The sequence below is a fragment of the Alligator mississippiensis genome, chromosome 5 (assembly GCF_030867095.1).
Source record: "Alligator mississippiensis isolate rAllMis1 chromosome 5, rAllMis1, whole genome shotgun sequence".
Lineage (NCBI taxonomy): Eukaryota > Metazoa > Chordata > Crocodylia > Alligatoridae > Alligator > Alligator mississippiensis.
This window is the reverse complement of record NC_081828.1, coordinates 68131752-68192699: the sequence shown is the minus strand read 5'-3', so window position 1 is coordinate 68192699 and position 60948 is coordinate 68131752. Positions and strand designations below refer to the sequence as shown.

The following is a 60948-nucleotide window of genomic DNA, read 5'->3' as shown; positions in this document are numbered from 1 at the left end:
CCTTACAATTTATTATGACAAGAGAGGTACAAGTCTGGGCCAGGGGGGAGGGAACAGGCAACAACAGCACAGCATGGTTACATGCAACCAAAAGTCCTCAGTTAAATAGATAATGCAGACACAGAATGAGGCATCTTGATTACAGTGGCATTTGTCAGGTAAGGATGTCAAAGGCCCAGTACCAGAATTACTCTGGTGTCCAAATTATAGTACATAAAGAAAGGTCAAGCCTGGGATTTAAACTGAAATACTAAAAGAGAGGTTCCAAACTTGCAGTGAGAATGGTTCTAGTGAAGAAATGAGGTTTGATCTCAGTGCTGGCCCCTGAAGTTTGATAGTTTGGACTGATTTCTAAATTGTGATTGTTAGTTACAAAGCTTGGCTTAAAATTGAGATGATATGAAGCAGAGGAGATGCAGCATCCTGTTCAAACTATTTCAGCAGAACTGGAATTAAATCTTATTTCAAGGGAACTTGGCATTGCATGAGAGAGGAGGTCTCTAGAAGGGCCTGTGGTCAGAACAAACATCCCATTCCTAATTGGCCACAATCTCTCCCTGTTGTTCTGAAGAACATGGATCATCAATTTCCCTGTAAGATGGAAAGGAAGTAAAGCAGTGGTTTAGCATCCTATACATTATCTCTTTTTTATGATTACAAATAGAGCACTTATGTGCATTGACCCATATCTCATACCAGCCATCAGTAGCCAGATCCAGGCTTAGGTCATTGTTCCAGCACTGGATTAGGCCCTAAAGTGACATCAGAACCAAATTTATCTAACATGATCACTTGGATTGTGACATTTTTGTTATTGGTGCTTGTAGGTATACATGGCCAAGGCTTGAATGTCTGAGAGAATCAGACACACAAAGGGAGTGTTCTTTGAACCCTGAAAGAGCAAATGTTCATGCTTTTTTCCTGAGTGTCAGGAAGGCTGAAAAGATGCTCTCCATTGGGTTTAATTAAGCTGTCCTTTTGCTTGCAAGCTTTAAAAAAGGAAAAAGCTAGTTTATTCCCCATGTAGGTTTCTCCAAACTCTTTCAGCTATAATTGTAAGCTTAAATGACCCTCAGTTCTGCAGCACATCAACTTGATGTGTATAATTGATAGCCAAACATTTTTTACAGCTTGTTAAATGGTGAGGCTAAAATATAATATATATAATGTTGATTAAAGTGCTTTTGTATAAAGGGGTCAGAGACATTAGTGAGTTAAAAGAAAGTGTGAGCTCTGTTGTGGTACTTTTAGCCTGTATGCTTTCAGTTTCCATAATTGATACCACATGTCTACTCTAAGCATTTCTTGTCAAATTTCAGGCTGCAGATATTAGATGTATTTAGAATAAAACAAGCTTATGGTGGGGACACTATGCAGAGTGCTCAGCAATGTAGATTGCTGGTATTATAATAGCACTGATTATGAAGGGAGTAATTTAAATGACCACAGTAGCTTGTAATTGTGTGGTAAGATATAATTTTTTTTAGGTGTAAAAGAGTGCAGAGTAACAGTAAATCTGAAATGGATTAAAACAGACATTCAAATTATAATTGCCATGTAATTTTGTTTTAGTTATAATTTGTGGTGTTATTTTTATAACTGACATGAGACATAATATGTTTTTCAGTGTTCTGTGATAGCTAACCAACAAATGGAATCTGTCACAAAGTATTTGCAGCTCCTTTTAGTAAGGAAGGTTGCAATGCTGTGGAAGTACAAGCACAGACTGAAAATTTTTCACAGTGTACATCAGTGAAATATTTTCTTAACTATGTAATGACTTAGGACATCTGTAGTATAGAAAGTTATTTTGACCACTTCTTAAATATCTTTTTTCTCCCATCATAATCCAGGACTGGGCATGTCTATATGAGATGCTTACTGCGCATTAGCCTAATAACACTGCGCAGTAGTGTGGCGGTTAAAAACGGTGCTAATAGCCTACTGAGTAGTGTTATTAGGCTAATGCACAGTGAGCTTCACAAAATAATCATGTGCCAGCACTACTGTGCAGTGACTCTAGTTACTGCACATTCAGTTAGTACTTCATTAAGGAAGTACTAAAGTAAATGTGCAGTATCTAGGTTGCATTAATGAACATGTAGACATGCCCGCTGTATTCATGGATTTTTGCAAGTACACCTTTTTTAACATGAAGGTATGGTGCAGGAAAGATGCTGAAGGTACCAGACCTTTTCTTTTTTTTAAAACTAAAGATCTGGTACAACATGATTACAAGTACTGCCAGACACCTGATACTGGTCTGTTGCTGTGTGCCCAGTCCTAGAGGAGGCATCCAAAATGATAGTTTGGTCATTGGTCTTTCTCTGTTGAGCATGTCACCCAATACCCTAATAGAAGGTGTTAATTGTTGTGCATACACATGTTCACTGGGGACTGGTCACAAACCAACCATATATTTGGTGAGGCTACTGAACAATGATCAGTAACAACTTTCAGTCACTACTTGTCAGGACTATATTTGAAGTAGTAGCTTAGGGGGATAAAATATCCTGTATTTCATTTACTTGTATACCTAATTCTTCTTTTAGATTGCACTGGGGTGAAAGCCCAAAGAGTAGAAGCCGGCAGCTGAAGAGCTTGTATTTCTCATTATTTAAGTGCAAAAATAATTGTTCACTTGCTAGCTTATTTAATGACATTATAATCAGTGGGCATGTCTATATGAGACGCTTATTCCACAGTAGCCTAATAACCCTGTGCAGTAGCATGCCAATCAAAAACTGTGCTAATAAGCTACTGTGCAGTGTTATTAGGCAACTGTGCAGCAACTGTCACAAAAAACTGTGCTGGTGCTACTGTGCAGTATATGTAGTTACTGCGCATTCAGATAGTACTTCATTAAGGAAATACTAAACTAAATGTGCAGTAACTATGGGACATTAATGAACATGTAGATGCACCCAGTATGTTGTGTCATAAAAAATACATTGGTGCTTTGATTTCTTATGAAGTTATGTTGTCTTTCCCATATTCTTTGTTTCTCGTGGAAATATATTTTGTTTGTAATTGTTTGGAGAGTTAGTATTTCCATTCTTATTTTCATGCATGTGAAAAATCCTGTACATATGGGGTTTACTCTGTATGAAAATTACAATGTATAGAATTAGGATATTGTGATAGAAGGCATAGTTTGTAATTCTATGGATAGCTAACTTTTTTTAAAATATGATAAAATCATCTATAATAGATGGATATCAATGAGCTACCATTTTATGTATAGAGAGTAAAATACTAGGTTTATGGTTATTTATTTAAAACATCAAAAAGAAAGTTTAAGTTCCTTATTTATGACTGTAGATAACATTTCTAATGTAGAAATAACTTCTTAATGTTCCATTCTCTCCCCCTACCAACATATTTACATCTTTAACACATTTTTTATGGACAGAGTATAAGCAGGTTTCATTCAAAATAAATTCTTTGCTGTAATTTTCTGTTTTTTTACTTTACTATGGGTGCTCCTAGGTTGTTAGAGATATATACAGCAATAAAATTCTGCAACAAGGAATTTAAAAATCTAAATTAGACCAATATCCCATGCAGAAATTCTCATGGTAGTGATAATATGGCAGGAAGAATAACAACAGTACATGATAGGAAGGGGACACTTCTTTGAAGGGATTTAAAAAAAAAAAAATTTTGCAGACAGTGATCAGTTAGGTCCTAGATCATTTTTCCCTGGATTATCCTACATTATTTCTCTTCTCCCTTATTAGAAATTTCAATTCTGACTATATCATTTTTAACTTACAAGCTTATTAGCTCCTGGAAGAAGTTTCATTTAAGAAGGCAAAACAACGTTGAAGTTAGAAATGTGTTTGTGTCTTTTTTTCATGACTAGCCCATGTCTATTCTCTATGAAATTGATGTCAAAAAAGTATTATATATTTTCAGTGGGAAATAGAAGGCTGCCCTCTACTATCCTTGTCAGGACGTCGTATCCCTTTAATCATACTTTTCATTTCAGTACATTGAAATTTCCGTTACCAAGGACAACATCATAAATAAAAGTGTTTGTGAAATTTTTACCTGCAGCTTCCTAACTTTGTGCATTAAGCATGAGACTAGCAGAGAGGTGGTCAAATGTGAAAATTTATAATCATTTATTACGTACGGCTGAAGCGAGAAGGGAATAAAAGCGTGAAGGCATACATCTATAAACTGGAGCAGAAAAGCTTAAATGAAAAGTAAAGTGAATTTCTGTGTCTTGTCATAAAGTAATGAGAAGCTAGAGCTTTTATTCATAGCAAACCAAGATGCATTTACTCTCAATCTAGCTTTAGCAGTAAATGCTTCCCTGATGTATTGCTTTGGACTTACAAAGAAATATTTGTGCTCTACATAATAGTATAGTTAGGAGAATTACTGCATGGTTGAGAAGATTCTATAAAGGTTTATAGCTGGTGGTGTTACTGTAATTTAATCACAATGTAGCTAATGTAGTACTTTAATATCACAGGTTACTTTTTTATTTACCATTTATTAGTAACTGACAGAGTCAATCATCACTACATCATAAAAAAATCACAGAGAATTCTGTAGAAACCCTAAAATTCCAGAATAGATATACTGCAGGGTCTTTTACACACCATATTCCATAATGAGTTAAGCATCAAATTATTATTTAACTGAGTAATCATGTAAGTCAGGGTTCTTGTTTTCAGTCCATCGGCCAAAGAAAATGCTATGAATGTGTCATGCCATGAATACAATTAGTACTGCATATTTTGCATACAGAAAAGAAAGAAATCGTCAATCTATTACCAGTAATACTAGATGATGAGTTCTCAAGAATATTAAGAGCATTCTTTACCTGAATACTATGCAGTACTACTGGGTAGTACTGTCCCACTATGTTTCCATGAGTTTATCCATACAGGTCAATAATTATTTTCTCATTTTCAGGGCACTTTCTTTCCACAAAACTCTGGTTTTGTATCTCAAAGAAAGTGAATGTAGCTGTAAATACACAGCATCCAACCCTAATATTTCATCTGTATTAAAATGTCACTTCCTACCTGTAGTAGTAATGAGTTATATAAAGGGCATTTTTTTAAAAAAGATCTTATATTATATAAAATATTTCACAATGCACTTTTTATTCTAAGATATACTTTTAGAACTAAATATCCATCTTTTTATGCTAAGCATCATGGCTCTGCCATAACCAAAAAAAGTTAAATGTTATAGCCTCAGACAACAGGATGATTACATTATAACTGCATTACCTTTTCAACACTCCCTAGCTGTATCAAATTATGTGTTGTAACCACCACAGGAATGACGGTATGCAGTTTCCTTCAACTTGAGGGAAATATGCAGTACTAATCAGGCACACAGAAATGTAGGTTTGTCAGGTGTTGGTACATGTCCTGGGTACATTGCAAGGAAACATGCTGAAGACCAAGTGCCTTCAGTCACCTGAAAGGCTTCCCAATAAGTTTACTGGTGCACACTCTGGCATGGCTTATTGCTATTAAAGTATGTCTCTTTAAATTAAAATGTAAGGTAATGTAATCTTCACTATGAAAAATAGTTCTTGGAAGAAAGATTAGGTAAAATAAAAGGCAAAATGATATAAACACTGCTTTCCTACTATTTGGAGTGTGTTTGTGTGTGTGTGTGTGTGTGTGCATGAGTGTGCATGTGTGTCTTTGTTTAGCTTGTCTTTGTTTAGGGGTTCTTAGACAACTTTTTTGATTGAATCAGATCTGGCCTTAATGGTTTACTATCAAATTGATTTTTTTTTTAAATTGACTAGAAATCAAGTTTCTGGTAGATGCTTTTTAAATACTACTATTTTTCAAATTATATAAAAAATCTGTAAAAGTTCCATAAAAAAATTGCAAATGAGGGTTACAGGCTCCTTGATGCTTGTAAATGTTTTCCAATAAGGCAGAACCTGATACAATGTGTGTTTCTTTTTCTGGTTTATGTACTTTGTACATTTGGCATCGCTTTGGGTCCAGTCAGCATTAGTGCTTCCATGAACAGCCAAGCAAGCAGGCTCTAGTCCTGGAAATCATACCACATAGGTAGAGCCCTGTACCTGAATAGATCTCCTTTGGCTTCTAGACAGAAGCCTGATTTTCAAGCTGTCATTGCCCCCTTAATTTTCTTTTGCATAGGCTAACAGTAGACTGAATTGCCTTTGCAAACCACTACCTCAAATTGAGGGTATAATGCTATATGCAGGCAACTGATACCTTGCTTGCTCAGATTTCCTAATGAGAATTGATACTGCCTCTTGGAAGGTGTAGAACCATCATTTCCTTCCACAATCAGCCTGTTAGCATTCATCTGGCTGGTTAGGTCTGCAACTGAAAGAATTTCTGACCTTCAAGCCATTTGTGTTCTAACTGATTTAAACGGCATATATCTTAATAGACTGATACAGTTCCCTAGTTCACCACTGACCCTCACCATTCTTTTCCTTAGTTGCATGAATAATTTTTTTCTCCTTATCCCTTTCTTCTCCTTTATTCTTCTGAGCTCTTTTAATACTTCTCTTGGTGGAAAAAGACTCTTTAATCTTGCTTCATAAGAATGATTATGTTCTCTTCAGGTCAACAGTGGGGGCATCTACATGTGTGTTTTACTAAGTAGCTAATTAGCGCAGCAGTAAAGTGTCACTGTCTACACATGCACCCATATTAGGGCTCAGGAGATTAATTAACTCTGCTGTAGGATAGTACTGTCTGGGACAAGTACTATCCTACAGTGGAGTAGTTACTTGTGCCAAAACATGTGTAGATGGTGACCAGGGCTGGCTGGGGCATGAAGGAGCTACAGTGCAGGAGCTGTTGGCTAGCCCCACACTGTAGCACCCTTATGCCACAGCCAGCCCCTCTGCAGCACGTTGAGCTGGGGCTGAGCAGGCCCAGGCTGGCAGGCTAACCCTATTGGCCCCCTGCCAACTGGGGCTGCTCTACCCGGCTCAGTATGCTGCAGTACCAGGGGCACGTATAAATGCTGTGCCAGGGAGCAATAAACTCTGGCACAAGCTGTGCTGGAGTTTGTTGCCATGTGCTAATTGCACATGTAGATATACCCAGTGTGTAGAAGGTATTGGGTGGTACCTTTCCCTGTGTCAGTGGATGGACTATTTGGGTGTGTCCAAATGAGTGCATATGTGCCTCCTTGTGGCATCTCAAACTGGTATGCTGAGGCCAAAAACAGGTTTCCCACACTGCATATTTTAGCGCACAGTCCCTGTGAGCAGCACCAGGCCCTGGGTGACAGCCCGAGTGACCCTGGTGCCGCTTGAAGCCTCATGGACTGGCTCTGAGGTGATTGGGGCTGTGCCGCGCTGCAGGGGGCTGGCAGCAGCAGCCATGGCTGCTGCTGCTGTGGGGGTGAGCTGTGGGCCCTGTGTAGCAGCTGGGGCTCTGTGTGGGGGCTGGGGCCTGGTAGGGGGTGCATGAGGGCCATGGGGGGGGGCATTTGGGCCCTGTGGGGGCACATGTGTGCCATGCAGTGGGGGTGTGTGCCCTGTGGGGGGGGGGGCTGTGGCCCTGTGAGGGGGGAAGTCCATGTGCTGTGTGTGTGGGGGGTGGCTGCACCCTGTGGGGGGGGCAGGTGACCCACCCTTCCTGAGCAGCCCCCTCCCACAACCCCACTACACGCACAGTCCCTGCCCCACAGTCCACCCACAACACCCACTTCCCCTCACTCACATACCCAGCCACAAACCCCCACACAAGCTCCATACCCCCCCAAACCTCACCCCAGAAACCCCGCACCCACCCACAAACTCCCCCAATCCCCCCCTCCAAATTGCTTTACACTTGCAAATATATCAATTAAACATTGCCCAACATTGCCTGAGTATATCAATAAAACATTACCCCCTCTATATATAGTGGCATTTCATTTTAATAGTGGAAGAACACTATTTTGGGTATTTTAATGAGAGAATTTGGGGTTCTTATCAGAGAATTTGCAATTCATAAACAGGAAACACCAGGATCTCTGCTGGTGAGACAAGTGGTGAGACCCATGCAGAGGAGCCTGTCTAGGGCCAGCACCGGGGACCCAGCTGGAGGGCAGACAAGGTGGCTGACCTCTTGACCATTTGGGGCCAAGAGGACATAGTTTGGCAGTTTAAAGCAGGACACCGCAAGAAGCACATCTTCTGGGTAACAACTGCCCAGATGGCAGAGCGGAGGCATCCCATCCGGGTCTGGCAAGGGCGTAGCTTTGGGGCCACAGGTCCGCAGGGACGAATGCTGTTGTAGGTGGCAGCAGGTCAAAGCTAGACAGCAGCCCCCACTGCCAGACTGCCACAGTGGGTAGAGGGTGCAGGGGCCACTCCAGGTTAGGGCTGCTTCAGTTGGCACAAGGAGTAGTGTCCCCCAGATACCAAGTGGCCGGGCCTCAGAAGGTGCTGAGGGCACGTAGCCCATAGCTGCTTGCCAGGGTAGTTTTTTATATTGCTAGGGCCAGCACAGGACAGCTTTTTCTTACTTCTGGAGCCAGCACAGATGGAACTGTGGGAACTGGGGAAATTTTGGGGCACAGAAAACCATTCCTTATGCCTGTGAAATAATACATATTCAAGTTGAGGGGGAAAAATCCATGCATTTATGTCATATTTGTCAAACTCTTTCTGAAAATCAAACTTGGACAAAAGTTTTTAAAAAGTTGAGATGTTTTGTTTCAACATTTTTAAACAAAACAATTCACCTTTAATTTTTAAAATGAGATGTTTCAAAATGTACCTACATTTAATTAAAAAAATAGTTTTGGAGTGCACAAAATGTTTTGTTTGATCTGAAGTGAGTGTTTTTGTCTTTCCAGTTCTGGCAGGAAAACAAAACAATAAAAATCATTTAGGGTCCTTTTGTGGTTTTTTTTCCATTTTAAATTTTGGTCAGTGAACTGAAAATTAAGTATTCTTACAGTTAACAATTTTCACAAGGGAAAATGCTAGATGCTCTTTTTAAAATCATAGCTGAACTCTCCTTTGTATGTCTTGTACTCAAAATCAAGAGTCTCGGGCCCATAACGTTTGTGGCATTTCTGGTTAAGCTAGCTCGTAATATTTTCTGTTGAATTGTTAGGTAAGGTTCCTAATTCTGAATTTTGTGGTATGAAGGAGGACTGCCATGGCCAAGCCCCTTTGATTTTGGTGTGGCAGGCAAGGGGACCACAGCCTGTGGGTGCACAGTGCAGTCTAAGACTGAAGGCAAGGTGCCAAATGCAAATCTGTCACACTGGAAATACATATATTGTGTGCCTTACATGAATAGACATTATTGATTAATTCTGTCATAGCCAGTAAAAACCCAGCTTGGCTTTTAGGACTACATACAGCACTACCACTTAAAAGAACTTTAATTGTAAACATCTGTGGCAGAGGCAAAAAAAAAAAAAAAGTATGGCACCCCACAAAACAGGGCTGTCCAACTTCCAGGGAGCTGGGAGCCTCACACTACATGAGCCACATCTCCAGGGGACCCACTCCCCACCTGCTGTTCACAGAGTGTGGCTCTCCCCCATCTGTCAGCTACTCGCTACTGCACGTGGGCCCACCCAGTACAGGCATGAAGCCCATGAGCTCTCAGTTGGACAACCTTGCCATATAACATTTCAGATTAGAAACTCATTTTAAACCATTTTCCATGTGCCAACCACATAAAATAGTTAATGTATTTATTTTAGAACAATGTACTGTATATTTACACCTAGAGAAAACTTTGGAAACATCTGATTTCTTTCATTTGCTACATAGGATCGTAGTAAAGTAGGGCTGGAAGAAAAACAATGCAGTCAGCTAGTCCAGCCCCCTGCTCAGGGTAGGATCATTCCTGACAAACATCCCAGCCAATTATTTGTTTAACTTGCTCTTGAAAACTTCCAGGGATGGAGATGCCACTATTTCTCTAGGTAGCCTAGAGGTCAATGCTTGACCACATTCAGAGTTAGAAATCTCCTCCACATCTTCAACTTACATTTCCTCTGCTGCTGAGTCCATTGCTTCTAGTCCTGTCTCTTTTGGCCACAGAGGAAAGCCCATTTCCATCCTCTCCATAATCACCCTTCAGGTATTTGAGGACTGTTATCAAATTCCCCCTCAGTCTTCTCTTTGCTGGACTATCTGGACCTTGAACTCATATAAAAATATATTCTTAACGTTCTATACTCTCAATTACATGACAGTTTTCTTACTTTTTTCTGTATATCTAGTCCAAAGAGAGTTGATTTGATGTGTGAAAAATGGGGGGAAGAATGTAGCAAAACTGTTGAATCACATAATGGAGAGATTAGCTCTATGGAAACAGCATCTATCATAAATTCACCTGCCTGGAGAGAATTTAGATGGAAAGGTTTTATGAGATGTTTTTTCACCCTACTAATGAAACATAGGATGGATAACCTATTGTCTAATATATGAAAAAGTAAACAGTATCCATTTCTTCATTTTTAATGGATACTTCAAACTGTCTAAATTCTGTCCAGAATAGTTAATTATACTTCAAACAATCAAGCTAGAAAATTTGCAAGAGATCAGATTTACTATCTCACTAGTATTATGACTTCTTAATTAGTCTAACAAGTATTATTGGGTTTTAGTAGAATGGAAGTATATAATAGAAGGAAACTGCACTAAATTAAATTAGCTTCAGTCTCTGGATATTAACATGAAGAACTCCCACTGATTTGAATGTGTTTTGGAATAAGATCTAAATTATTAGGCAGTGAAAGGAAGGATAATATGATAGTTACCACTATACTAACAATCAGGGTAAAGATCCCCAAACATGTTGAAATGTCTCCCTTCATCTCATATACTTGAAATCTTTTGTAGACATTAAGATTTGTCACTTCATCCAAAGCAAATGATTACGTGAAAATATAGAATTGCCCACAACAATGACACATCATATTCTGATTGTATTCTAGTTTACTTACAATAGGAAATCTGTATCTCAGTAGAAGTTTAAACCTTCCATTTCCCAGAAGCCAAATTTTGTCTTCTTCCCTGCTCACATTAAAGAGTAGTTCATTTCATAGATAATCTCACTGACATGAATTGAGTTAGCTGTGTTGTAAGGTAGTGTGTGTGTGTGTGTGTGTGTGTGTGTGTGTGTGTGTATGTATGTATGTATGTATATATGTATACATATATAATATAGTATGAGGTTTTAAAACTTATATAGAAATTTGATCAGATTAAGCAAATAAAAATATGTTAATGACTGAATATAACCTTCCCCCTCAAGTGGGATAAATCAAAATAGTTTTAAAAGTTCTTCAACATATGAAATAATAACATTAATAATATTACTTGTATTATTCTTAATAATAATAATAATAATAATAATAATAATAAAACTTTCACTTCTGTGCTGATACCAAGCAAGAGAAACAGTGGTTTGCAAGTTATAAAAAGTAGGCATGTAGGATGAAAACATCCCTTCAATCAATGTAGAGCATAGCAAGTAGAAGACGTAGGGCTAGAACCATATGAAAAAACCGCAGAAGACAGTGAGGAGAGAACACATCAGTAGTGTATCCATTCTAACGAGTATGTGCGTGTATGGGAGAGAGCTTTGACTGAATTGTAAAAAGTTGTGAGGGTGAGGGGAGCTGCCTCCTTCATTTCTCTCTGCATTAGTACCTGCATCCATCTTTGGCTTTCTAATGTCTGTGGTGATGGAGTAATTTTATTTTTTAATTAATTTGATTCAGGAAGAAATACAGCTTCATTTCTTGGCTTTGCACAGTCAGTGTGCTGGTGGAAAGCATATTGATTTGTAAGATGTCATTCTAAGGAGGAAGAGGCTCTCTAACCTTTTTTCTTCCTGCACCATAAGTTGTAGAGCCTGATCCAAAATTGAAATCAGTCAAGCCCTCAGCCCTTAACAATATGGACACAGATGTGTAGCAAACACAGAAATTTAGTTATCTTTATTATTCAAGACTCTTTTCTGAAATTTAAGTGAGATCTTATAATATCACTAAAATATCTTTAGCTGCCATTAACTGTGTTGCATAAGATCTCCAGGGTGGGGGTTTATGTCCAGCAATACTGAGCATATGTTTACTAAACTATATAGAGAATCTTAGCTGCTCTTTTGTGTTTTAGGCTCCATTGTATTATATGCATGTTGTTTCATCCAAAATTGATCCTAAATTCCTGTGAAGCTCATTAGCAGGACCTATTTTTGAGAATGTCCGTGTAATTGTTTTTATTAGAGATTTTATAAAAATACTAGCCAATTGCCCATCAAGAATGATGGGGTGGGGAGGGCAGGGATGGAGCCCCATGCCCCCTCCTCCTGGTTGGGGTCCAGGCCTGTTCCCCCACTCTCCGCCGCAGCAGCAGGGGGAGGGGAGGAGCAGGCCCGGGCCCAATGCAGGGGAGGACCAGGCCCAAGGGTGGGGAGAAGCTGGGCCACAGTGGTGTGGGGGGGAGAGCAGCGGGTCTGAGCCAACTCGGCAGTGGTGGGGGGCCAGGAGGAGCGGGCTTGAAGTTGACACGGCAGGGCCCCCTCCTCCCCTCCCCCAGCCACTGCTGTGTCGGGCTACATTGGTTTGGGCCCACTGCTCCCCACACACCGCCGTGTCAGACCCGCTCCCCTCCCATGTTGGGCCCACTCCCCCCCTGCGTCAGGCCTGGGCCCACTCCTCCCTTTCCCCCACCACTGTGGCACGCCTGCTCCTCCCCCGCCCCTGACATTGGGCCCTCTCCTGCCCCCACTGCCACCAGGTCGGCCCTGCAGGCAGTGATGACAGAAGGGGAGAGGGGTGGGCCAAGGCCATCACCGGTGTCCTTGCCCCTTGCCGCGTCCTGACCCTGCTCCCTTATCACCTCTAAGGAGCAAGAGGGGGGTGAGGCCAGCTGTGTTGGCCTTGCTCCCCTGCTCCATCCCCTTTGTCCTCGCCATCATGGCAGCACGTTGCCACCTGTCTGAATGCTTCTTCGCACTCTATTTGGCTATTTCTCAGCCAATCAGAGAGCAAATAAAATGTTACAGACAGACAAACAGTAAGGTTGTAAAGTATTTTAGGTTTTTAGGTATTAAGGCTTTTAGAATATTAGAATTCTAGTAGACTTTCCAGGTCATTTCAAGCGTTACCAACTCTTTTGTTTGGAGGATTAAAATCTGCCTTTTGTAAAGAGTCATTAAAACTGCTCACTGCTGAAGAGAATGCTAGCATTTTTTAAAACTTAAAAAAAGTTTTAAAGTTTTTTTTCTGCTTTTTCACTGCCATTATCAGGTAAAGTGGTCTATGTGGCCGTGTGCAATTTCCAACTGTAAAGGACAGAACTTGAACAAAATTGGCCTGTGCACCTAGGTTCTGTGGACCTCTTGCTGTGAGAGAATGTAATGATGCCCTGCCGAAGGATCCGATCTTTTTATCTCCATTTTAGCTGAGTGTTTCACAGACAATGAAATTATTCTCCTAATATAAAGTGGGCATGTCTATTTGAAGTTTATTTCCTACCTATGGGGACTTTTTACCATCTTGTACCATCTACCCTTTTCCCAGAGCCTGACGAAGGTACTTTGATCCTGAAAGCTTGCAGAAAAGGACAATTTTCTTGCCATTTTCCAGTTGGTCTAATAGAAGGTATCATTTTGGAACCAAGAGTTCTAGTTTTTTATATGTCTTTTTGTTTCAGACCAACACGGCTACCAGGTACACCCCTGAAACATGGAAGATGCTGAATTTCAGCTGATTTTGGATTTTAAACTTCATTGCAAAATAACAAGAAAGTTTTTTTGCCTCCCTGCCTGCCATCTGACACCTTCAGGGAAGGAATTCTACTTGATCACATCAAAGAGCTACTCAACACAGCTCACAAAGACACTCTCATGGACCCAGAGAGACAGACTTCCATCTTCAGCTCCCTCTGTGCAAAAATGAAGTTTATTTCCTACATATGGGGACTTTTTACCATCTTGTACCATCTACACTTTTCCCAGAGCCTGACGAAGGGGCTTTGATCCCGAAAGCTTACAGAAAAGGACAATTTTCTTGCCATTTTCCAGTTGGTCTAATAAAAGGTATAATTTTGGAATCAAGAGTTCTAGTTTTTTGTGTCTTCGTGTCTATATGAGACTTTTACTTCAGAGTTGCCTAATTAGCTCTGCAGTAATATGTCAGCATCTACATGTGCAGTGCTATTAGGATAAAGTAAACTAATTAACTCCGCCATAGGATAGTACTGCCAGACACAAGTACTATACTACAGCAGAGTTATTTACTCCACTGCAACACATATATAGATGCTGACGGGGCTGGCTAAAGCACAAGTGTACTGCAGTCCCAGTTAGCCCTGCACTGAAGCACCCTCATGCCTCAGCCAGCCCCTCTGCAGCACATTGAGCTGGGTTGGAGCAGCCCCGGGCTGGCAGGTTGACCCCCAGGGCCCCCTGCCAGCTGGGGCTGCTCTGACCCAGCTCAACATGCTGCAGTCCCTTGTAAATGGCATACCTGGGAGCAATGAACGTGCTGTAGAGGTATGAACTGTGCTGCAGTTTATTCAGGCATGCTAATTGCATGTGTAGATGCAACCAGTAAGTAGCAAAGTAAGGAAGTATTAGTTTGATTTTATGATGTTGAATGGACACAGTGTGAGAGTAACTTACCCAAGGTCACAAGAAGTTTTGGCAGAGTAGGGAATCAAATCCAAACCCACTTCAATATCTTACTTTAATTCTTTTTCTAGTTTTCTCTGGTATTTGGTAGCTTCCCCCTCTCTTTCTTTCAGAATTAAATTTTAATGATTTGAAAAAAGTTTCTAGTCTTTGTGTCTATGAAGAAAAGTTTTAAAGTCATGTTCTTTCCCTCTGTGGAGGGCAAATGCAGACTAAATAAGAGATAGGAAGAGATATGAGCTCTTGCCATGTATGTTTGTGAGACACTAATTTTGAATCCTTGCAATACTGTCACTTTTACATAGGAACATTGTTAATTGCCAAAATAAGTACTTTTGACAAGCTATTGGAAGATTTCCTTTGGCCACTACTATGGTAAAAGCCTTATTTTTAGAGTTAAGAGTAGTGAATTTTGTCCCTCATGCTTTATGGCTATAGGTTGGCTCAGTACAGTAGATCTTAGCCCTACATTGGTTTAAAAACAAATCTCACATCAATACTCAGACATCTCAAATCAATACAAAAACTATACTCACATCAATATTGAATGTAATTTATTTAGGATTTCAAGAAGATTGCTCATGTGACCCAAGGAAACAAGAGTCTTCCCAATCTAGGCAGCTCATTTTAATTAGCCATTTGCAATTTATAAGGCCATTTATAATGCCAGAGCACAGAGGTGTAACTGTATAATTGGACCCTTGAGCACCCTGGGGCAGTATCAGTGGCTGCACTGCCGATGGCATGACGGTAGCTGGGCAGGCAACATGGCTTTTGCTATTATTGCAGCACCCTTTTAGGGTCTGTACCTGGATCTGGTGCCTTGGTGACCATTTCTGACAGAATAAAAAAATAATTAATGTATCTGCATCATATGTTTCTCTGTCTCCATATAGATAGACAGACAGACAGACAGACAGATAGATTAGATATTTTTCAGTTATATATGTGTCTAAAATACCTTACAACTTTACAACTTAGAATCTAATCCTACTTATGAAAATGTTATTGTTAATACTGGATGCATATTTTAAAGTATTATTTATCTGCTCACATCAGATGTTACCTTGCTAAGAGTATAGTTCAGGTATTTTAATTCCTTTAAATTTTATCAGTGCTAAACTTTTCATCTTTGTCAGAGCCTAGTGGTTGAGTGCCTCGGCACAGTGGAACTTTCTAGCACAAGGCACGGTGAGATTTTGTACGAGGGAATTTCTCGGCACGGTGGAGAACCCCAGCGTGGAAAGGTTCCCGCCACTCAGATGCAAATTCACACATTACTATTGGCCGGTTCTAAATTATTCCTACGTGGTGACTAGCAATTGGCTCGCTAGCCGTATAAAAGGTTGGAGCAGTTTCCGCCCAAGTTGGAGAACTCCGCGCCCATCTCGGAGTGAACGTGGCGGACTGATCAACCGCCGACGACTCCCTGTCGCCGACCATCCCCGACGTACCCCCGTGTCCTGCATGCTCGTGTTCAAACCCGTTAGAAAGATATCTCGTCTTATCAGAGCTCCTCGGTTAAACTGAAACTGAAGTTTGAAGTTAACTTTCTTCCTACGCTGTACATCTCGACAGTGTAAGTAAAGCCATCTTTGTTTGAACCAGTATGCGTTTGCGCCTAATTCTACTCCAGCGGTCGAAAGTACCCATCTGTACGTGCTGGGTTTGTGGCCACAACCCAGCCGACCCTTTCCCGGATCCCCCTCGGCCCCCACAATCTTCACAATTTATTTTCTAGTAGAGTTTGATTTAATTGAAACAGTGAAATATTCCAGTTTTGTTTCTAGAGCTTGAGAATGTTTTTAGGTAATTTTGTTAAGCAAGTGAAAGTACAAGAGCATCAAAATGTAAATCTTTAAGGTAAACAAGGTTAAATAGTGCTGATTTTGAAGGCTGATATGGTGAGAGTATTAAAAATAATATCCAGGTAAACATACTCTGCATTGCAAAAAGTTAACATAATGTTAACAGATATGGAAACATTACATACTTGTAGGAATTTAGATGCCTGTTATCCTGAAGTTGAATGGACTTCTGATAAGACATTTTACCTCCAGAGGTAACGCCTATGTCAGAATGGATCCCAATGGACTGCTAAAGACGTTACACTCTTTTAAACAAGATAGAAGGGATAATTCTATTAAGAAGTGTCATGGTCTAAAGGTGAACAATTGATTTAAACCAGTAGAGAGACAAAAATAAAATAAATTCTGAGTAAACAACAGATCATCTGAACAACAACGCTGGTGGCTTTCAAATTTCAAAAAGCATGGTATCAGACTCTAGTTAATTTGAATATTTTTTATTTATATGTAGAAATACAGAAGGTGTCCTGCTTTTCTGCTAAACTCTTGAAAAATGATACTCAATTCTGTTTTTATGTTCTATCCATGTTCTTATTGTCTGCCATCTCTATTTAGACTGAATTTTTCAATACTTTTCAGCCACTTATACTGTTTAGATAATACCTAGCCATGTAGTCACAATTTCACTTGGTGTCCAGAGCTGCTTTTATAATATAAATAATAAAGACTGGTGAGTCTTCTATGCTTATTATTTTATTCTTATTTTATGAAAGATTTTTTTTTATCAGATGAGATATAATAAATGGGTGCACTATTGGATTCTTGAGCAAATTTCCTAACTGCTTTTTTTGCCAAAGTCCAAAAAATCTGAATAGCCCAAGTAGTGGAAGAGTCAAGCAAGCTGAATACTGAAAAAAACCCCAACTTCCTCTTGGTAATCCTAAAACCTGCTGAGAAATGAGTATGTTCTTAAACTTTCTTTTAATCAATAGCATGAGAAACCAACTTTGGGTTAGTAAGAAAGACTATTTTCTTCCTAGCATTTGAAATAAACTGAGTATTATACTTATTTACTAGATGATCACATATGTAAAATGTATAGTTTTGAGGAATTCACTGTTGACATTAGTTTTGCTTTGAACAGTACTAAAAGTTTTAACAGAACTCTATAATGCAATCCATCTAATAACTTAGTAATATTGAACTAATCAGAACATGTATTTATGTTATAAAAATGTATTTGACTTAACAATTGCAGTTCTGTGGTTGTGTGTGCTTGACTAAAAAGTTTAGCATCATAAATAATATAATTGGAAATTATTCCTAATTTTACATTACGGGTGCCAAGACTCATTAGGGGCAATGTGTGAAAACATTGCTGGACTGCTTAAATTAACAGAACTCATTGCTATTCAAACAGAAACCAGTGGTTCACATGCAGAACCAAGGATAACAAAATGTGTAAAGCAGTACATTTCAGAGAATTAAATATTTAAATGGCCTGATACCAAACTTGAAGAAGTATGTATAAACTATATATATCTTGACATACTGATTTAAAGACTGGAATTTTTAAACAATTGTGTTTTCTAAATTTAGTGTGGTATACGGCAGTCTAGAGTTACACGGTGATAACAATAATTTGGTGGATTTCAAAAGAAACTAGAAACAATGTTTAAAAACAGATAGTGTGTATTTGGATTTTACAATAGTTCACATACACCTGTGTGCATGTATGTGGAAAAACTTGAATTGGGTTTGTTTTATATTAATACCTGGACAAACAATTGTTTTTTGAATTATCGTTTTGAGCTAGGTTTTTAATGTATAGGGGAGTACATGTGAGTAAAGCACACTATGTGATTATGCTCACTGCTCTAGGGGTAGTCCAAGAAAGGACTTTAGCTTTTCCACTGTTCCAATAGGGTAGTAGTCTTGCTGTTGCTCGTTTTATCACATATGAATTGGGAGGTTTCTCTCCCAATCCACCTCCTGTCCACCTATCTGGGAGGGGAATTACCAAGAGCTCACCTCTACTTTCACACACACAACAGCAAGGCATAGAGCTGTTTATTATGCTCCTTCCCTTGTTCCTGTGCATCTGTATATGTCAAACCTCACAATGACATAAGAATAACAGTGCTCTGATGTTTTAATTGTTCAGATTACTTAAATGTAGTATTTAGTATTAACATTAAATATTATCACTGACAATCTTCAGCACTAATTGGCACGAGTTTCACTGACCTTAAAAAGGTCTGTGTTCATTACATTTATACAGAAATGTACTTCTCCAAAAACCAGGAAAGTTAAGTAATACTTAGAATACTACTTGGATTACTACATATTATATTAACTTGATTATTAAGGGCCAATTAATGATTAAAATACATTTTCAGTGCAATGCATTTGATTTTTGTAGTCATATAGCCATCACTATTTTACTATAATCTTATTTTATTAGTTTTTTTTTCATTCTATGTTATTTTGTGAAATGTACCTATAGAGGAACTTTCCAATCTAATCTTAGTATAAAGCAAGACAGATTTAAAATTATTTTGTGAGGAAAAAATGAATGGTTCACTGAAAATTTAACCAGCATATCTTGTACTTCTATATTCCATGTATAGTAGTTTGTGCATACTCTTCCTTGAATGTAAAATAAGGACACACTTCTATAATCACTTACATGCATGAATCACTTCATTTACCTGAATTGCAATTTTTCAGGTGGTGGTCTTTACTATGCAAAGAAGAAGCACAATCTAGAAATGTGGTCTGTTCAATATTGACTGTAGAAGATAGGAACTTTTTGGTCTGTCCTTTGTGCCTGTTTGCATGTCTCATTAAAAGGACGGCTTTTATTTTGCTTATAAATATCCAAATGGTGCTCTGTAGTGTAGTGTTTCTCAAAGGAACCTATAATAAGCAGTTTATATCCCCCCAAATTTTTACATCCATGCTATATAACCTGGTGAAATACTGTGCCTACAAAACATCCCTTAGGGCTTACTGTCTATTAATATGGTAATTCTGACGATGTGATAACTACAGAAATTCTAATGTCAGTGACTTTTTACAAATCATCTTATGCATCAGATGCTGCAGGTAGCTTATTTACCAAAGTATAAATATCATGCGTCTATACATTGTGGGGTAGTCCTATATATGAGTTCAAAACAATGTTGCATGACTAGGAGATTCCCATTTAGTCTGTTTATACCTGAGGGGTTGAACTCAAGCTATTAAAGTATTTTTCTAAAAACAATACTTCTTTTATAAAGTTTTTCTGATTTGCTACAATCCTTATTTGGTAATTTGCACATATATTAAGTCTATCTGGACTTTAGAAGAATTAGTATTATATTATACTAAATCAAGCCTTGACCTCGTAAACCAGGTCCTGTGGAAAGACAGCTTCTTTGCAGCAAGAACTACTAAAAATACTTACTTTTTTTGCTTCTTACTATCCCACAGTAGTCAGAATTGAAGAAAGTTATTAAAAAGATAGGATTTGTTAAAATATGAAAGTATTTGCTGTTCTGTAATATTTTATTTACCTCTGCCATAAGGAGTTCACTAGTCTTTACTGTTAAGTCATAGCTAATTAGGGAACTATTGAATAATTTAGCTGTTTCACTAATTTTTACTTTTCCCTTTACTTCCTTGTTGCCTCCTATATTACCAATTCCTTGCTATTTTAATCTCTTAAGAGAAGTTGAACATTTTTTAACTTGGGTTGCTTTTGCTACATGTATACCTGTATGGATATATGGGTTTTTTTTGGAAACTTGTAATATATTGTACTGAAGCTTTTATTAATTGCAATTTTAACCATGTTTAAGAATATGTATATTTGCTCTTTTCCTTATTTATGTCATGTATGTTTTGTATATGATGATGTTCAATGGACCATTCAGCTATACTTGTGTTTTCCAATTAACATTTTAGATTATCTGGTGCTGAGTCTTTCATTGACAAACAGTTGAATAGCACAAATACTATAGGTGATGCACTCTCACGTTACCAAATAAATGCTCAAGGTACAGCTTATAATGTTGAAAAATAGAAAAATAAATTGACCTTGATGAAGTGTGTCTTCTTTTGTCTGTTCCCAGGAAAGTTTATTTCAGGTATTTCTTCTGCTGAAATGATTAGAGTTAACAGCTTTTTCCCTCCATTTTATTTTACAGGGTCTCTTCATCTTCCTGATATATGGGGTGTACAACACAGAGGTAAGTCTGCTTGGAGTATCTCAAGGCTGACAGAGTGAATGAGAGAAATGACAGGTTTCTTATCTTGATAACTGAGGGACAAAGTTGGCTTTCCATATGAGTGTCCTACTGCCCTTCATGCTTGGACTAGCTTATATGCATCCCAGCTTACCATTAAACACAGACACCCTGAATAAAGGGACAGACTCATTTCTCATAGGCATTGACTAATATTTTACTGCTGCTTTAAGTTTTTTGAATTCCTAGTCTTTCCTTTAACACTTAGCTACACCTGACAGTCTTAAACTTGCACAATTCAAGCTATGTTTTATATGCAGTTAAAAATGAACTAAGTTTTACTTCACTTGAAGATTCAGAGGAACTGCATTTATACTCACATGAAATGTAGGCACTAATTTAATTCAGATGACTTAAAAAATTCTGAGTGTAAAAACCTGATACATTCCAGCTTTAATTTGTTATATCATTTATGTATATTTTGGAAGATTTTTAAAGTCTACTAGAAGATTTTATAACAATTGCAGATGGGTTTATGAAAATTACTTGGCAATCTGTATGGATTACATACAAATCAAGAGTTCTTAAAAAGGAAAATATTTTTAGCAGGATGAAGTATACAGTATCATTATCAGAGCTTGGTTTTGTACAGTTCTGTTATCTTTCTGGAAAAAAATTAAGTTGAATAAGAAGCTTTTTTATATACCTGGGTACATCTTAATGTGAAATTGGGGTTCAGTAATAAAAATCTGTAGAAAATGTTTTTATCAAATCAACAGTTAGAAATGAAACAGAATTTTTTTACAAAGTTCTTTAGTAGTCCAACTGTATATCTGTCTAACAAATCAATAATTAAGAATTTGGGTAGTAGTGATCTGAAGAGGGTCTACAGAGCAGTGGTCAGAAATGTTAGCTCTCAGTTCTCCATGTGTTCAGTTAACTGGCCAGCAAAGTTTTATCTCAGGTGCCATAACTTGTGCTAGTAATTTTGGGAAGATAGGGTGAATTCTGCACATTTCCAGGGCGCACTCCATCAAGATCCTCAAAGAAATGCCCACAGGTGAGTGTGCACATTTCCTGATTTTAGGAGTGGTTCACGTATGTAATGCACAGTACTAAGATGCTTTGATTATTAATAAAGGCGTCAGCATGTGGCCCCCTGCAAATGTGTAAAATATTTAAAACCCACTATAGGCAAAAAGAGCTAAATTTAAGTTTGTTAGTAATCGTTTCACACTGTGAACAAAACATGGGCAGATCATATGCCTATATATGCATGTATAACATCCGCTGAAGTCTCACACCCTCTTCAGCACGTCAAATTGTGTGTATGTTCAGGGTTCTGCCCTGATGGCCAAGGATATGATGGCCACCAGGGCTGGCCCTTCCTCCCCCTTCATATTCCTTCAGTTGGGTTAGCTTAGCATGGCTGGTAGGTCTTTTAGTTAGTGGGCTAGAAAGGGACCGGTAAGTGCACATTTACTAGTGGGTTTCGCTGCAGGACTTGGCTACCATTGCCTGCTAATGCCTTGGTTACAGGGGTGACGAGGTTTCGAGGCAGGGTGGCTTTCATCTCCCCTGGGCTTTCCAGGCAAGGTTCTTTGAGTGAATGTGATACCTTATTAGACCAACTGAGTAGTTCGGGGGAAAAATAAGATATCACATTTACCCCAAGAATCTTGCCCGCCTATGTCCTTAGACCAACAGGGCTACAACCAAAAACAGGGGTTTTCAAGCATGTGCTGGACAGGCCCAAGATGCTGAAAAACTCTCTGAGGAGAGCGGGCGGATGGCTGTGTGGATGATGGAGGACAACCATGAGGTAGAGCGCTAGGATGCGGCTACAGCACCTGCTCCCTTCCGCGGGAGCCCGCGTGTCTGCATACCAACACGTGTGTGCACATGTACGTAGCTTCCAGTGCCAGTATTTGTCCCCTCGGGCTGTGTGGGAGCTCATAAAACGTGTACGGAGAGCAAACACGTGCCCCGCAGTCCCCACAACACCGAGGCCGCCTCCTCCCGCGCCGGCCCCGCGTGCAGCGAAGGAGCAGGAGCTGAGCCAGGCGGCGCAATGGATGGGGGCAGAGTGGAGTGGAGCGGAGCGAGCCGAGCGGCCCTACTGCGCCTGCGCGCTGTCAGCCCTGCGCTGCCCTCCCGGCCGGGCGGCTCCCAGCAGGCCGTGCGCGGCACATGCGCAGTAGGGCGCAGGGCGGGGGGGCGCCGCTAATTCCATTGTGGAGCGGACGCGGCGTTATTTCTCGGCGGCGGCGGCGGGAGGAGCCGTAAGTGCAGCCGGGGCCGGGCCGGGGCCGCCCGTGGGCGCGGGCGGGGGGCGGGGCGCGCGGGGCCGGCGGCGATGGGCCCGGGCGGCGGCCGGCGGGCCGGGCCGGGCCAGGGGCGCTGAGCGGCCCCGGGGCCGTGCGGGCCGCGCCCCCTCCCGCCTCTCGGCCCGGCGACGTGGGGATGAGACTTGGCGGCGGCGGCTGCCTCGGCGGCGGCAGCAAGCGGGCGGCGGCCATGGAGCCCACGTTCCCTCCCAGCATGGTCATGTTCAACCACCGCCTGCCCCCGGTCACCAGCTTCACCCGCGCGGCCGCGCCGCCGCCGGCCCAGCACCCGCCGCCCTGCGGGCTGTCCCCGGCCTCCGCCGCCTCCACCTCGGCCTCGGCCTCCTCCTCCTCTCAGACGCCGCCCCCGCCGCCTCAGGACATGACTTTCAAGAAGGAGCCGGCCGGGGCTTTCCCCGCCTCCTCCCCTGCCTCGTCCTCTTCCTCCTCCCAGCGCAGCCCCTGGGGCTTCCTGCAGTCCCTGGTGAGCATCAAGCAGGAGAAGCCCAGCGAGCAGGAGGAGGAGGTGCCGCACCCCTACGGGACAGGTGTAGGCACTGCGCCGGGGCTTTTTGGGCAGGACCGGCCCCCCGGGCTGCTGGGGGGCAGCAGCGGGGAGGCAGTGGGGCCCAGCGTGATCCAGGACCTCAGTCTGCTCCACCACCACCTGCACCAGCACCCGCACCGCGACGCGCTGCTGGGCGGCCGGGGCGAGGGCCCCCTGGGGGGCTGCGACGAGCCCAAGCACGAGGCCACCCAGGCCCGGAAGGCAAAGAGGCCAAAGCCAGAAACTCAGGGAATCAAAGCCAAGCGGAAGCCGAGCGCTTCGTCCAAGCCGGCCCAGCTGGCGGGTGATGCCGAAGGGGCCCTGGCGTCCCCGAGTCAGAAGCCTCACGTCTGCGAACACTGCAGTGCAGCCTTCAGGAGCTCCTACCACTTGCGCAGGCATGTGCTCATTCACACCGGGGAGAGGCCTTTCCAGTGCAGCCAGTGCAGCATGGGTTTCATTCAAAAGTACTTGCTCCAGCGGCATGAGAAGATCCACAGCAGGGAGAAACCATTTGGATGTGACCAGTGCAGCATGAAGTTCATCCAGAAGTACCACATGGAAAGACACAAGAGGACACACAGCGGAGAAAAGCCATACAAATGTGACACTTGCCAGCAGTATTTTTCAAGGACTGATAGACTTCTGAAGCACAGACGAACATGCGGTGAAGCCATAGCTAAAGCAAATGCTGGAATGGAACCTGGGTCATCGAACCACAACATGGGTAGCCTGGCTGCGTTGTCTCAGGGAAATTCAAGTTCCTCAAGGAGAAAAAACAAAACAAAAAGTATATCCACTGAAAACAAAGGAAGTAAGTCAAGTAATAAAGTAACTGAATCACAAGTCCTGAATAATATGAACATGCCGAATTATGCAGTAGAGCTTCCTATCGTGTCTTCCAGTGGTGGCATAGTTGGCACTGGCATAGAAGAGTTGCAAAAAAAGGTGCCAAAGTTAGTTTTCAAAAAAGGAAACAGAAAAAATGCAGACAAGAATTACCTTAATTTTGTGTCGCCTTTGCCAGATATTATTGGGCAAAAACCGTTGTCTGGAAAACAAAGTGGCTCTCTTGGAATAGTAACCAATACTGGTGTGGAAGCTCTTGGACTTCTCCAAAGTACAGGCGGTAAACCAGCTCAGTTAAGTAGCAACTATGATGATGCCATGCAGTTTTCAAAGAAGAGAAGATATTTACAAACTGCCAGCAGTAACAGTGCCTTTTCTATAAATGTCGGACACATGACTTCCCAACAGTCTGTCATCCAATCTGCAGGTGTCAGTGTTATGGATAATGAGACTCCATTATCTCTTATTGATTCAGCATCTCTAAATACTGAAATAAAGTCTTGCCATGATAAGTCTGGAATTCCTGATGAAGTGTTGCAGAGTCTCTTGGACCAGTATGCTCACAAGTCAGAAGGCCAGAAAGAAGATCCTTTCAATATAACTGAACAACGTGTGGACTTGCATGCTTCAGGAGAGCATCCAGAAATGGTCCAGGAGGAAAATTTGAGCCCAAGTTCTCAAACAGTTTCAAGTGATAAGGCAAACATGTTGCAAGAATACTCCAAATACCTCCAACAAGCTTTTGAAAGAACGACCAATAGCACTGGTTTTCCTTTTGGACCCAGTTTCCAGTTTGTTAGTCTGTCTTCAACTCTGCATAACCACACTCTGTTTCAAGACAAACAGATCTACACTACGTCTCCACTTGAGTGTGGTTTCAGCCAATCTGTTACCTCAGTGTTGCCAACTGCATTGCCAAAGCCTCCATTTGGGATGTTGCTTGGATCTCAGCCAGGTTTTTATTTATCAGCTTTGGAGGCTACGCATCAACAGCTGACTCCTTCTCAAGAGCTGGATGATCTGATAGATCCACAGAAACATTTAGAGACTTCATCAAACTACCAGTCTACATCTCAGAAATTGACTAGCCAGAAGGAACAGAAAAATTTAGAATCTTCAGCGAGCTTTCAAATTCCGTCTCAGGAGTTAGCGAGCCAGATAGATCCTCAGAAGGACCTAGAGCCTAGAGTGACCTACCAGATTGAGAACTTTGCACAAGCGTTTGGTTCTCAATTTAAGTCGGGCAGCAGGGTGCCAATGACTTTTATTACTAACTCTAATGGAGAAGTGGACCATAGAGTACGGACTTCAGTGTCAGATTTCTCAGGGTATTCAAATATGATGTCTGATGTAAGCGAGCCATGTAGTACACGAGTAAAAACCCCTACCAGCCAGAGTTACAGGTAAGGTCACAAATGTGACCAGGCTGAGGGTCTTTTTTTAATGTAATTTTGTTTTACTTTGATAACACTGCCATTGGAATGTTTCTACACGGTCCTATTAAGAATAATGTAACATGCCCTTTCAATGCAACTTTTCATATTTAGTTAATTTTGTTAGTGTGATTTTTTTTTTTTAGGTCTGTTATTATGGGTTTTAATCAAAAATCAAATAGAGTAAAATAGGGTTTTTTTGGTTTTTTATGTTCAAGTGACAATGTTTAGCAATCAGATTTACATAAATAGATTTGTCAGGGAATAGTTCAAAAGTTTAAAATGCAAAAAAAACAAAAAACAAAAAAAACCACAAAAAAAATCTTTGTTCCTAGGATTAAGGTTTATTCTAATTGTTTTACTCTCAGGAAAGTGTAACGAAGCATGGGAATTCTGTGCACCACTTGTGTGTTGGAACTTCCAGTTAACAGATAGTGACAAATTTATTTTAATATTTTAAGGAAGGGATGTAAGACATTTCAAATTGCTGTTTTTAAAATCTGAGCTGATCCAAAACTTTGAGAATTTTGCTATCTACATCTTGTAGCTTTTTAACATCCTCCTGTTCTTCTAAGTGTTGCTCATTCCAGATGGGTGAGGCAAATATTCTTGGATTATTGGAAAAAGCCCAGAACAGTAGCTTTAATATAAACAATAATGTCCCTGGAACTCCTATGTAAGGCTGTAAATTCCATGAAGAAATTCTAATGACATAACCATGAGAACAAAACTTGTGTAGCTGGCTCATGTCATTAGAACCCCAACTTGAAACTACCGTTATAAGTTATACATGCTTTTGGGATAGATTATTTATTATACATGGTTCAAAACAAATGGTCTTTTTAGGCTTCTCCCTTTCCTTCCCCTTTTTTAGTGTAAATCCTTTTTCCTCCAACTTTTGTTGTCCTCCACAGTTTAACCTCTTGTGGTTTGTGGTCCTTCCTTGACTACTCCCTCCCTCACATCCCTAGTTTAACAGTTGGAATTAAAAAAATTCACATTCCGGAAAGTGCGTAACTTATTCTGCGTTTTTTCTGATGTCTTACGGCATTAGTTCTAGAATAAAAATATAAACACCCAATGATTATATAATTCTGTTAAGGTTTCCATGTACAATAAGAAATAATATACTCCCAATTGTACATAGTAAGGCCCTGATTCTGCATCAGGATCAGTTCATGTAGATCCCTCTGCCTAACAGGGTGCCAGTGACATAACTGGGATTCCTTATGGGTATAGGGATCTACAACAGTATGTGGTTGCCGTCTTGGGGCCTAAGGCTGCAATTCCATCCGAGGTTTCTGATGATGACATAAACTGCAAGAGTAAGAACTCAAGTGGTTTGTTTATATTGACAGAACTCTTCATGGAATTATTGCCTTGTTTTATGTATATTTTGTGGTACATTATTTATTATATGTGAATCCTGATGAATGCCTGTGGAGCCACGGAAACCTGTTAGAAATACTGGTGGCTGTTCAAAGCTGCTGAAAGGCAGTAGCACTGCTCTAAACCACTTTTTTGCAAATGTATTTTTGATTAGTTTTTTTAATGTAATTTTGGTGATGTTTATGCTGATAGTTTTTACGTACTCTTGGTGATGTTTCAGTCTTACGTACTTTTCTGATGTCAGAAAAGTACCAGTGGTTGTTTGCAGTCTTATTGTGTAACCAGCCTATTACAGGCTTCCATGTATAATAAAGTAATTAACATTGTGCAAGTGTAAAACACTTCTGTTATGAAAGTGGTGTTTTGAAAACTATGGAATTATTAAACAAATTGTTACAAAAAACTGGGTAATTTATCTCCCACTATCCCTCACCACTAAAAATCAAACCCAAACAAAACTTGTAGCTTGTTTCATCTTGTTGCTAATATAAGTTTTGCTTTACAGTATTCATTTAATTCCATTAACTTTTTTTCTATACTTGATTATGTATTTCATTCTTATTTAATTCTAGTGCAGTATGCTGCTTCTGCTCTCTAAATACAGTGCCCAGGCGTGGATTGGACCATAACCACAATGGTGGTGTCATGCTTTTCATCATCCTTTTTTTTTTGGTTTTGTTTTTGCTGAGGTTATGATTTGCTTTCTTTATGTTTATAATGTGTGTAGGAGATATTGCATATGTATTGTTCTGGTTGTTTGCTTTACCTTAATACTAATAAAAACCCATTATTCACAAAATTGTAAAGATATCACTGATATTATCCAGTCACACTCCTTAGACTTTTATTAAGAAGAAAATTCCATAACATGTTTTAAATTAGATTTGAAGAAGCAATAATATAACTTGTTGAATATTTTAAGGCATTTTTACTGTAAAGATTTGCTCAATAAAATGTTCTTTTGGTATCCTAAAAAATACAGACAAATACTTTTATGACTTCAGATTACTTTGGGGGTCAGATTATATGAGTAAACTACTTAAAAATTGCTGGGCCGTATCATACCATTAGTATTTAACTTCTTACTGAGAATGGTTCGGTTTTGTTTCAGTTGATTATACAATCTGACCCTTCCAAGTCTGGTACTATGTGTGGTTCCGTACAACATTTTTTTTAACATACTGTTAACTCCACATATTTTTTGTAATTTACCTAGCTTTTGAGAATCAAGAACTAGAGTCTCTGTACACATACAAAGAACTTTTTTGAAAGCTAAGATCTTGAACAAAATGGCTTAATGCTGTTTGCTCTCAACTAATATTTTCACATTTTAAAGAAGGGCCTACCAAAGGTAATCTTAAATCAAAATCATTACTGAAAGAAGCAGAATAATTACATCATGTACCTCCTTGATAAATTAATCTCCTGTTTTGTAAACTTTCTTATAAAAAATAAATCGCTGAAGTAGTTAGTCCCTGCCAACTGCCTAAAATGAGCAACAGGGAAGCTGAAAGAATTAGGAAATACATAGTGCTTTAGTTTTTAGGTAACTTAGTTTGGGCAAGTGGAAGAATCTATATTAAAATAAAAAAAAAAATCCCTTCCATGACTAATGTAGATAAAATCCCCCCCTTAAATAAAGATGAAGTACTTAAATTCATTTCTCAGTACTGTATCTATAAACATTGGTGACAGAGCCTTTTGGAAAGTCTGTAGATGCAAATTATTACAATTTGTACATTGTGTTCTGGTAACTGGGCAATCACTTGAAAATATTTATGAATGGACTATAACCAGATTTTTTTTTCCAGTTTCAAAAGCGAGCTCAGTTTCTTTTTCTCCAGGACACTGCTTCATGTGCTGGAATATTTGGATGCTCAGAGCTGAGCACTTGGTGCAAATGTAAGAAGCAGGTCATATTTTCACCTTCTAGATGCTGGAAAGAACTACAGACTGCATATACAGGTTCCTTTATGTCTATAGAGCAGTAATGCAGCTAAATCAAACTATAAGTGCTTTGGGTAATTTAGAGGTGTAATTGGGGGATTTAGGAAGGATGAGGGTTCCTGGGTTTCAATTAGTTTATTTTGCTGTAATGACGTCTAGAGTCTGGAAGTAAAAACAAAAAGGAGGCTGAAGATGAATGAAAATCTATTCCCAATGTCAGGGTGTAAAAAGGAAATTATTTACAAGGTATTAACAATTAAGAAAATTGAAATATTTATACTTTTCATTGTTGTAATTCATATCTTTGCTTCTCAGCCTCCTGTAAAATAAGATCAACTATTGAGATTGAGGAAGGTAACAAAAGCAGTGTCATACTCTAGGTAATGGGCAGGTGACCTTCAAAATAATTAAAAGCCAGTGTGTGCTCACAGACTGTTTGGAAACTGGAAATTAACACAGCTGAAACTGGTAATATAGGTTCAACTGGGAGAATGAAATGAGAGAGGCCCTTTCTGAGGAGGAAATGAAGAAAATGAAAATATAGGGGGGCAATCATGTTTCAGACTTACAGAATGCAAGTTTGTTCTTTTCCTGAGACTATCCATTGGTGACAGAGCAAGCTCATTGTTTGGATGCTTCTAGGTCTTGTTAGTTGCTGGCATATGAAACCATCCCTTACTTCAAATATATGGACTTGAATTCAGTCTTTACATCACGTATGTATGCAAATCCAGAACAAGTATTTTGGCATAATATTATAAAAGTACCATTAATTTGGTGTTATCTGGAGAATTCTGTTTTTCCTGGCACTCAAGGTGAGAACCTCTGATACCTTGTACAATATGTTTTAATCAAGATGGAGATCTCTCTCAAATCCTTGATTATACTCAAATTTATATTTGTATGTTTTATAAAACATCATAATTGAAACTTTACTTAATATCAGTCTTGTTTTACATATTCACGACTAATTCCTTTTAAATCTTGTCTGCATTCTGGTAATGTATGTTGCAATGTGGAATACAATAAGTTTTTGCTTTTGTTGTATTTAAGAATAGGGGTATCTCGCAATTTACCAAGTTGCTTTTGCTCTTGTGAGATGATAAAAAGCTGCTGATGGCTCATGGAAACCTTGAACAGACTTTGAAACAATTTGGTTTATGTCCTATTTTCTGAATTCTTATCTCTCTCTTTTTTTTTTTAACTTCTAACAGCATTTGCATGAAAACAGGGTTGTTGTTTGTCTTCTCTCTGTTTTTTTATTTCCCAACTGCTAGCAACCAGTCTTTTTTTGTTGTAATGTGCAGTTGTTGATTGTTACAAGGCACACTTTAATTGCATGTAAATTGTTACAGTCTTTACTTTCCACATTATCTTCTTTCTTACAGTGGAAAGTGTTGGACTATTTAAACCACCTATAAGCGCTGGTTTTCATTCATTTAACATTCTCAAAATTTAACCAGTTGGGCTGAAGTTTTCAATACTGAATATGTATCTCAAACTAATTCCTGTTATTCCAAGAAAATGTTAGCAGAAACAGTTCTTCTGTTTTCTTGTTCAAGAAAAAATGGTTTATTTTAAAATGAAAGGACAAACCAGCACATACTTCCACAACTTTTACTGTCATTTTTGTTGAGAAGTATCACCGGGCTTTGAAGCCAGGACTTTAGATTTGGGAGATGACTGGCTTCAGGAGATGTGCTTTGCTATTCTCATGCAATCCCCCCAAATTTGGCCAGATTATGAGTTTTGAAAATCTGTTTCCACATTTTCAGACTTAAGAGTTCAGCAGATAAGTTCTTTCACTATGATTAGGTCACAAGGGGTAACAACCAGCTATTGTTGTCAGTTCCTCCTTTAGTTTAAGTAGCAGAGATCGTTATTTTGATCTAAAGGTTCTAATCTTATTGATGACTTGTGGAAGTTAATACAATTTCTGCCATACAGAGTTATATTTCACTTTGCGTTTATACAATTCCAGTGGACTGCAACTTTAGCATTTTAACTATAACAGTTCTGTGGAAAGTTAAGCTCTTCAAGAATTAATAAATTCCAGAATTATTGCATTTCTTGTGCAAATCTGTAATTTGGCTCACTTGTGTACATGCACTGAGATAGTATGCGATCACGTAATGGAAGACTCCATTCCACAAGACTCCTGCCTCATTCAGTGCATTAAAGGTTGGGACATAACCCAGTCTCACTCCAGTGTAATCTGCTCATACAGAGGTGTAAATGAGGACCATACACTTGATGTAAATCCTTACAGCAGTATAACTTATTTTAATTATTAGAATTATCTTGAGAAAAATCAGAGATAAGACTACACTAGCAGGAGAATGAGTACTTCCAGTGAGTAGCTGTTTGCTCAGGATGATTTGTCACCACCTACTAGAAAGCAGTGTAATACCATCTTTTCTAAGTCTGTACCCTGGAATAAATGTTAACATGTCTGCTTTGCTTTTGGTGTAATTAAATCAATGTCCTGTATAAATGTATGTTCAGGGCTGGAATGAAGTGTTTTAATATGTTCATTGCTCAATATGTGGCTCCATGCCTTGTATATTGCCCATTGTTACACCACTGCTTTGATTTCGGATATATTAATATCCCAATGGGCAGTGGCATTGTAACTTTAAAATGAATTAATTAACATTTAATAATGGCTCTGGGAGGTGAGGCAGTATTGTTTAAATTTTGTAGATGGAGAACAGTGCAGGGAAATTATCACGTGTACAGTAATGTTGGAAGCTCACTTTGATATCTCTAGCTTGGTTTTTTTTTTTTTTTTTCAGGGAGCTTGGCAATGCATAGCTTTTTTATTTGTTCAGAGCATAGCTCCCCTTGATTTCAGTTGCGTTTTTGTGCTCAGCATTTCTTTTTAATCAGGCCCCAGTGGTTTCAAATAATGCTTTAAAACAGAGGAGCTGGCCAGCTGAAAAATGGTGCATGTGTATTTCCAGAATCATATATAAAATATCTATTATCTAACCAAACAGGAAATAAGACGGAAATACAGAAATGGAACTCCTTTGTGTACTTCATGTACTGGCTATATTTAAAAATGTTTTATATGCTGTACTGGTAGCCTTACTCTTCCCTCTTGGTATCTCAGAACACTTTGTGAACAATAATCATAGTTACTGTGCAGGTAAATGTATAAACTATTAGGTATTCGGTTGCTTACACCGCCTTTAACCCAAACACCTATTTTATTGGGAGTTGTGCTATTAGTGCTTGTTTGTGCTTGCCTCCTGTCCATCTTTTAGAATTTATAATTTCTGCTGTTGAAAAACAGGATATAGAATAGTCCCTTTCAGTTACCATTTTACTTGAATATAAGATGTTCCTGATTATAAGATAAGCCCATAATAATTAGATTCTATATATGGAAAATGTATAAATTAGTTATAATGTTCCAGGTGTAGAATCTAATTATTGGAGATTTGCCTTGTATTTATCCCCTTCCCATTTCTACAGTAATGAAAATAAATCTGGGGGGGTCAGATGACCCCCCCTTTCCTGATCCTTCTCTCCCTGAGCACATGGAAATGAGGGGCAAATTTAAAAACAATTTTTGAAATAAACATACCTATAGTAATTTGAAAATAAGCAAACTACTGTGGATACCCATAGACTTAGTACATCTAGAATTGATGCATTTCACCTTTTTTGAAACTGCTGCAAGTTTTAGTACAGGTACTCCATAAACGCACTTTGAAGCAGCCCTTTTGTAATGGTTTATATAACTATGCGTGATATTAATCCAAAACTGAAAAGCTCATGATTTATTATGTAGTTAATTGGGCTGGGCCCCAACAGAGTTAACAGGATTTCAAGTCATGGTGGCCCCATAACTCAGTACTGCTCATTATGTGTGTACATTCCAGATACCCTCCACAAAGGATCCATGTGCTAATTGGCCCCCTTTGGATCCCCCCAAGATTTATATGCAGATGAGGTGCAGGGCAACTTAGTCTGTCTCTACCTCATGGGGTTGGAGCCACACTAAACATATGAGACAGGCTGAGAGGAGGCAATTAGGGATTCTGGGTGAGCTGTTTGGGGCCCCAATTGGTGATGTTTGTCAGACATTTAAGGCTGATTTAGAAACAGGAATCAATGGAAATGGGAAAAGAAAGGCACAGCTCAGCTGTGGGAATGAAGAGGAAGTAGAAATGTATTCAGTGTAGGGGCTCAACATGACTTGTAAAAGAGTTGGTGCTGAGAGGGACTGAGACCAATGGGTACTACCATATAATTCACATTGGCTGCACAGGTAACGTAGACCTGTGGTAGGTTCTCACCAGTATTTTTGCCCAGCGTAGGCCACGTAGTTTATCATCGTGGTCAGTGTTGGTTGCATTTAATTAACTTCATAGCTGGTTTTCATTACTGTGCACATGCTGCTTTTGGCAGCAGTTTAATGATAGTATATTTAATGAGTTTTCCTTGTGTATGAATGTAAGAAATATTTGAATAAATACAGTATTTGCAGAATTCCTCCTTATCACTTGCTTTTTAGCTGCTTATCCATGTGCCATTTCCATTATAAGTGCTTATGGGTCTGAGCAATGGGGAAGAATGTTACGGTATAATCTTCTGGGATGCAATCAAGAATGATAGTAGCTTTTATTAGTAATTGATACATGTATTGCAGAGTTGTCCAGAGATTGCAAACAATGGGGGAAAAAAACTATATTTTATTTATTTATTTATTTATTTTTTAGCAAACTCATACTATAATGATGATCAGCAATTTACAGCCTTAAGAAAAGATACCCAGACAGAACTCCATAAGTGAAATGTCTTAAATCAGTTTGATTTACTTCATTGGAAAGGGAAATCTAGAATAATATGTAATAAAATATTTATATTAAAATGCTTTACAATGGGGTATTTTAGTGATCTATTTACTAATAAAAATGCATTCATCTTTAGGATGAAATGTGGGAATGGCTTGAAAAGTGCTTAGTAATACCGCAACATGAGAAATGGAATAATTTATGCAACTGAAGTAGACAGTTTGATAGGATACTGAGTTGGACTATGGCAAAGAGGCTCTAGGTAGCTCACTTTTTTTTGTCCAGAGGACGGCACAGGACAAATTTTTAGTGACAATAAACAACCCCAATCTCAGTTGAATAATATGGCTTTCCTTAATCACCTAAACTTTTTTGTGATTTGGAAGAATGCCATTTGTGATAAAATCTGATGTTTGTGATCTTGGAGCAATTTTTGGAGATTATCTTTGCCAAGTAATGACTCAGTTTTTACACTGATTGGCTTAAGAGACTTGGCAGGATTACAGTGTAGGTTATATAGGTACATACCTTAATTTATGTACACTATACAAATTCTTATAATTACACCAACATAAATTTACACATTAATTTTAGTATTGTGGTATAGCATGAAAAATACAGATTGTTGTGTAAAACATTTTATGACTGTACTTGAAGCTTCTTTCCAAGTTCACTTTTATAACAGTTCTTCATGATATTAGTCTAGGGGGCTTTAATCCAATTACTCATCCCTTGAAAGGTTGGAAACTCTAGTTTTATGGGAGAGACTTCAATCAGTTTCTGAGTGTGTTAAATATGAGTTTTGTAGAGTCTGGAGATACCTTTACTCTAGAGGGGAGGGCTCATATTGTACTTCATTCCTGAAAACATGCTCATAGATTGATTTTTCTTTTTTCCAAGTAGGGTATAGCAAACTGAATAGAATGATGACAGCCAAAATCAGCAGTCTTATTATTAACATAGTATCCTGATGAGTGCATTTCATTGTAATGAATACAGTGATGTTTTTCATTACGATGAAACTGGCACAGGCTTCTCAAAGAACAGTTTCTTATTGCACAGCCAAAAAAGGACGCAAGCACATCCCAGAATGTTTCTAGAAAACAAGAGTAAAAGATTAGAAAGAGCATTGTAATTAGGCCTCTACTGAATCTAAAAGTGACATTATAGATTTGCTTTTGTAAATATAGATACTGCTAAATCATTCATAATATCTTGATATATCCAGCCAGTGTCTCAAAAGATAACCACTTGTCAAATTTTGAAAATACTGTTTATTTTAAATACAGCATACAATGCCTGCTGGAGTGAGCAATTTTTTTCTGTCATTCCCTTTCAAGGCTTTCTAGGCCCTTTTTATTTTTCTAAAGATGAAAAGTTGAGTGTATCAATAGAATAATTCATTAAAAGGTAGGGCTAGAAGGGACCTTTAGAGGTCATCTAGTCCAACTCCCTTGCCAGAGGGAGGACTGTCCCCATCCAAACTATCCTGTACAATCCATTATCTAACCTATTAGGAAAAACTGCCCAGTAAACCTTTACACAACCACAAAGCATAACGCTGTAACCTGCCACAGGTAAGGCAGGAGGAAAGCAGTGGCCAATATCCTGCTGCTGCAAGGGTTCTGAAAATATGTTTGAGAGATCGGAGGAAGAGGAACGCGCTACTGCTACAAAGGAAGGAGCCCGTCTCCACCCAGTTGTACCAATCTGACCACGGGGTAAAATTCCTTCCTGACCCCAAATATGGTGATTGGTCTGACCCTGAATAGAGGGGTGAGACCCTCTGGCTAGGAACCTCTGGATTTTAATCCAAGCAGGAGTAGTGGTACACCCCAATCAATCCCCCATTTTGGCTGTAGCTAACACCTAATGCTTTCATGGAAGATCGATTCCTTCCCTACTTCCTCCTGACATGTAGCAGGAAAGGGTGACAAATTTCTTCCTGGCCCCCTTTGGCAATTAGTGAAGCCCTGAAGCATGGAAAATATGCGTGGTAGAACAGACATAGCAACTTCTAAGTCATTCCTCACGAAATGCTTGTCCGTCCTTTCTCTGCTTGAATACCTGCAATGATGGAGATGCCATAACTTTGCTAGGTAGTCTATTCCATTGCCTCACTGTTCTGACCTACTTTGATATAAAGTGAGCCTACGTTACCGTATAACATAAGTATAACATACGTAGTTAATGATAAATATGTACATTAAGTCCAATAAGACAAATTACTTTTTTTTCCTCCTTTGGGCACCCAACTTGAGATGCCTGTAAGACACCCCTACATAGTTCTTCTAATTGAGTACCCCAGAACTGAGTAATTATCAATTAATGGTCATTTCTGAAAATTTGGTCCTAGCAGTTAGTAAGGCATTTTTAGAATTGCCCAACTATATCTGTGGTTTGGTAATGCATTTGGTAGCTTAGCAAAAGAGGCTCCCAATTTTAAAATTAATACCATAAAGCCATTTGCTGAAGGCAGGATACAAAAAGGGCAAACATGTATTGTGAGTAAAGACAGTAACTTCATAAAAAGCAAATTCTGTCAAAGGAAGTATATAGTCTCTGCAAGTCTCAACTAATGACCTGATGAAATGCTAGTGATGCTTCGCTGTCAGAGAAGGCCTTGTTGCCACATCAAACGTAGTCATCGGCATTTTCTATCACAGTGGAGAAACCTCTGTCAATCCTAAATCATGACACTGCTGTCTAGATTAGGACTTTATTAGGGCCCTGCAATTTTTTTTTAAACCCATGTTTATGTTGTGAATGTTAAACATGCATAGGGCAACAAGATCAAACTGTAAACTGAGTTGTGGAAATGAGCACAGTAGGGGCTGTAGATAAAGGATAGAGGTTTAGAGAGGAAATAAAAACTACAGAGGATATGACTAACCATCCTGTTTGAAGCACCTTTATTTTTATCTTGTCTTCTCCATATTGTCATGTTACTGTTTCATGTAAGTAGTCAGGTATAGTTGCTATGGGAATGTTTTTGAATTAATAAGTATAGTGGTTTTCTCAAGAAGTGGTCTAGATGGTTAGGTATATCAGTAGTGAAAAATGGCTTTCTTTCACCCACAGTTTTCTAGGAAATGTTGTGCCTTTACCTTGTGTGGGGAGCTGACCACAGTGACCTGTGAATGTTGCTTCCAGAGTGGATTTATTTACAATTCCATATGGGGCTGAAAGCAATGTAGAGATACAGTTTTTGTGGAATTTAGCTCATTGCTTTCTCAGTGGGATGTCATATGTGAGCACAACATCTCTGCTCTGATTCCTGTTGGCCTCCAGTTTGCTTCTGATGTCATTTCAACTGGCCCTGTCCCCCATTGAGAGTGGGTCAGTCATGCCATCATTTGGATTAATGCAAATTTAGACAATCTGTAAATGGACTGAGACTTATCTATTTGAAGAGCAAGCTATTACTTGGTTGATGCTGGATGCTACTCCCTTAAACTCTTAGCCTCAGTTGCACAGGTAATTTGATATTTTTTTATTTATTTTTTTTATTATGCTTCATCAAAAAGGGCTACTTGCTTAAAACCAACATGTTTAGAGCAAGCACATCTGTTTCAAAGCCATTGAACAAAAATGTGAAACAGCGGCTACCAATAAATGATCTAAATACCTAAACTGAAGAAAAGAACAGGACACATCTAATGGAGTAAGAAGTATCTTGGAAATAATTGGTAGCACTTTCCCTTCCCTAGTACATAGGAGGTCAAAACATTGTGGAATGATAGCAACACATTAAATCATTCAGTTGGGATAATTTGGTAACAAGTAGCTGCTTATGAGAGAATGATTGCTAGCTAGCCATAAAGATGTGGTTACCTGTTTGTGGTTCATATAGAATTTCAAGCTGGGTCCTTTTTATTGGGTTCTTGGCAGTCACAAGTCAAATTGTGGGATGGGGAGGGAGGCAAGATAATTTAGGTACAGTTTATAAATGTCACTTAGATTTTTATGAACTGTCTGTAGACCTATTTATAATAATGTCCCTTACTGTGCTCTTCGTCATACTTCTTGTAATAAGGAGACAGGAAGGATGGCAATGTTCTAACTTGTAGGTAGGTAGATAGAGACATCAGCATCTCAATAGTTCTTACCTGGGCAACACAAAAGAGAAAAGGGGGATGCAGATGATATGGTAGATCATTGCATATAACATGACCCATTTTTCTCCAGGCGAAAAGAAACTAGAAGCTTTATTAATGTGTTTGGCTGATGGAGTTTTTGCTAGAGTTATGACAAGGAGTTTGTCAGGACAAGTTCAATTAAGGTAAAGAAAGGGCTCACTATCTCTTTGCTTGGGTTTAACCTTATGCTAGTGTTTTTTCTTGATGAGGGTATGCTGTATAAAAAGGACAGAGACTACAGGAGGGAGGGTTCTGACCCTGCATTGGGGAACCTGTTTTGCCCATTTTGATGGAATAAATAGATCCAGAGAACAAAGGCATTAGTATTTCTGTACAATGTAAACCAGGGGTGGACAAAATGCAGCCCAGGGGCCGGATGCTTCCCGCCAGGCCATTCTATTTGGCCCGCATGGCCCCTAAAAATTTAGAAAATTAATATTTATCTGCCCTGGGCTGCCTGTCATACAGCCCTCGATGGCTTGCTAAAACTCAGTAAGTGGCCCAAAATCATTGCCCACCCCTGATATAAACCATTGTTTGTGTTCAGGTGCAGAGACAATGGTCTGCTTAGTCCCATGGAGACACCAGCCATTTAAAATCTTCTTAACCTTTTAATAAAGTTACAGAAAAATAAATCTGAAGTATTTAATATGCTTTTAACAGCAAGCATTTCCCCCCCTTCCCTTTAACTACAGAGAGTTTTTATAGGAAGCCCTCCTCCTAATCTGCACCGCTGCCTGACAGTCATGCATATGGTTTTAAGAATGACAATAACTTTCCTGTTGAGGGCAGAAAGAGAAGTTACTGGAGATGTGCTGATGTGGTTGCTGCTTCTCTTCATGGAGTTGCCCTCTTTTCTTGATGACAAAACAAAAATGCTCACAAAGGGGGAGAGAAAAGAACAACACATATAGAAAAGAACACATGAATAAAGGGTGATTGTGGGAACGTTAGTCCGTCAATGAAGGAAGGTTTCAGGGCTCAGGCAGCACCAGTGAAGGGAGTCATTTAGATCAGTCTAATCTGGACATTTCAGAGATGGGGCAGTGCAGTCCTGACAGTCTCTCTAGTAGATTCCAGGAGGTGATGGGTGTAGCAATCGGACGATGAAACTTCCTCCTTCCAGTCCATTCGTTTTGGCATCAGTGTCAAATTATGGTCCAAAGAAGGGGTGATGGATGGAGTAGCTCATTCTTTCATTATCTTGCCAATTAGGTTTAATTTCTGGCACACCAGTTTGGGTTATTGTTTTCCAGTCCCATATTGCTCTTATTTACCAGACATGATCTCAACACTGTCCTTGGGCTGTATTTGTAGGCATTTTTGTTTGGACTAATTCAGTTCTTCTATCTTTAACTTCTGCTGACTTTTAAAACAATTTTATGTAACTGCCTAAGTTAAATTTTTCTTACATTGGAAAACTTAAGGTAAAAGCATCTAATAATACTCATCACCACTACTACTGTATATAGATAGTAATGTAGATTTTCTCTTTGATAGATAAAGCTTTTCTTTGAAAGGTAAAGCTTGGTTGGTATGCAATATTCACTGGGAAAAGAGGGACTAAAATGGGCAAAATATTGGACTATTTTTTCTTCTTCCATATTAGTAATTAGTTTCATGTCTTTGGGGTACTTAATCATGCAGTTACATGTTTGTTAGTATTAAAGAAGAAAATTGCCAATTAATTCTTTTTGTGTGACCCTCCAGAGTTGTCTTCCACGAAAAAATGTTTGTGATTTTTTTTTCTACCTTGCTGTCTAAAAAAGGATTTTTTTCTTTTAACAAAAAGTATGCATGTTATATTCTTATATTCACAGATAATATTTCCTTTTAAAGGCTGTTTGTACATTTATGCATTCATTCTGCTTACTGTTTGCTTAAAACAAAAAGCATCAGTTCATGAGCTTGTCAGCTCTTAGGTGATTTTTGTGAAAAGTTCTACTTTTGTAAGATGTGATGCTCCTTTTGGGTTGGTAAGCCAAAGTAAAGCACTGACCATATATAGTGGTTAAAGAACCTCCATACTTCTTAATTTAAAAAGTACTTTAGTCTCAGTTTTGTACTTAATTCTTACATGTAGTGTAGGTAGAAAATACAAGGAGCATAATGCTTTATTTTAGGTATTTATACTCTCTCCTTAAGATAACTCCATGATTTTTAATGGGCATGCTAATTCTGATAGTATGCAATGCTTCTGAATGCTGTCTAATACCAACAGCATTTCCTTGTTCAGGGGAGGTATTTTTCTGGGTGTGTACAGTTTGTAAAATCCTATAGAAGTGCAGTATAGTATATTGTATTATTAAAAATGCATGTATAGAGTAAATAGGATTGGGATTTGCCTGGACAAGCGTCACACCAGAAATTTCAAATGTGGCATTTCAGGCTTGTAAAAAACAGTTGGGAGAATTATGTAGGTTGAGTCAATTTAAGCAAGATAATTTTACTCCTAAGTATATTAAAAGAATGTAATTAAGGTTGCAAGCCAAGCACTCAAAAGTTAGAAAATGCCAGTATTAAGATTGCCTATGCAACTGTAATTTGGCCCCCTAGTGCACTGCATCTTGATACAGTCTTTGATTGCATGATCACATACTATTTTTTTCCATGGGCAGTGCTGCTGCCTTGTTCAGCGTGCAGGATGGATGGTGCTTGCTTAATGAGCATCTGTTCAATATTTTGACTTGCCCTCATTCAGTGTATGGTCCCATACCTTATTTATTGCATGCTAATCAAAGCCTGCTCTGAATACTGAAGTATGAATTACTTTCATGGGCCTTTTCATGGTGTTTATCTGAATGCTTCACAAACAATAGTTATCTTCATGACACCTACATGAAAAGAGATGGGGTGATATTTCCTTTTATAGATGAGGAACTGAGAGGAATATAATGAGACACATGGAATTAATGTAATCTATATCTGCCAATTTTGAAGGATCAAACGGAAGCTGATTTTTCAGGGTATTTAGTACTATATACTACTGCATAGGTTCCAGACATAGCTTCCTTTGCCTTCAGATTCAATAGTGGTTCTCAGCACTTGTGCAAATGAAACCTGGAGTCCCAAGTCAGACAGACTTGAAATAAAGAATACTCCATTAGTGACCATCTGTCTAAAGTTTGGTTGAAATGACTTGGCTGGCATCACATAGGAACTCTGTGACAGAGGCAGGGATGGAGCCCAGTTTTTCAGGTCAGCATTCAACTACCTTAATTATAAAACTGTCCTTTCTTTTCCTGTGGTCCCATACCTTATTCAGGATGCATCTTCCAGTTTCTGCAACAAATGAAGCAGGGGGTTCTACAGACAACAGCCCTCTTTGTTACATAGCTTTGATTCATCCCCAGAGAAGGCACATCCTGTGAACTGAATGATAAAAGGAGTGCTCTGGGAAAAGTTGTATGTGATATATAATGGAAAATTATACTATAAATGCATATATACAAGAAGATTTAATTAAGGTTGCAGAGGCAATCTTAATTTTGGCTTTTGTTAACTTGCAACCTTAATATTTTTCTTTTTTTTTGTGCAACTTGGCTTCTAAAAATGCCAACTGAAAGGAAAAAAAACCCACCTCTTTCATCTGGCATCCCATTGACACCTCCATAATTCATCATTTGGGTGGGAGTCTCTCAATCCATTACATAGACTTTGGTCACTTGTGCTTATGGAGTATCTGATAGCAATAGTATTTGTGATCCTCCATGAACTGGCATTTGAGAGAGATGGGCTTTACCCTTTGTGAGGTGGCTTCGCAGAAGAATAGTATGGCTCAGGAATTGTGAATTGAATCCCCAAATCTATGGGAAATACACCCTAGTGGCTTTTCTACCCAACTTTGATGCCTGCAAGCCTGCCCCTGCCAACCTGTTTCACTCTTCTTGTTGCTATCCTGTTTTGGGCCACTTGTATCATCATATTCTTATCTAGTCACACCTTGCCTGTGTGCTTCAGACTGCTTGTCCAAGTCTCCCTGCCCTGTGAGTTTTTAAGCCTCTGCTCTCAGTCTTCATTCCCAACTTCCAGTTACTTGTTCTCTCTCCTTCCAGTTCTAGTCTTATTCACTGTCATAGTCTGTCTTCAACTGCTAGCCATAGTTTTGTTTTTGTCTACAGTCTTAGGGCCATGTCCCCATTTACTACATTCCTTCCCAGTCCAGCTCTTGTCCTTTCTGCATTAGGATCAGATAGCTTCCTTTTTTACAGTGCCTGGCTATTCTTTGTGAGCATGAGAGAGATTCCCAGTTCTCATTTACAACATGTGCTCCCCTTTAAGTGATTTCTAGTAGCCTTTACAAGGAAAATCTGGCTTTCCCATGGAGGTATGGGATGGAACATATACAATCAATCTGGCTAGCACCAGGAAATATAGTGATAAGAGGCTTGAGCATGCTCAGTGGACATGTCTACTCATGACGCTGACTGTGCAGTAGCCCATGACTACTGCGTCATGTGGCAGAAAGCGTGATGCAGTGCCGCTGCACAGTAGTCTCTGGCTAATGTGCAGTCAGTGTCATGAAAAAACTGTTCAGTGACATTACTGAGCAGGCATTTAGTATGTGCCCAGAAGAGTTCCATTTTAGGTGTTAAATCAGCAAAACTGTTAGCTACTAAAGTAAAGTACTAAATGACTGCACAGTAATGACTGCACAGTCAGTGTTGCATGTAAGTGAGGACCAAATTTTTCATGATTTAACACCTAAATTGAAGTCTTCTGAGCATGTGTGTATTTTGATTTTTCAAAGGCTTATAACTTTCCCAGATTTTCAGGGTGACAGCTGAAGGCCTGTCTCTTACAGAGGCCACTGTCTGCAAAATTTTAAGTGCCTGTTCAAAATCATGAAGGGAACTAGAACATTTTTCTAAAGAAAAGTTCTCACTTTTTAAAATATGTTTGAACAATATGTTTTTGCTTAGCTGGCATCTCTGAAATGGACAAAGCTTTTTTTGCCTGACATTTTCAGCCTCAGGACACACACTATTAAAAATTTTAATTCGAATGACTAAAGTTTCACATTCATAAGCAGCTGAAAACAGGATCTTAAATTGAGAAGCATTGGGCAACCAGCCCTGTTTATAACGTATGTATATCAGGGGAAGTAGTATGAAAGAGTGTAGGTACATTGGGCACTTCTACATCTCTCATTGAAGCATCAAGAATTGCACTGCCTGAGGCAAGTTATGTGACCAGATAGAACATTTATTTTATCTGATGTTGCAAGTGCTCTATTCCTATAGATGAGCTATTACTACAAATTATCCAGTTACAATGTAATAATCCATCAGCCATCTGCTCTTTCTGAAGGTTAAGTTACTTAATAGAATGAGATTCAGCGTGAGACAGTGCATAGTTATGGTATATACATTTCATCAGAAAAGCACTAGCCTTGGAGATTTTGGTGTTCTAGCAAGATAATGTGTGTCATATACAGGGGGAGAGTTTTTAAAAAACAATTTCATTCTAGGAGCCATTTGACTTTTCCTATGTTCATTTAATTTCTGTAAAACAGCAAGTGCCATATTTTTGTGGTCAGAGGCTTCTTGGGTGATTAGAAAAAGTCCTTCCCCTTCTAGCATTTCATTTATGGGCCTGCCAGAATTAAGTCCTAATTTTAGTTTCTCCTTATCCTTATTTCTTATCCAAGATCTATTGAATAAGGACAGGAATGTTACACTCCCCTCATATTTTTGATGATAACATACAGAGATTAAGTGACTGCAGAGAGCTCGAGACAATAGAACTGAGAGTTGTGAACTTGCTTAAATTGATTAGTAAACTATGTAAATTAAATAGAAGCCTCTCATACCAAAATAAGTGTTAGAGAAGGTTTTGCACTAATGTATCTAAAATTGATCTAAAATTAGATATTAAATTTAACTCCTGCACCTTCCTGTGCAGCAAAGGCCTCGGAGAGCATGCACAATCATTTATTGAATATTTGCACAGTCTGCTTTGTGTTGTGTTTTATTTGGTGACTTGTTAGATGCAAGAGTACTCCCTTGTTTTTCTAAATTCAACATTCAAAGTCAGTAGTTGGTTACCCTGAACTCCTGGTCCTGGGGGGGCATTTAGTCCTTATTTTTCTAAGTCAGTGTTCAAGGATAGTGTGTGTTACCTTTTTTGCCTAGTCCTTTAGATTTTTCAAGTTTCTCATATTTTGGTCCATTCAATCTAGCGCTTTTTAGGTAGGTATGTTGGTTCTGCTGACTCACGTTTTCTGTGCCTTGAGGTGTCAGTTGCTTTTCTTTCTTGTACTTATGTTTTTCTGTGTCAGGCAACTAATATGGTCTCTGATATGCTTTAAATAAAGTATTTTAGGGTAAGATAAACTCTCTTCAAAACATGCAAGGATAATTTTCTGTATGTTTTTGGTCACTGAAATGGATGCAAGCAGATGGTCTCCATTTGTCTCTAGCTTGCTTAGAAAGGAACAGTTCAACTGCAATGCACACTTACCAGCTTATTACAATTAGTTTGTTCTCAAAATGTATTTGAAAAGGAAATAAAAACCAAGGATTTCTTTTATGTTTGTCCTTTGAAGGGAAGAAATAATTTCTTGATGACTCTCACAGAATTTTCTACTTCTAAAATGGAGGAGTGCTATGCCATAACCATATATAACATTGTGTGTGACCATTCTTTCCATGCTACATTGCTGTGAAATGCTAGATGCATGAATCCTCATAGTACTGCAGTGTGTATCATAGCCTGTATTACAGGTTAGGGTTACAGTTATAATTATGCATTATTACTTGGCAAATGAATAACATCTTAATATTAAACAATTAAAGAAAAGCAGGGTTTGAATCTTTGCAGACTTGTGCAATTGTGACAAGTGTGGTGTGGGGGGAAAGACTCCCTTGGATTATATTTTGGATATGCAAATCAACAGGGGTTTTAGCCAACATTTCTCAGTTCCCTCATTATTCCTTTAAACTGCATTCTTGCTGGAACAGTTTACATAAATATGGATAGCTTAATTTGTTAATAATTTAAGTGTAGAGAAGTTTTACTTATTTAATGTACTTACTGAATTCACAGAAGTTAGAGTTAAAAATAATAATATTACTTATTATGAGTCAGATTCCTTGAAGACTGGTTCAACTTCCTTGACACTGGTGGAATCGCATCATGTTCGCTGTGCACCAGGTAGTCTGACGAGTGCTTACTTTGCACTCTGGCAGGTTGGTGGATTTCATAAAGAAGAGAGGAGGTTATCCTAAATGTTCACATGCCTTTGTAAATAGAAGTATGTAGCTATGTCTGTTACAGGTTTCATATTTTGGGGGTTAAAAGGACAGTTCTCTAGAAGAAGTATCTACTTCCTTTCATGAGGAGTCCTGTGTGATCTGATTCTGCAAATTCAACTAAGTAAATACAGACATGTTTTCAGGACTGGGCCCAAGTTACTGCAAGGTTTGATACTTCTATATGTTACTCTGTAATGTTTGCGGTTTTTATAACCACTACTATAATGCATTGTGGACGTATAAGTGCTGTTCCCACTTCAAAATCAAGGTCTCCTTATTGTTATCAGTGAACATGTTTTTGTTTTTGTCTCAAAAGTTTGGTTTTCTTCTTTAGATTACACAGGTTTTTAATTGTTTTAAGTTTGAGCCAGTTTAAAATGGCAAATGTAAATGAACAAAAGTGAAACTGAATTATAATATCTGATAAGAATAACTTAAATTGCAACACCTTATTCATCTTCCTTTGCATCACCAGTTTTGTTTGTTAACTTTTGCAGATTACGTGAACTGTGGCCCATCAAAGTTAATAAATTTCACATTTTTTATTCGGTTTCATCTTTTGGTTATCATATATTATTACTCCAGTGCTGTAATATCTGGGGATGCACTTTATAGGAATATTTAAATTTTAACTTGATACTGCAATCCAAAGAAACAAAGTAATTTATCTAATGTTATGCCATGTAAAACTTTTTTGTGTTTAAACAAAAACTAAATTTTGGACCTCTAAAACACTTGAACAACTCTCTTTAATCCTAACATTGTAAATGTTAGTAGGCCTTTCTTTTCCTGTTTAATATATAGAATTTTCGGTACTTTTTCCAAAACGTAATGCTTCTTGTTAAATAGGCAACTTTTTGGCCATTAGTACTCTTTTCTTTGTATAAGAATATAATAGTCTCTCCTGACTGATTGTGCAGTCATGACATAGCTGAGGTGAAGATCCAACTTCAAACATTGCAAGATAAATCATTTCCACATTCTTGCTTAAGTGGCTATTTTAGTGTAGGGAAGCACATTTTCCATTGAGAGTTAATGCTACTGTCTCCTTGACCCAAGGTCTTAACAATTTTTGAGCAAGGTAGGTATGGTATTTAGTCTGGGAAAGAGTTTTGTAAATAAAACAAAATTGCCCTGTAGAAATTTTGAAATTTCTCTGCCTTGCAGAGTTGTTCATTAACAAAAGCATTGACCACGTGTAGTGTGCTTCATAAACGGCATTAACAAATGCTTTCTTACATATATCATTTTTTGCTTATAGAAATAAGGGGTTAGTTAAAAATAGGCTGCATACAGAGGATATATGGGAAGGGCATCTCTATCACAAACCAGGGTTTTACATAGCTGTTTTGCTTCTATTAGAATATATGAGCTGAAGTAAGCCACTAAGCTTAGGAAAAATAGTGTATGTTCAACCCTATTACATCCCTAGTAGAGACAAAGCTGTTGTAGTCATGGTAAACTCTAAGGATTTATTTATTAGAACTATCAAAAAGTTTATTTCATCCAGCAAGCACAAGTTAAAACAAAAATGTTCCTATTGTCACAACCCAAGTTGTGAGTTTTTGTTTTGTGTGCTTCGGCACAGCTAAATTGCTCCCCGCTAAATTGTTCCCGCCAAATTGCAGCTTCTTTGCACGGTGGAGTTTTCTGCTGCAACAGAGAACCCTGGGTGCAAAAGAAGTTCCCGCCAATTCATAGCTTTCTTTGCAGTGTGCATTTCTAAGTTGCAGCACGGTGATGCACGTTGCAAAGAGTTCCCGCCATTTGTATTCTAATTCGAGCCCCATTATTGGTTTACGTTAAATTATTCACACGTGGCAGCTAGCGATTGGCCTGCTAGCCGTATAAAAGGCTTGTGTGGTTTCCGCCCTAGTTGGAGGACTCCATGAACACCAGGAGAAGGAGACTTCGCGCTGTGTGAAGATCTCTAAGCGCTGCGGATCCTCACGGACCCAACGCATTCTAAGCAGGCAACAGAGGTCTGATCAGCCTCTAGCCTCTCCCCGTCGCCGTACGATCCTAGACATATCCTTCCCTGCGCGCCAAAGAGACGGATCCACGGAGCCTAGCAAACTTCGTGTGAGTGAGTCTATTCAGAGCTCTTTACCGGACGGACTTTCTCCGGTTGGTCCGACAGGCTCGCGGTTTAGAGCCTCCAACCGGATGGGCTAGAAGAGTGTTCCCGGAGGAACTCTAGTCCGCCTCTCTTCTATCCGCAACTGTAACTCAAGCAAGTTTTTCAGCCTGCACCGCGACCATCTCGGTGTAAGTAAACAATCTTAAAATCAACCGTTACGCGTCTGTGCCTAATTCTAGCTCGGCGACCTCCCTCTCCGACCTGGCCTGCCCGGGCTGCCGGCCACAGCCCGCGTGCAGAGCGACGAAAGCGACCCGGGGTCAGACCCGGCGCGCACACCTATCTTCATTGTAGGATGAAGAAACAACCTACAACTTCCATATGTCTTCTGTTGGGTTGGGGGGGAAGGGAGGAGGCTGTACTTAATGCTTTGCACCTGCCTAGAGCTGGGGTGGGCAAAATATGGCCCTTGGGCTGGATCCAGCCTGCCAAGCCTGGCCCAGGCTTAGGGAGCAAACTGGGTCATGGTGAATACGGCCAGTCCCACCACCCCCAAGTGTGCAGTGGGGCGGGGGCAGCATGGTAATTGGGCTTGGCTTCCTGGCAACCCTGGTAATAAGTCCCGTGTGCCCGGCTGCTGCTGTCTGTATCTCCACTGCCCCTGGACCTTGTCATACTGGCCAGGCACCCTGGCTCATCCACCTTGCACCCACCACTGGGGATGCTGGACAGAGCGGATGGTGGGGCAGGCATGGTCTCCATGGAGCTCAGCCTGGGACTTCCGCCAGCAGGGTGCACTTGGCTGGGCTGATGGGATGGGGTCATGGGTGGCTTGGGAGTGTCATCTGGGAGTGGATAAGTAGGCGGGGCTAGGCAGGGGCTGCGATTGTGGGGTGGTGGCCGCATGAGACCAGGGCCTGGGGCAAAGCTGCAGTCTGCTCCCTGCACGTCCCTGCCTGTGGAACCAATGCCTCTTGCAGGGACATGCAGGGGAGCAGATTTTGGCTCTGCTCTGGGCCCCAGCCCCATCTTGTCACTAACCCACAATCCCAACCTTGCCATCCTGTCCTGCTTCTGGATGCTGCTTCTTGCCCACTTGTGGCCCCATCCCATCTGCCCCGCTTGAGTGCATCCTGCCCACAGGGGTCCTGAACCAGTCTGTGGAGACCCTGCTCACTCGCCTGCACCGTCCAGCCCCCGGAGCAGTGGGTGTGTGGATTAATTGCCTAGCCCCCCTCTCCTCCCATGGGCCCACAACAGTTCACTAAAGCTCAAATAATTGCCCACCTTAGCCTAGAGCATCTGTTACCTCCATAGTGCTCTTCAACTGTTCTACACATCATGTGAGTTTTACTCCATAAAATTATAAGAGTTGCAGAGTCTTGCTGAACAGTAGCTGCAAGGCAGCAGAATCATGTCGTGTTCATACAGAAGTGTCAGTATTTCCTCCTGGAGTAATTGTAGATTTTTTTGTAAGCATAGGAAGTCCTGAACACCTGAAACTCCCTATTTTAGCTTAAGAGTTCTGGGAATAGTATACCTAATAGAAACCTTGTGAAAGATAGGTAAAAAATAAAATGAGTGAGGGTTTAAGACACTTCACACTCAACCAGTCATAACAAATATGGGTACAATTGAAGCAGGAAGAATGGAAGATTAGTTCCTTCTGCTGCAACAAGCTGGTGTGCTTTTGAATGTAGTTACTATTTTTTTGGCATTTTTAGCAATGTGGATAATGTATGTTAGCAATAACAAGAATTGGCATCGGCAGCCCAGCAAAATTTTTTAACTGAGGGGACCAAAGGAAAAACTGCGAACTGTAGGATAACAATGAAATAGTGTTCACGCATCTTCTCTCTCACTATCTTCAAGCTGCCTTCACTACTTGATCTTTATGAGCATGTTTTAAAAGCAGCACTTTGGGAGTAAGCCATGTGAGCTTCCATCAATATTAAAGCAGAAAAATACCCATGCATTGTTTTTAAAAATTTCCTGCTTCGCTTTCCAGGATCATTAGAATGAAATAAACTCCTTATGTGCTTGTTGGAATAGCTATGGATAGAACAGCAGACAAGTTCTGGTTATTGGGATATTTTGTTCCTTGGATTCCCAGTAAAATCAAATACTTCACCCAGAGTATTTACAATATATGCCTATTTACCTACTTGACAGTATCAGTAGAAAAATCACTCAAGGCCTTCTTTGCTTCTTTGCTTTTATTCATAGAGTTCCTTGGTAGGTGAGAAAATGACTTTGCTTGGGGACCCATTTAATGACATTTATGTAGTTTTTTCCTATTTCTGTTATTCCATCTTATCCTTACATAGAAAATATTTACAAAGCATCTACTCATACAAAGTACAAAAACTTCAGAATGCCAGATACTGGCCTTGAAGATACTGGTACTGCAGAGTGTTAGATGCCGTGATTGATATATACATAAGTACATTTTTAAATTCTGTATGACGATATAATGACTGCAATTTAAAATATAGGTTAGCAAATTCTACAGTCTAAACATAAATAGTATTTATGCTGCCAATTTAGTTCCAAATTAGAAAAACTTATTTTACAGTAGGTAGGCAAAATAAGATGCTCCATTATTCAAAGTAACTTTTGTATTGAGATGCTCACTAATTATATTGTTTTGAAAAAGAGGTGATCGAAATATTACAATTTTTTTATACTTGTGTGTGTGAAACTCTTTGTAAACATATAGTGAGAACAAAATGTATGTAGCTGTCTCATCTCCTTTAATTACCTGTTTTGGCTTAAATCATCATTTATAACAATTAAATATTCTTTCACACTGGATATAAAATACTGTTACTTTACAGGTAGATATGAAGAGCCAAATTCATCCTTAATGTAAGTTAGCATATTAAAGTAAAAGTAATTTTACAATACAAAATTGCGGTGGTGCTTTTTGGTCCATGCAGGAGGAATTGAGGCTGCTGTAATGTAGCAATTCCTCATCAGTGGCTTGTGGAGCACCAACTTGAATGCATCATGAAGCTGGTTTCCCATTGTTTTGTCAGAGACTTTGGGCACTTCTTTTTAAAGGCAGCTGGTCCTGTTTTTGCCGCCTTATATTTATTTTCAGCATGATTCATTAATTTAAAGTGAAATGGTGGCAAATATAAGCCTTATTGCAGAAGAAGTTTTCATCAGGGCTCTCAACTTTGCTAATGCCAGTTCACTAGAAAAAGGATAAGTTCCAGCAAGAATATATTTGTAAATTTTCTCAGAGTAGAAATGAGTTAATACAAGAATAACAAAACAGAAAATCTACAAAGTTATGCTGAAAGATCAAAGTAAGCCATTGGTTGAATTTCTGCCCTCTCTCCCCCCCCCCCCCCCCAAAAAAAAAAAATCTTTTAGCTACAGTAATCTTTTTGCTGTTCATCTAGAACTTTAACAGGTATAGAACATCCACATTGGTTGAATGTAGAGCTTTGACTAATGCTTTTAAGTAAAAGGTGATCCTTTGAACTCAATTCAGTTAGTGCAATTGAAATCTGATTTGATGTTTGACACATGGTAATTTCAGTAGGAGTAGGCTAAAGGTTACTTAGCCTTCAAGAGTACAGAGAGTTGTAATAATGATTAGTGCTATCAAAATTCAAAATGTTTACTTTTTTTCAGACTTTTTTTTTTTTACTATGACACTCAAGGTTTCCATCTGTGTGAGGTTCGTTTAGGATTTACAAAAGGCAAATGATGTCCTAAGCATGTAAGTATACTTGTGTGCTTATTTTAAGGAAGAAAGTATTGAAACTTGACTAATTTGTCAAGTGCACATCTCAAAAAAAATCTCTGAAAGTCCATCCAAATTAAGAGCCTTGTTCAGTTTAGAATATGCTGTAAAGATTTGTTATTTTTATAGTTTGTCTGCAGGGTGTTATTACAGGTTCAAGTGCTACACATCCAGAAATTGCGAAGCTTTCATGATTTTCCTCCCTTTTTTAATTCACTTAAAATCTCTCTGGCAGCAAACAGACAGTGCCTTTCTGCCATCATAAATTTTTTTTTTTATAGCAGCTCAAAGTTCAAGTGACCAGATGTCCAATGCCCTTTGTTGTGCCACAAATGCCCCAAATTGTAGCTGCTCCGAGTAGGTGGTAAAAATTTGTGCCACTTTTTTTGTGATGAACATCTGTTTGCTTTATGGTGGAAGAGTGTGGGCAGCTTGGAGCTGCCTGCATTCTCCAGGTACCCCAGGTAGGCAATCTTGGAAGTTCAGGGTCCCAATCCAGCATGTTCCAGGAATTCCCCAGCAGAAGGTTCAGGGTCCCAATCCAGCATGCCCCTGAAATCCCAGAAGCACCTATCTGCATTTCTCCAGTTGCAGAGGTATGTTCCAGGATTCCTCTGGCAGGGGGTTCCCCAAGTGCACGGATCTGCTGGTGTGCTCTAACTCCAGACAATGGGCAACTCCTGTGTAACTCAGTGAAATGGAACAGCTGTGCTGGGACACATCCTGGCACAGTTGGTCCCGTTTCAAGGATGACCTCTGTTTATAGCATTGATTCTCAATGCCTTGAAATCCTTTCAGGGGTGTCTCAGGGTGCTGTACAGTGTTAACACTGGTAGGTATGCAAATATTATTCACAAAATAAATACAGAGGCTGCGTCCAGACAAGTGCCACATACCGCACACCACATACCAGAATGTGCCACCATATACTGCACATTTAGATATTCTCTGCACTGCAAGGAAGCACTGCCTATATGTGCACTGCACTGCTCTGGTTTTTTCCCTGTGAAAAAACCTGCAGAAAAAAAGTGGAGCAGTGCGCACACAGGCAGCATGTGCCACTCAAAAGTGAAGCTGGACCACCCAGAGCCATGTTGCAGCCACTGGCCAGGTGTGACAGAATCACTGCTGCTGCAGCCCCGGGAGGCCCCCAGGGCCCCAGGTAAGGCTGCTGGAGCCAGTCCAGCGCTGGCCCTAGCCTTGCGTGCTCCACCCAGGGTAACTTGCTGCATGCCAGAGTGCATGTCGCACGGGCATTCCCTGGGGACATGTGGCAGTGCAAGGTGCGTTACTGCTACTTGTCTCTGGGGAACCAAACGCCCACGCTTGTCTGGACATGCCCAGTGATTTCAAATAGTTAAAAACATTGTGGCCTGTTGTGGTCTTTCTTAATTATTTACAACAGAGAAACTGCTCAAGTGTATTTCCATAGTCAAAAAATGAGTGAAAACTAAGAGCTAGCATTTTCCAAGGGGTGCCTTGAGTCTAAAAGGTTGAGAACCAGTGGTTTTATAGCTTCCCTATTTCTCCCCTGCCTTCTCCATTTGCCTTTTCCTTTTGTCGAATCGTTCCCTGTTAATAATACCCAGCACTGTAATTTGCTTCCTCTGTTGGTTCAACAGGTCACTATTATAATGACTATTAGTACACAGTGTAAGAGCTTTTTCCTTTTCTCACATTTTTACCCATGGGGTTAGGTACAAGGTAGTTACTCCATGTGTCCTAGGGAGGGGAGCAGTCTTTTCCCCACCCTCATCTCCCCAGCTTTAGCCAGTTAAAACAGTGCATTATTTTATAAATGCTGTGGATGAATTCTGAGACTTGCTAAATTAACTATATAAATGAAATGATTGCTAAAAAAAAGCATTACTGCCAGATGCTGACACAGCTTCCTCTGCCAGCACCATAGAGATCTTACATTCTGTAATGCTTTCATTACTGTAGATGACCCTGATTGCACTGCATGTTAAAGCATTATGGAGCCTAGGATCTCTGCAGTGCTGGTTGGTTTGAAAGCAAACCCAGATGTGCTGACTGTTCATATTTTGGCAAAGGCAAGAGGTGGTCTATCTTATCTGAAGTGATTGGAGGAACAGTTGAATGACTAAAGTAAATACTTGTTTGATGTGTCATGGAGTCAGTGTGACCCACCCTAATTAAAGGGGAATTGCAGATGGTGTACCAAAAATGATGTGAAAGTTGCTGAGTGACTGAAGGAACAGAAGGGCAGCCACTGTCTCTCTTTTATTTTTTTTTTTTTAAGTAATTAAAAAAATTCCAGTGTTGCTATCACTAATTCCTGCTTGTTGGGAGGCTCCAGAATCCATCATTCTATGGGCAATTGGCTAGTGTTTTATTGCTCAATTATTGCTCAGTTCTGAGACTTTTTATTGTTGTACATAGCCACCAGATATGCTTATGGGCCACTTCCATTGGAATTCTTTATATTTGCAATATCACAGAGTGGCCTGTTCTGATTTGCCAGTCTGTTTAGGAGTGGGCTGGAATGGTTCTGTAACTAGTTTTGTATTGAATGCTTTTTCTTGGGTGGGGATTCAACATCTAGTTGACTAAACGGAGGATGCAGCTGCAGCTCACTATTTGAAGTCCAAATCCTGCATAGAAAAGAGTCTTGATTTTGAATTAGACTTATTTAAGAATATTTAATATAATAATTTAATTTAAGAATAGAAGACTTGTTGTCTATGCAGACAGCTCTACCAGCTTAACTTAAAGTCTTGATTTTAGGTTTAGTTAAACCAGCATGAAAGGCTGTAGACATTCTTATTTTTGTGTAGTTTAAGTTGATTAGGAACAGGTTTATGATAAAGTGAAATAAATCAATCAAACAAACAATATGGTAAACACAGGGAGTGAGGGGGAATTACACTGGTTTAGCCAAATCAATTTAATTAATTCAGTTTAGGAGTATGTACATACAATACTTTAGGATAATGCTACATATAAATGATGATGTACAAAATACTGAGCACAGGAAAATTGGCTAGTTTTCAATTTCTGAGATTGTATTTGCTTTTTTTCCCCTGTGACAAAGACTACAATGTAAACCATTTTTAAGCTTCAGTGTTCTTTGTTTAAACTGAAAAGCCAAACAAAAGTTACAGGTAAAATGTAAACTAATGCTCTATTCTCCCATTTTAGGCTAGATTCTGATCTCAGTTACACCAGTGTAAATTGAGACTAATGCCACTAGCTTCAGCTGAATTAATCCTAATTTACATGTTAGTATTTGAGATCAGAATTTGGACCCTTGCAAATGTCTCTATGAGGTGTTAACTGCAGCAGTTTAATGAATGAGAGCACTTGACTGGATCTGCAATTCCCTGTAATCTTTACTGACAAAGCTGTGCTTGAAGAGAAGGCAGGCCTTGTCTGACTGAGAAAAGCAAGATTTGTACCATATTTCCATTTTTTTCATTTCCCCTCCATTTTTTCCATGTATAAACTCAGTTCTCAGGCCAGTAGAAAAATGTAATCTTCCCGTCATATTTGGGTTTTTTTGGTTTTTTTTTTTTTTGGTAAGGGTTGCAATGGAAGATGCAACCTATTTATCTCTCTGTGCTGCTGCATAAACCGCATGGGAGATTTGTGCTTTTGACAGTTAAAAGAAATCCCTAGAGACTTTGCAAATTATTTTTTTCCAATGTCTTTTACAGATCAGCAAATAGAAAGAAAAGATGGACCTGTGTTTTTTTTTCTTTTGTTTCATAAATGCTAAAGCAGCAATACTAATGACCGAGCCCATCAAATGCCATATTGTACTTTTCTCTTTTACCACAGCATAGCTATGAGAGAGGATGAAAATTAGCCCAGCCTTTGAAATCAAGAAACTGCAGGACACTACAGAGTTTGAAAGAGAAAGTTCAGGGAGTTACTCAAGGTGTTCAGCAGAAAACATTTCCTGCCAACACAATCATTTAAATATGAAAGTTAAAAAGAAAGAGCCCTGTGCAACTCCTTAAGGGAAGGCTGTTTTAGAAGATCCAGGGTAATTCCTATGCTAGAGTTATTTATTCTGTTGAATTGTAGCCCATTGTTTCAGTTTATCATTTGCCTTTATGCACACATCATATCTGATGCAATTCTTATGCTATCAGACTGTTTTAGGTTGTAATGTTATCACTTCAAGGATTCTTAGTTTTTTGGTATCCTGATTGCTTCACTGATTTCCCCCTTATAGGCAATGACCTAATGGTATCTAATCTGTAGGTTAAACTAATTATTTGATCCAAACAAGGTAACAATGTAGCTTGTTTTTCCATAGAGCCAGCATATTAATTATTATTTCTTTATATAATTGATAATATTTTACAAGATAAAAAATGCAGCTCTTATGGCAGGCTTTGAATAGACTTCTTGGAGGACTCATGCTTTATATTTAAATTGAAATATTTAATGAATATTGAACTTTTATAAAAGTGAATTCACTCCAATTCTTTCACTACTTTTTCAATGTTATAATAGTTTAAAAGGATCTAAGACATTTATATCAATATTTACTTGCCAAAATATTATGGAAAGGAAATTTTGTAAGAGGAGTGCTATTTTCTGAGGGTGTGTACCCCCTGCATAAGCATGCAGAAGTGTAGAGGAAAGGAGGATTTTAAGAAGCTGTTCACCACTTTTATCTTCAGTAACAGTTTTTTAGTTGGGAGAAAGTGGATCTATGATTTGTAAGTTTGTCCAGGTTTTGTGTGGTATCTAAGCATGTACCAAAGAGGTAACAACTAATTTGTGAATGGCTTAAAGTCCATTCTTTTTCTTCCTGTTTCTCTGAGGAAGCTGGTATTTTTTTCATTCTCACTTTTCCCACTGCTTCCTTCCTTCTGTCATTCATTCCTTGTCCTTTACCTCTGTTTGCTCTCTGTCTGGACCCAAAGTTTGGGAACTAATACTCAAAATAGCTTGCTATTTTACAATTTGTTGTTCTACAATTGTAGGCATCATTTAGAATAATTGTTTTACCTCTTCTAAGATGATGCATCCTGAACACCTGTAATCTTTAGTGCACTCTAATAACTGTGCCAAATGTCCTGCAGTCCTTAATAGTCAAACCTCCCTCTGGTTACAGTAGATATATTTCCTGAGTAAGGAATGCAGGTTCTGAGCCAGTAGTTGTGCTAGTGTTGCAATGCTTATGTAACCCTTCTGCCAAGCACAGGTTGGCAGCAAGAAGGGCTGTGTTCACATTCTGGGGTACCCAATGAGTTATACCAATGGCTTGAGCCCCCATACAGAGATCTGGGAACACTGCATTTGACTGGGGTATCCCACATAGACAAATCTCCATTCTTGCAAGCAGTACTTACAAACAAATACAAATTTATTACCAAAATGCAAACAAAAAAACAAATAGAAGAACAAAACCTTAAACACAATGTAAATGTTATCTCTACAGCTACAGTTCATAGGTTGAACCCCTTTAGAGACACTTTACTCCAGTCCAGGCCAGTCTGGGAATTGGGGCTTTCCAAAGGGTTAGTTCCAGGGTCAATGCCAGAGCTGTTTTGTGACTCTGGTTTATCATGTATTGGGAAGCTGCTGGCATTGACGGTGTGGTTGTGGTGCAAGTGGCCCCTCGCTGCTCCTGGAGAAGTGGTAGAGCACTGATCTTTGCTTCTATGGAGAGGCTGTGTAAGGGGGTGACTGCAGCTCCAGCCAGCATACACCCCCCAAAAAACTTCTGGGATGGATTATATGGCCTGCTGAAACAGAAACTTCAGGACAAACTCAAAAGGGAGTCAGGTTGCTTACTGGCTATAGCTGGCCCCAACTACAAGGATCATCAAAAGAAACAAAGGGGGAACACCAGGCCTACCCTCTGGGCCTTATCTGCTGGTAGTGTGGGTCACCCAGCTCCACTGGGAACAGAAGATTACAAACCTCAACTGCAGCCCAAAGCTGGCATTCTCCCAACCCTTGCCAATCTAGGAGAATTAGAAACTCTCAGGTTTCAACTCTGTTTAAAAACTGCCAGACTTAATTCCTGGCTGGCCAACCCAAGGAATCTCCGCCTTCCCGGTATTAATCACTTAAAACCTCAGAAAAGGGGAAAAAAAGGAGGAAAAAAGGAGTTCCCAGACACTGAATTCTCTCTCTCTCCTCTCTACCCGAATTTTCCCTTTCCCTAGCTGCAGATTCCTTCTTCGCTTGGAGGGGACTTCTCTCTTCAGCAGCTCAAGGCAGCGTCTCCTCCCTCCAGACCAGCCTAGCTGACCTTAATATCCCCTAGTATGACATCACCTGAGCTTTGCCCAGTCAGGAAATGCCATTCTTCAGTCTCTCTCTTAGCCAATCTGCCTACAGAATTTTTTGCTCCCCCTGGCCAATCAGGCCAGAAGATTTTATGTATCTTACCCAGGTATCAGACCCCAGCTTTCCATGTGCAGAGCACACGGCCGGAACAACAGGGCTCATCTTGCCCACATGGCCAGACCACATGTTTTCTCCTTAAAGCAACATGCCAGAGGAGAAAAAGGGGAAAAAAGGTGTGGGTTTTTTCTGTATTTACAATATACAGCAACCAAAGGTGCACACTCTGCCATACATAGCACAAGTGTGCATGGGTGCTACATGTATTAAAGAGGCCTATATGGCAAAAAATTAAAAATATATATAGTATTTATTTCATATTTCAAAGTAGACAGAATTCTTTGGGTAAATCCAATATCTTTTATTAGACCAACTCAAATACATCAGATTTACCCAAAGAACCTCGTCTGCCTATGTCCTTAGACCAACATGGTTACAGCCAGTATTTCAAAGTATACATTTTGTTACTATTTATGTATGTTGGAGACAGTGTATTAATTGAATCCCCATGTTTCTTTAGCACTCAATAGTTTGCTTTAAATTTTTGTTTGTGCCTGTGTAAATAGAGAACCATATAAAATATTACCAAGCCAAGCATGCTTTTTATTTTGAAATCGATGAATTCATGTTGCATATGATTAAGTGTAGCAAAAACTAAGGAACTAAAATTTATATAAGGCTTTGGAAACTTGTTTATATGGCAAAATCATTACTGTAAAGCACAAGCAAATAAAAGCACAAGCAAATAAAAGCACAGCAAAAACCTAATCCAGAAAGCTTATTTTGTCTAATTATCTTCAGTAGGAGTGTATGGGGTAATTACAAAAGAAAAAAAAAATTGTCAGTGCTGCTCTGTCTCTTTCAGTTGTGGTGCTTTGCATTTGTATGTTGTAGGTTTCATTTCTGGTCACGGTCTTGCTTTTTAAAAAGAAGTAATGTGTAACAAATGTCTTGGGCTATGTGAATAAGTTACTGCTAGGTAAGGTAGGGTGTAAACTTACCATGGCTCAACTACTCTGTAGTGACTGCTTATTGGTTCTTGTGTGTGGTGATTTTTTTTCTTAGTGTAGTTGGGATAAGCTGTCTCTTATTTCCAGCAGGTTAAACATGTGCATGGACAGTTATAAAGTGCACACTCCAGTTTACCTCTCAATAACTTGTTCTTGCAGCCATAAATAGCCCTCTTCCTAAATAAGCGGCAATAACAATTTCTGAAAGGAGCCTTGTTTCATCCTTTTTAAGACAAAATGATTATAGTTGTCATTCAAGGCCAAAGCAGATTGTTTAGGATGTACTCAGGCCTGTCCAGAGAGTCTGGAGAGGAAAATAAGGATATCTGAGGCATTTACAGCGTGAACCCAGACTGATGTCTTAAAACTAATAATATTTGTCTCTGCCTACTTTGGATCCAAATAAAAGTTATCAAATTGTCTGCATTGTTTTTACTTTTATGTATAGGAGAATTCAAGATTGAAGACTTTCCTTTAACAGTGTTTCTTTAGTATGTTACTATTGGTTATTAAGTAATGGAAAACTGGAAACATTTAATCATTCTAGCTGTTGAAACATTATAAACATCTATGATTCATATATAAATGCATCATATTATTGATCATTTATTAATAATTTACCAAAACTTTCTGGCCTTTCCACTATTTGCCTATAGTCACTTCAAAATTCAGTAGCTTGTTAAGTTTTTATAACTTTTATAATGCTTGTGTTACACCAGTATTTACTGAGTCCTACTAGATGCCCGTTAGCCATAGAAATAGGTTTAAATTATTGTTGTTATGTTTATAGCACTGTCTTCTATTGTATTATGTGATTCCAAATACTAAAAAGAGGGTATTGCTCTGAACAGTTTACTGTTCCATTATTATTATTCTGGTTTTTTAATTATTGGTGGTTTTAATAGTGTGGGGGCCGAGTATAGCCGGAATGGGGCCGCACCGATGGAGTGGAATTAGGCACAAATGCGTACTGGTTGAATTGAAAAGAACTTTACTTACAAACTGGCGTACAGGGACTTGCGTCGATGCACACAGTGCAGGCACGCTCCGTTACAAACAAAAGAAAGAAACTGGGTGGCACACCGATGTTTTCCGAGCATGCAGGGTGCAGGGTACGTCGGGACGGTCGGTGACGGGGAGTAGTTGGTGGTTGATCAGGCCTCCAATTTTGCTCCAAGGTACACGAGGAACTCGTTCCCAACGTACACGCGGAGTTCTCCGACTTGGGCAGAAACTGCCCAAGCTTTTATACGACTAGTGAGCCAATTGCTAGCCGCCGGGTATGAATAATTTACAATGAGCCAATCGGTAGCATGCATCCAAACAGTGTAGCTGCTAGTTTTGGCAGGAGCTGATCACTGCACCAAGGCTTTTCCCGTCGTAGTGAGGCATCCCTTACACCGAGTACTTGTATCGTGCTAAGAATTCTGCTGTGTCGAGGCACTTTTAATTACTAAGTACAGACAAATAGTACCACATATGAGCAAAGTTGCCTTTTACATCCATTTATAAGACTGTTTTCAAGCACTGATAATATGCCAGTCTTTTACTATATGACTTGTTATTTTATGAATTTGCTTCAGGTTGAATTTGTTTTCGTTGTTGAATCCAATTTTACAAAAATTGTTTTTGAAAAGGTGGTTTTGAAAGTTATCTTTTTACCCATATTGTCATAAAAAAGAAAAAAATGTCTCTTTTTTTCTTTGAGAAGCTTTGCTTTGGCAAAAGGATTTGACATTTGGCAGAGAGCGGGCTTTGTGTGACATGCACCTTTTGTCCATTCTGTGAAAACGTGCCCCATATCGCCCAAATTGAAAAACTGTGATTTGTATACACTTAGTGGAGACTTACATTTTAATTAGAAAACTCCTTCAAGATTCCACCATTATTTATATATTCCATACCTGGACTGGGCAAGACTCTGAGCAGACTGTATCGTCCAGGCACTTGAAGTGAGAGCAGGAAGGAGACCATCCTCTTTTGTGCTCTCAGAGATACCTCTGCCAGGCTCAGATAAAATGGGGAAGGAGGCTTTCTTTTGAAAAGTGAAGAGGAAAAACCAATTGGCAGGGGGAAGAAGTGGGACTCAGGGGTGGATGAAGATTGGAAGTTAGAGTGGGCCAAGCCTGCGAGTGTGGAAAAGGAGGACAGATTTGGAGCCCAGAAGGTACGTGTAATGGAGAGATGGAACTGGCAAGAAACAGGAGAAATGGAGTTTCAGTAAGGAACCTGGGGAGGGTGAATGATACTCAGGGTTGGTGGAAACAGGGAAGTTGGGCTTGGATATATGTTGAGCTCCTTTTGCCAAAGTGCTTTGTCTATTGAGAAACCCCTTTATATAAGAACTAGGTGATATTATTTATATATCTGTGTGCTTGCACCCTTTGTGGAGAGTAGTAT

The 60948-nt window shown here is 39.4% G+C and overlaps 1 protein-coding gene across 1 annotated transcript; it reads left to right on the top strand.

Moving 5' to 3' along the window:
• Positions 1 to 22890: 22890 nt before the first annotated feature.
• On the top strand, positions 22891 to 28020 carry ZNF281 (zinc finger protein 281). Its single transcript, XM_019491207.2, has one exon. The coding sequence runs from the start codon at positions 23140 to 23142 to the stop codon at positions 25804 to 25806; it is 2667 nt and encodes an 888-aa protein (XP_019346752.1). The 5' UTR covers positions 22891 to 23139; the 3' UTR covers positions 25807 to 28020.
• The last annotated feature ends 32928 nt before the right edge of the window (positions 28021 to 60948 follow it).

What these genes read in the sequence shown, in the direction of transcription:
- ZNF281 (XM_019491207.2), top strand. Translation starts at nt 23,140, where the DNA reads ATGAGACTTGGCGGCGGCGGCTGCCTCGGCGGCGGCAGCAAGCGGGCG.